The following is a 72,089-nucleotide window of genomic DNA, read 5'->3' as shown; positions in this document are numbered from 1 at the left end:
CTTCTTGTACTCCTTGAGTTGGAGAGAAGCATAAGCGCTAACTTTACCCTGCTGCATCAAAACACACCCGAGTCCTTTCTAGGATGCGTCACTATAAATCACGTAACTACCATCCCCTAATGGAATGGTCAACACTGGAGCCATGACCAAATGTTGCTTCAACTTCTAAAAGCTTTGCTCACAATCACAAGTCCAGTCAAACTTACTATTCTTTTTCGTAAGCTGTATCAATGGACCTGATAGCCTAGAAAAACCCTCGATAAAATGACGGTAGTTCCCTGCCAGACCTAAGAAACTTCTAACCTCATGAACGTTCTTCAGTCTCACCCAGTTTACTACTGCCTCTTCTTTGGATGGGTCTATGATAATCCTTCTTTGGACACTACATGTCCCAAAAATGCAACCTGCTCAAGCTAGAATTAGCATTTCCTTAATTTAGCAAACAACTTCTTCTCTTTAAGTATCTGAAGTACTAGCCTCAGATGAGTCTCATGCTCTAGGGGACTCCTTGAATAGATCAGGATGTCATCTATAAATACTATTACAAACCGATCCATGTACTCATGGAATATCCAGTTCATTAGGTCCATGAATGCTGCAGGCGCATTCGTCAAACCAAACGACATTACCAAAAATTCATAATGGCCATACCAGGTTCAAAAGGTTGTCTTTGATACATCATCTGACTTCACCTTCAGTTGGTGATACCCGGATCGCAGATCGATCTTAGAGAAAACCTGAGTACCTTTCAGTTGGTCAAATAGGTCATCAATACGTGGTAATAGGTATTTGTTCTTTATAGTTTCCTTGTTTATCTCTTTGTAGTCGATGCACATCCATATCGACCTACCCTTCTTCTTTATGAACAATACTGGTGCTCCCTAAGGTGATATGCTCGGCCTAATGAAACCGTTACTTAGAAGTTCCTACAGTTGCTTCTTTAACTCTTTTAGCACTGCTGGAGCCATTCTATACAGCGCCTTATATATTAGTGTCGTCCCTTGTGCTAACTCAATAGCGAACTCCACTTCTCGATTTGTAGGCAACCCTGGTAAGTCCCCGAGAAAGATATCGGGAAACTCCCATATCACTTGAATATCCGCCAGCTTCAGTCCTTCATTTGGTAATGCTTTGACACATGCCAGATACCCCTAGCAGCCATCCAGAAGTAACTTCCTTGCCTGCACCACTAAGAGGATCTGTGGTGACTTAATTATTTATGGTATTCCTAAACCAGATTTTACAAATATATAAACTCACTTGCCACACACTAGCAATAGCTTATTTCGTCTTACGAAGCGTTGTCTCATCCTAGTGATTTAACATTTTTCAGGTGATCCAACTAGGCGAGCAGATCAGGCTCACTAGTAGAGGGGACTATGGTACTACCCTGACAATAGGGTGAGTATTTTGGGCAGTCATTTTTTAGTAGTCCCTAGGTCCAGATAAGGATATTTTGGGAATGCTTGTGTATGTATAATTTGGAAAATATTATGACACTCTGATTGTGATGACCTACTTAATTTCCACATTTTTTTTCATATTACAATATCACAAAGCTTAGCAGATCATAACCCACCTGTACCCGTGGGGTACTAGGGATACATCAGAAACACAATGCAAAAGCCTAAGCAGCTAGAAACATACAATCATACACATCTCATTATACCATACATCGCAATACCAGAGTTACTACAATCAATGTATATATATACTCAATACACAACCCAAAAGATATCTTAGGGCCATTTCCACAAAATACATCCGACCCTATCAAAACACTTACCCTCTTGAAAGGGCAAATCAACCGTACTAGATCAGCGGGGCTTTACCTGCCCTCCTATCAGGGGCTCCTGAAATGTTTATAAAATTCAGGATGAGACACCTCTTAGTAAAGGTAATAAACTAATACTAGTGTGTGGCAACATGAGCATTTCTATGATATACATATAATCATAAACGTAACCAGTAAAATTGTATATACATCATTTCTAGGAAAACACGTATAATCAAACATGGTAGAACATAATGGTTTCCATAGCATAATTCATCTTATATAAATAATAATATGAAAATAATCCTGGTAGGTCAGCTGGATGTTGTCATGTATTATCCCCACATGATTGGGTTATGTGGCCCGAAGGCGGGACTTGACAATGGTTGGCCGACCACTGCCAAGTCAAAAGTACAATCTGTAAGTCTAATTGGTCTGCCAGACCTGGTCCGTACACCAGGGGCGCTCACACACTTCTTAAAAACCACATCGACCATCCAATCTCACACGACTCCGTACAGCGACGTTAACACAAATATCATGATCATGATAATCATGGACACATAGCAGCGGTACTGTGCAAGTGCTAGCCTAGACCAAACCAATCAGGTTCTGATATCATATAACATATACTAAAACTGTGATACATAGATATTTCATATCATTAACTATCAAATCAATCATATCATTTTGCATATATACGTATATCATGAAAGTCATCGGCTCGTACGCCGGTATTTTACATTTTACCATAGCTCGGCCTGTACGTTGGCAAATCATATCCATAGCTCAGCTTGTACTCTGGTAAATCACATCCATAGCTTGGCCCGTATGCCAGTAAATCATATACATAGCACAGCTCGTATGCCAATAAATCATATCCATAGCTCAACCCGTACGATGGCAAATCATACACATAGCTTGGCTCGTACATCGACAAATATATCAAAATCTCGGCCCATACGCCGATTTTCAATTATAAAATCCGTATCATTAACACATTCCCAGAAAACAGTTTTCCATTACAATTTCTACTCATGCCACACTAAATAGGTTTTTCGTATATTTAACATACCATCATTTTCAACAGTATTTTCCTAAATATGAATCTTATATAAATATATTTATTTCCCTAAAATCAAATGCTATAATATTATGCATACTTTTCATAAAATACTAGCTTAGTTTATCCCCTTACCTATGTCCTGAAAAGCCCTTAAATCAAACACTCTTGTACCCGCAGGATTCCCTGTTCAACACCTTATAAACAACATTCCTCATAACTAAAGTTTAGTATTTCTACGCATACAACACTTTCTACAACTGTCAAATAGGCAAATACTGAGTAGAAAGTCTTACCCTGTATTTGGGATGGTTTCCAACTCAGCCCCACCGACGATCCGCTCCGGCAGATTTGTAGAGAACTTTTCCATGAACGTCGTGGTGGCTTCAGATCATCGAATTGGTGGAAATTCAGCCCAAAAACTTAAAGAGAAAGAGGAGAAACCGAAGGATTAGAGAGAGAGAGAGAGAGAGAGAGAGAGAGAGAGAGAGAGAGGTTCTGCGCAGAAAATGAACTGAAAAATCACGTTTAACCCTATTTATATTGCGGGATTCATCGACGAGCCCCGTCGCCTCGTCGATGAGTACTGTAGAAAGTTCATCGACGAACCTCAACCCTTGTCGACGAATTTAGGCTTCCAAAAATTCTCTCTCGGTATCTTCTAGTCGACGAGATCCTGAAGAACCCTCGTCAACGAAACCCTTGTGTTCGTCGACGAGGCCTAGAAAATTTCTCTAGATTATCCCATCCAAAATGCAACGCCATCGACTGCCTCATTCTGTTCTTGTTTCCAATTCCCTTTCTTTTTATTATTTAAATACCATTATTCTTCGAGTCATAACACTGGTATTGTATATATATGGTTATGGTTGTATGTATTCTACTTCTCGCTGCTTAGGTAGTTTATTGTGTCTCAGATTCCACGGGACCTATCTGGACCGTGATGTTGGTTTATATTAGAAGGTATCAGACTAGTGAAATTTTATAATATTTTATAGTTTTAAAAAAAATGGCATGTAAAATCAGGTCATTACAGTTTGGTATCAGAGCCTAGGTTGCTAGGTTTTGTAGACTTTAGAGTGAAGTGGAAGCAATACTAAAGTATAGGAAAGGATATGAGGTTTTGCTTTGTAGTTTGGGTACAAGATTTCCGTGGTGGTTTCTGTGTTTTTCCTAGGGTGATGATTTCAATAATACCATAGTAAACTATTGTCGGGTTGTGTGTCTAGGTTATAGGATTTGATTTTGAATTTAGAACAGGGGGTGGTTAATAGTAAATATGATATTTTAGTTGAATGAAATAAATTAGATTTGTACGGGAGATAGGGTCCTTAAATAGTGTTCTTTTTTCTTTTCAGGATGGACCCAGGGAGTAGTGGTATGAATGTTGGAGGTGATAGAGCAGGACCTTCCAGTATGGAAGGTGGAGATACTGATGCAGTATTGCGCAGTGTCACCCAACAGGTGATGGCTAAGATGGCCAGGAGCTCAGGGGAGCGTAGCTACACAATCGAGAAGTTTATGTGGATGAAGCCCCCATATTTTTCTAGAGGAACTAACCTGATTATCGCTGAAAATTGGGTCCAAGACATTGAGAAGACGTTGGCAGTGCTTCCATGTACAGATGAACAGAAGGTAGTATTTGCGATGTTCAAGCTGACTGGAGAGGCAAAACGCTGGTGGAGATTAGTAAGGTTGATTGAGGAGCAGAGGCTGGATCCAGTGTCAGTGACATGGAGTTGATTCAAGGATATGTTCTTCGAGCGATATTTCTCTGCTATCGTTCGGAGCGCAAAGGTAGTAGAGTTTAAGCATTTAGTTCAGGGGCAAATGACAGTATCCCAGTACACAGCTCAATTTATTAAGTTGTCTCGATTTGCCCCGCATTTGGCACCAGACGAAGAGAAGAAGGCGAGAAAGTTATAAGAAGGCCTGAGGCAGAACTTGTTTGAATAGGTTATCGGATTTTGGGCTCAGACATTCGCAGAGGTCATGGATAGGGTTGCAGTTATTAAGAGTGGCATATAGAGAGGCATTGCAGCTCAAATTCAGAGAAAGAGGCTTGCGCCTTAGACTTTTCAGGCAGGTTCCAGTCAGGGCCTATGGAGAGGAGACTGTTATAGGGGAGGTTAGAGGCAGATTACGGGACCTCGTGAGAATTAGGGTGTGCATACCTACCTTGTGTGTCAGACGTGCGAGAGATGACATCTGGGAGAGTGTCTGTGATGACCCAAAAATATATATACAATTATAGCACAATAATAATAAAATAATAAAATTGGTCATTAAGTTAATATCAATATAGAAGTGTTTTTTTCTATAGGATCCTTGATTCCATGTTTGATGCCTAAGAAAGATCTTGTCTAAGAGAGTGCTCAGAGACCATTGCGGCTTTGTTGCTCCCTCGAGGCCGGCCTGGTCAAAATGGAATTTCAAAGGATAAACAGGATAGACACTGTTTGTACACGTAAATAAGTATATATATATATATAAAATAGTATTTTGACGGACATAATTTGTAGAAATACATAATAAGATGATAGTAATATAGGTATCATATGTGGGGCCCACAAGACTATGTGGGGTCCACATGAGTCCCGGAGCCACAAGACACTGTTTATATACATAAATAAGTACGTAAAATAATGTTTTGACTGATATAATTTGTAGAAATATATGATAAAATAATAATAATATAGGTATCCTATGCGGGGCCCACAAGACTGTATGGGACTCACATGAGTCTCGAAGCCGTATGGAGGTTTACACGAGTCTCAAAGTTATGTAGGATGCATAAAATCGTATGAGAGTTATTCGAGTTACGTAGGATCCATTTGGGTCCCGAAGTTGTGTGGGGCCCACAAGACCATGTGGGGCCCACATGAGTTTTCAAAATTCAAATTTAATTCTTATTCAAAAAATAAAATAAATAAATACTAAAAATAGTTTAAAAGTAATAACAATGATAATAATGATTAAGAAAAATAATGAAATAATAAAATAATTAATTAACTAATTGATTAATTAGGTAAGTAATTAATTAAAAATTTATTTAATGGGAATGGTGGCAAGCACTCCCACATGGCCTCCATCCCCATCTCATACTCAACTCATACCTTACCCATTCCTTGCCCATTCTTTAATTTTTAAAAATTATAATTTCACCCATCTCTCCACACTTTTATAAATTCCATTTCTTCCCCAAAATTTTCCTATAAATAGGAAGTTCTCAACCTTCATTTTTTACAACAATTTTTCCAAGGAAGATAAGGATTAATGAGTGAAAGAATTTGTGGTGGAGAGAGAATTTTTGAGTAAGTTCTCACTTACCCACTCTTTCCGATCTCATTTCTTAGAGATAGTTACAGTGTTCGTAAGGAAAAAGGTAAGTAAATTTGATTATGTTAGTTTCTTTTTTTTATTTAAAATTCATACTCAAGTTTATTTTATAAGTAAATTTCAATTATATTACTTAGTTCTATAAAATTTTCATGAGTTTATTTTTATGTATATTTAATTATATCAGTTCTATCTTTAATATACTTGCATTTATTTTTGGGTTAAGAAATGTTCTAATCTCCTCGGGTAAATTTTCAGCATTTCTTTCTATTCAAAAAAAAAATTATATATATTTTTAACACAAAAATTGTGTGGCATGAGTTTATTTTTATGTTGTATTATTCATGAATATATGAGTAAAGATGAGATTTTCATGAGATTATTTTAAATTGTATAAATTATAATAAGATAATTTTAAAACCCCTTATGGCAAAGCAAGTTCAAAGTTACATATGCTCGGTACCGCAGCTTAAAGTTAAATGGATCAGAGTGTACCCACACTGTTTACAGAGTGGTTCTTTATGTTAGTGGATTTCTCCTGAGTGTACACCTGATTCCAGACCAGGACTTAATAAGGAAAATCTCACTTAATGTTTACGTACGATGATTTAGTTTGGTCAGCCAACCAGCTAAGTCCAGTCTTCGAACCGCACAACCCAGTCATGGGGGTAAACATGACTTACGACAAATAGGCCTAAGGGTGGTTTTTACAATATGTGTTTATACATATTTAATTACGTGTACAAAGTTACTGATAATTTGAAGGAAAAGTGTAAGTTTACATGAAAATGATCATTCTAGTACTTAAATGACGATCTAAGGAAAATGTATAAGGAAAAGTATATGTATGTTTATCATTAAATATTTTTACAGTTTTAAAGTTAAAAGTTTAATTTAACAGTTATAGTATATGATTATAAAATTTTACTGTTGTAATTGATGGTAAAAGTTTTATGCAATAAATTTTAAATTTATATTTATTCTAAAAGCAGTTTTGAAGTTATAGTATTAAATATTGTTTTACAAAATTTTTTAAAAGCTCATTTTGGCCACACACTAATAATAATCTTATTTACTTACTAAGCGTCGTCTCACTCCAATCATATTTTTATTTTAGATGACTCTGAAGAGCATGTCGGAAATCAAGCTTAGCAAGTACATGGGTGGGAATAGAAAAATAAAGATTGATTATAAATATTAGTATGATGCCAGATATTTATGTTTGTGAAAATTTTCTTTTTTGAAATAAATGATTGTAATATGGATAATTAGCGCTCTGGTTTAATAAAAATTGAGTTTATTTGCTTCCCCTGTAAATCACTAGTAAAAAGTAAATATCTCAGACCCTTCGGGGTTGAGGTGTTACAGTGTCAAGTTGGGAAATATGTCTATTATCATTATGGAAGACCCGACGATATGGCATGAGCATGCCCAGGACCACCAATCCAGGTTCCAGCTCCCAGACCTTACCGGGGAGGTTATTAGGCGCCTTGTGGAGGCCAGCAGAGGAATGTAACTCCGACGAGGGTTTATGCGTTGATGCTAGGAGACGCTAAGGTAGCTGGAGACGTCGTCATAGGTATCTTTACTTCTTTTCCATATCAAGTTGTTGTTTTATTTGACACAGGTGCCATCCATTCTTTTGTATCCTCAAGGCATGCTAAGTTAGTTGGGATTGAAGCACAATTGTTAGATGTTGAGTTGGGTGTAGCCATGCCGACTAAATCTACTGTGAGATTTAGGAAGGAACTTAGGAGTTTTCTAGTGGCCATTCAAGGGAAAGTATTACTAACTGATCTTGTGATATTAGACATGTAGGGGTTTGATGTAATATTGGGTATGGATTGGCTGGCAGCTAATTACGCCAGTATTAATTGCCATAAAAAAGAAGTAATTTTTAGACCCCCCTAGTGAGCAAGAATACAAATTTATTGGTTCACGTGTGCATGCCTCGCCACAGTTAGTGTCAGCCATGCAGGTGAGCAGACTGCTTCTAGATGGAGGTTAGAGGCTTATGGATTTTGTAAAGGAAGTGTCAGAAAATGAATTGGAGCTTGATAATACACCAGTGGTAAGGGAATTTTCAGATATTTTTCTAGAAAAGCTACTAGGGTTGCTTCCTAATCGCGAGGTAGATTTTGCTATAGATTTACCTCCAAGGACAACGCCGATCTCTAAGGCTCCTTACCGTATGGCTCCAACTGAATTGGGAGAATTAAATGATTAGTTAAATGATCTATTGAATAAAGGATTTATCAGACCTAGCATATCACTCTGGGGAGCACCAGTACTGTTTGTAAAGAAGAAAGACGGGTCTGTGAGGATGTGCATAGATTATAGAGAAATAAGTAAGGTAACCAATAAGAGCAAATATCCTCTACCTCGTATAGATGATTTATTTGATCAGCTTCAAGGCACGCGAGTCTATTCTAAGATCGATCTCAGATCAGGTTATCACCAGGTGAAAGTTAAGGCAGATCACATATCAAAGATAGCATTTCAAACTAGATACGGGCACTATGAGTTTTTGGTGATGCCGTTTGGGTTTACTAATGCACCAGTAGTATTTATGGATTTAATGAATCGGGTGTTTCATCAATATTTAGACCAGTTTGTTGTGATTTTCATTGATGATATACTAGTCTACTCCAGGAATTTTGAGGAACATGAGGTACATTTATGACTAGTACTTCAGACGCTCAAGGAAAAGAGATTGTTTGCCAAATTTAGCAAATGTGAATTCTAGTTAGAGAAAGTTGCATTTCTAGGGCATGTTATATCAGGGGATGGAATTTCAGCGGATTCCAATAAGATACAGGCAGTGGTAAATTGGGAAAGGCCAAGGAATGTTCAAGAGAATAAGAGTTTCTTAGGACTGGCAGGATATTACTGTCGATTTGTAGAGGGATTCTCAGGATTATCAAGGCCTTTGCCGTGATTGACTAGGAAGAATGTCAGATTTGTATGGGATGATGAATGTGAACAGAGCTTCCAGGAGTTAAAACAACGTATCGTCATTGCACCAGTACTGATGATTCCTTCTGGGGGGTGATGGCTATGTAATTTACAGTGACGCGTCTTTAAAAGAGCTTGGTTGTTTATTGATACAACATGGTAAGGTTGTAGCTTATGCCTCCCGACAGTTAAAAGAATATGAAAAGAACTACTCTGCCCACGATCTAAAATTGGCTATAGTGGTACACGCACTAAAGATTTGGAGGCATTACTTGTACGAAGAGAAATGAGAGATATTCTTTGATCACAAAAGTTTAAAGTACTTCTTCACGCAAAAAGAGTTGAATATACGGCAAAGGAGATAGTTAGAGCTCATCAAAGATTATGATTGCACCATCAGCTGCCACCCAAGTAAAGCAAATGTAGTGGCTAATGCACTAAGCCATAAATTAGAGGGTACAACGCAATTAGCAATAGTAATTCAACACCCAATTCAGATGGACTTGGAAAGGCTTGATGTGGAGTTGGTGGAAGATGACCCTCAGATATTTATTACTAGCCTAGTTGTGTAGCCTACGCTATATAAAAATTTAAAGCTACTCAGAAAGAGAACCCAGAATTAGCAGAGGTAATAACCAAAGTATAGGTGGGTCAGGGAGAGGAGTTCAGTATTTTTTATGGCGGGGCTTTGAGGTTCTGTTCCAAGTTGTGTGTGCCTGCAGATGATAATATTAGGAGAACGATTTTAGAGGAGGCTCACAGATCTCTATACACGGTTCATCCTGGCAGTACTAAAATGTATAGGGATCTGCGAGAGTATTTTTGGTGGAGTGGCATGAAGAAGGAGATCGCAATGCTTGACATGCCATTAAGTTAAAGTTGAGCACTAGAGGCTACATTTAGGAGATTGTTCGACCCCATGGAGTGCCAGTATCTATAGTCTCGGACTGTGACCCACGCTTTACATCACGATTTTGGAAGAGCTTGCAGGAGGCTCTGGGGTCTCAGTTAGCATTCAGTACCGCTTTCCATCCTCAGATAGATGGTCAGACAGAGAGGACAATTCAAGTACTCGAGGATATGCTGTGAGCGTGTGTATTAGATTTTGGGGGTAGTTGGAGCCAGTATTTGCCGTTGGTTGAATTTGCCTACGATAACAGCTATCAGATCAACATCAGCATGGCATCGCATGAGGCATTTTATAGTAGGAGGTGTCGTTCTCCTTTATACTAGGATGAGCTAGGTGAGAGGCGAGTTTTTGGGGCTAGAAATAGTGCAGCAAAAGTATGATAAAGTCTGACTTATTCGAGATAGAATTAGAGCAACACAGAGTCGGTAGAAAAGCTACGCAAATACTCACCACCGGAAATTAAAATTTAAAGTGGGTGACCATGTGTTTTTGACAATAGCACCACTGAAGGAAGTCATGAGATTTGGGAAGAAGGGTAAGTTGAGCCCTAGGTTTATTGGCTTGTTTGAGATACTTGAGAAGATTAGGATAGTTGCCTATCGGCTAGCTTTACCAGCAGCTCTGTTCAGAAGACATGACGTATTTCATGTTTCTATGTTAAGAAAATACGTCCCAAATCCTTCCCATGTCATCAGCTATGCAGAATTAGAATTCAGTGATGCTCTAGCTTGGAAGGAAATTCCAGTACAAATCTTGGATAGGAAAGAATAGGAATTGCATAGTAAGAAAATACCATTAGTAAAAGTCATGTAGAGGAATCACATGATGGAGGAAGCTTCTTGGGAGCTTGAGGAAGAAATCAAACAGAAATACCCACATCTGTTAGTGGGGTACGGTAGTGATTTGTAAGTTTAAATAATAGCAGTTTTATTTTGTTTAGTATGGTGTAATTGTAATTTAATATATAAGATAGGTAGTGTTTTGGTTTTGGGAGAATTTTCTTTTATGAATATATCTGTAATCACCCAGAACTGCTTATGTAATCACAATATTCCTCTACCATAAGTGAGGGTTAGTAATAAAATAAGTATCTCGTTTTATGCTAAGGATGGTGTACAATACAGATAGTAAAATTTCGAGGACGAAATTTTTATAAGGAGGGGAGAATGTAGAGACCCGAAGAATTATAGTAATTAAATAATAAAGAAAATAGAGAAATAGGAAAATTCAAAAGGGAATCATAGAGTCTCGTCGGCACAAGGTGTTCGTCGACGAGCATCCTTATTGGGTTCGTTGACGGGGACATTCGTCTTGTCGACGAGAAATTACCAAGAGGCTGTTTCTAGGCCCTGAATTTTGTCAACGAGGGTAGGGTGTTCATCAACGAACTTGCCTCTTGGCCTCATCGACGAAATGACCTATCTCGTCGACGAAGCTAGGAGTACAAGTAGCCAAAAATTTCCTTTCTGAGAGCAAAATTAACTTGCAGGATTCTTTCTCTTACTAGCTTCGTCTCCCTCCCCTTCTCTCTAGAATTTTGGCCCCGTTCTTTGGCGATTCAACGATATGAAGCCGCCACGTTACTCCTAGGAAGATTCTCTTCAAATCTACTGGAGTAATTTATTGGTTATGCCAACTTGGGAACCATCCCAAAACCAGGATAAGCAGATTATTTGGGCATTGTTAGTATTACCAAGTTTATTTGAGCCTAGATTTTGTATTATATGAGAATCTACTTTTGTGAAGTAAAATCAGAGTATTTTATTTTCAGGAATAGGGTGTTTTGGGACCTTGTAGGCAAGGGTTGAGGACTCCAGTGGGTGGTATTTCAAGAACGCAGGTAAAATGATATATGAATTATAGTTTAGGATTTGTGCATATGTGGATTTGGGGAAATATTTATGCGGTAATTTTTAGGATAATTTAGTTGTTTGATTAGGAAATTATATGTGTATTATCTCAGGATGTTGGAATTATAAATGCTACATGCGTGAGATTGTAATAGCACTTAGTGCTCAGATAGTCAGGTAAGGGAAATATGCTATGCTAGGAAATTTTAGTATGGTTTCAGTATAAATTATATGTTATACTAGATTATTATTCAGACCAGAAAATATTAGTATAATAGAAAATACAATTTTCTGAACATATAAATCTTATTATTTAATTGTGTGGCATGAGCTTGGAACAGACTAGTACAATATTTATACAGTTTACAAGTACCATGTTTTACAGTATTCTAGACAGCATATATCACAAAATTAATATATGTTCTATAAAATGATGAATTTTCAGTATACATACAAATAAAAAATTTATAGAATATTCAGAATACCATGATTTATTTATATTCCATGATACCATGATTTACAGTATATGTATTGAAACATATATTTACAGCATTTTTAGAATACCATGATTTCAGTCAGATATTCAGATATACAGATATTAAACATTCAGTCAGTTATTCAGATTATCATATCAGTTTTACAGGGTTATGGTTATTTCAAAATCATGGTAAAACAGTAATATAGAAATAACAATTACCTATATAGTATTAGACCTTGATGGACCAGATTCAGTCAGCAGAGCATGACACCGTAGCTATTATTAGTTTAGAGTGCAACCACATAACTCAGATAGTATGTGGATATCAGCAGTCGATCATGCCTATGTTGTGGACAAGCTCCCCATCAGTTAGGGTTGAGGAGGTCGATCTAACTTTCAGAGATCAGTTGACTTATCCTGGTCGGCCAGCTAGGATAGGTCCCACCTTTGGGCCGCACAACCTTGTCATGAGGGGTTAAATCATGACTTTTAGTTATCCATCCAGGGAAATTTTCTTAGTTATTATTATATGCATATATCCAGTTTTACAGAAACCGTAGACATACCTATAAATACTAGAAGTATTATGAATAGAATATTCAGAAAATCAGTTTATGTTAAGCAACATAGGTATAAGCTATATTGTATTATTTATATGTGTTTTCTTAGACTTTGTTATTTATGGTATTCCTAAACCAGATTTTACAAATATGTAAACTCACCTGCCACACACTAGCAATAGCATATTTCGTCTTACTATGCGTTGTCTCATCCTAGTGATTTAACATTTTTCAGGTGATCCAGTTAGGCGAGTCGATTATGCTCGCAAGTAGAGGGGACTACCGTACTGCCTTGACAGTAGGGTGAGTATTTTGGGTAGTCATTTTTTAGTAGTCCCTAGGTCGAAATGACGATATTTTGGGAATGGTTGTGTATATATAATTTGGAAAATATTATGACACTCTGGTATTGTATATATATGGTTATGGTTGTATGTATTCTGCTTCTTTCTGCTTAGGTAGTTTATTGTGTCTCAAATTCCACTGGACCTATTTGGACCATGATGTTGGTTTATATTATAAGGTATCAGAGCAGTGAAATTTTATAATATTTTATAGTTTTTTTAAAAAATGGCATGTAAAATCAGGTCGTTACATGTAGGCTCCCTGGAAGATTGGGTTGAGGTGGCCGGTTTGATGAGGTAGATACCAATACTGTGACGACCTGAAGAATAATGGTATTTAAATAATAAAAAGGGAAGGAAATGGAAACAGAAATAGAAGGAGGCAGCGTTCGTCAACGACGTTGTACTTTGAGTGTAATACCCCAGGAATTTAATTAAGGACTCGTCAACGAATACTGGGGATTCGTCGATGAAGATAACATAGGGGCTCGTCGACAAGGGTGTGCCTCGTCGACGAGAAGAAACCGAGAGGATGTTCTGGGCAACTCTGAATTTCGTCGATGAAGGGGAGAGCTCATTGACGAATTTCCTCTTGAACTTGTCGACGAAGTGACGTGGCTCTTTGACAAAGGCCACAGTATAAATAGTGTTAAGCTCGGATTTTTACGTAGAAAAATTCACAGAAACTCTCTCTCTTCTCTCTCTATGGTCTCTCCCTCCTCTTCGATGTCGGCCCCATTAGTTGTCAGATCGATGATCTGAGGCCACCACGATGCTCCTAGGGAAGTTCTCTCCAAGTCTTCCGGAGCGGATCGTCGGTGGGACAGAGTTGGATTTCATCTCAGATTTCGGATAAGGCCTTTTTGTTGAAATTTGGATTTCCAGCGGTTGTAAGATATGCAATAGACGTAGAAATAGTAATATTTTGTTCTGGGATATATGATTTTCAGTGTGTTGAGTGGGAAGCCCTGCGGGTGTAAAACCCGATACAATAGGGGGTTTTAGCCATAATCAGGTAAGGGAAATATACTATGCTAGGAAAACCTGCTTTGATTCAGTATAAATTATATGTTTTTCAACAAATTATTATTCAGATTATTTATGGAGTTCCATAGCTTGATAATATTAATGTTTAATTGTGTGGCATAAGTTTATTATTAGCTAGTACAAAGTTTCCATAATTTTCAGAATACCATGATTTTCAGCACACGCACAGAAACTCGTATTTTACAGTATTTCTCAAGAATATTAAGATATAGCCATTTCAAAACCATAACGTTTAATTTATAGAGTCAATCAAAAAATTCAGTTATTCAGTTATTCAATTATGCAGACATATCATATATCCAGTTATTACAGTTTATTCAGCTCAGTATTTATTATGTTATGGTTATTTCAGCTATTACAAAATCATGATAAAAACAATATTTAGAAATATCAGTTATGTATATAGTATCAGAACTTGATGGACCATATTTAGCAGTAGAGCACGGTACCGTAGCTATATTCAGTTCAAAGTGCAACCCCTATTCAGATAATAGGTGGTATTCAGAAGTCGATCGTGCCTATGTTGTGGACAGGCTCCCCATCAGATATGGGTTGAGGGGGCTGATCTGACTGTCGGAATTCAGTTAACTTACCCTAGTCGACCAGCTAGGTTAGGTCCCACCTTTGGGCTGCACAACCCTGTCATGAAGGGTTAATTCATGACTTCAGATATCCATCTAGGGAGTTTTCACAGTTATTATTTATACATATTATGATCAGATTTACAGACGACAGTTATACCTATAAGTATTTTCAGTATTATGAATAGAACATTCTGAATAATTAGTTTATGTTAAGCTACAGAAGTATGTTTTATATGATAACAGGTATACAAGTTTTCTCAGTTTGTTATATATGGTATATTATTTTAGATCAGATTTTCCAAGTATATGACTCACTTGCTACACCCTAGTAATAGCATGTTTCTTCTTACTGAGCGTCACCTCATCCCATTTAACTTATATTTTTCAGGTGATCCAGCGAGGCGAGCAGATCAGGCTCGTAGATAGAGGGGTTTCAGTGCTGCCTGTTGTTAAAGTGGGTATTTTGGGGAAGGTTTTCCATGTATAGTTATAGTCTCAGATGAGGTATATTTTGAGAGATTCTGCTATGTATTTATACTATGGGAGTATGTTAGCACTCTGGTATTGTATTGTATATATATGGTTTCAGTTGTATGGATTTAGCTTCCCGCTCAGGAGTTATCAGCGCAGCTTAACTTAATATATATAGATATATATAAAAAAATTAAATTAAATTAAATTAGCAGGTCGTTACAAGTACTGTGCCTTGGAGAGATTGTAGATGGCCGGGCTAAGCATTAGAAGAGTAACAGTTGACTTGTCCTGGTAGGCCAACCAGAGTTAAGTCCCGCCTATGGGCTGCACAACCCTGTCATGAGTGGTTAAATCATGACGTACAATTTTTTAGGGAAAATATCACAGTTATGTATATATATATATAGAGAGAGATTTACAGAATATCGGTAAATATATTATGATATTAGAAGTATGAAAAATAGAAAACTTAGATATTACAGTTGTATATTAAACTGTAATAGATGCATGATGTACTGTATATATTGTTTTACCAGCTTTTATAGTTTTAGATATTCATCAGTATATTATTTATAGAACTCAATCGCCACACACTAGTAATAGGATATTTCCTTTTACAGAGCGTTGTCTCATCCTAGTGATTTAACATTTTTTAAGTGATCTAGTTAGATGAGTAGATCAGGCTCGTCGATAGAGGGGTCATTGTATTGCCCTAATCGTGGGGTAAGTGTTTTTAGGGAGATGTGTTTTTGGGTATTTTTCCAGGATTTTTGGTGGATGTTACTGGGAGATGTGTCTTTGTGTATGTGTATTTTAAGGAATTATTGAATTCTGGTATTGTAAATATGGATGTACAGTTTTATGTTTTCCCGCTACGTAGGTGTGCAAAATGAACAGGTTTTCCTCAGTGCTCATTAGGGCCTGAGATGTTATAGTAGATAATCCAAGGGTATCAGAGTAAATTAAGTTTCAGTATATAGTAAAGTAAAAAAAAAATGAAATAGATTTTTGGGTCGTTGCACACTGGATTTTTCCAAGGTTTGGCCAACGGCCTATGTCCTTGCCTCAAGCAACCTCTGTGAGGATTTTCATTTCCAATTTATTTATAGGCCAAGTTACAACCTCTCTCCTTCTCAAGTGGAGATCCCTCTCTAACAAGAATACCCCTTCTCGTTAGTCCAATGATTCAACAACCCTGAACCGTCAAAAACAAAATAACAAGAAAAGCAAACTTTGTTGCCGTACAATGAACAATCTTAGTTAGAGCAGATTTGTACAAGTTAAAAGCACAATGTACTTCAGCAAATAATCAATATAAAGAGATGAAGCTCAAAGTAAATATCACTAGGGTTCTTTAGATAAGAAAAATCTCAATTAGAAGAGCTAAGAACCGTGAACTTTTATCAGCAAAATCATAATAGGTACTTCAACAAAAGTTATTAGCAAGAGAGCTTTGGAGAATAGATAGAGTTTAGCTTGATTGCTGCTTGTAGGTGTGATTAATCTTAAGGTTTCACATGTATTTATATATAGAAAAACTTAATTTTCGTATTCCCCAAGTTACTTGGAGTGTTTCCCAAGTTTTCACAAGATTTGTGGACCAAGTAATCAATTTTGGAAACTTTTCTTTGCCGTTTTAAATTTAAATAACCGAAAGTCAGTCGACTGTGCTTTACAGGGTCAGTCGCTTGATCCTTTATATTTTGGCGAAATATCAAACTCAAAATGGGGTCAGTCGCTTGATCCTAAGAGGTCATGTTAGCTTTGGTGCAACCCCAAGAGGGGGGTGAATTGGGTATTTAAAATTTATCATCTAGGTTAATAGGTTTAACGGCAGTATCACACAAACCTAGGGTTAATCTATGCGTTTAACAAATAATCATACATGTGCAATAAAAGTAAAGTGCGAAAAAGTAAACAGTACACACAATATGTTATCGAGGTTCAGCCAAATTGCCTACGTCCCCGCCTTGGTCACACTAACACAAGGATTACCACTATAATGCTCACTTAAACGGGTGGAGCGAGACCTAAACAAACCAGGTCAATTCAAGGGGTTGACCTTAACCAACACGCCTTAACAGGATGACGCACCTAGCTTTCCTAACCGGGTCTAAGCCAGTCCGGGACTATTCCACAGGGTTAATCTCCCTCTCTAGGCCTGCGCCTGGAATACAACCAATGTGTATAAAGTTTGTACGCGAAAATTTGCTTCTAGACAAGCAGATATGTGCCCCAATATTGTCATGCCCCGAACCCGGGAATGGGACCCAGGGGTGAATTTAAGTAACCTAACTTGTCTCTGTATCAATTAAAACATACATGATACCTTATATAAAGAGGGTCCAACCCCGTGGGGTGAACGGAAGCCCTACATACATACATACAATCCTCCATACTCATCAAAATACGCAGCGGAATACATTCTTTCTATACATAACACTGTACCATACCAGAGTCTATACCATACAAGGTTATACATCTCTACACATACCGTACATACTACAGGCATCTACAAAATCCATCACGACAACCCGGTTACAAAACTCGTACCTATCAGGCACTAGCAGTAGCTAAACCACACCCCTGCTTCCGAATGCTAGGATGCTAGTTTCGGCTACTCGAAGGACCTGAAAAACATTTGAATATATTCGGGGTGAGACACCTCTCAGTAAAGGAGAAAATAGGTTATATCAGTGTGTGGCATACCAGTGTCATTTTCATACTTTATAACACATTCATACGATACAGTTTGAAACAATACGTACAGTTTCAAAACAAGTTCCATACATTTCCATACAGTTACAGTATTTTCACAAAAACCCATTCCAGCTCATCCATACCATACTCAAATACATACGTGCATACATACATACGGTCAGTGTCGACACACTATTCGCAACTACACTAGGTCACCACAGACTCACAGCGATTACATTGCTACACATGCAACTACACTGTGACGACTGAGGCCCAATGGTGAATCCATTGCTACATACGCAACTACACAAGGTCACCTAGTATCACAGCGGTTACGTTTCTACACATGCAACTACGAAGATCTACGACTCAGGCCCAATAGTGAATCCATTGCTACATACGCAACTACACAAGGTCACCTAGTCTCACCCCAATTACATTGCCATGTGTCAAACTACGCTGCGACAACCTAGGCCCACTGTGAATCCATTGCTACATACGATGTAGATCACACCTTTGGTGACCAGCCGAATCATACTGGTGATATTTCACACCTCGGATATAGAGCCGACCACTCTCGGCGTACGGTAATTAGCTGCCACATAGCTATTTCACAAATATTGAGAACAACGTACATACATACACACATACCACACTTATTTGGTTTACGGCAAATCATATCGTTTACAATTTCAAGTATACAGTTTATGCAAATATGGATTACAGTCACCTCAATAATACAGTTTAAATAACATAAACGGTTTTCCAATCAAATAAGAGATGATACCCGAAATCCCCAATTTTTCCCGAAAACTGTAACCTGAAAATCTCGTGTTTTTACTTGACAGATTTTCCCAAATAAGTAGCCAAAACGTACATACGATCGTAGCCTACAGGCTTACCGATCCTGATTTCAAAAATGAACTAATATAAACAGAATCCTCTTACCTCAACCCGAAACCATACCACGAACTCTACAGTCCTCAAAACTACGAACTGAGACTCCGAAATCTACAAATCACAGTACTAAACATGCTTATAATCCGTACTACTATACATATACCAAATTAGAAACGAAAACTGAGCCTTACCTCGATTTTGGCCCGAAACCCGAAAACGCTCGAACTGAGATTCCAATCCACCAAAAACATAGAGAATCCTTCACTGATCCTCACTATAACTTTGGATTTGTGAATCCGGGCAACAATCGGCAACCAAAGCTAGAGAGAGAGAGAGAGAGAGTGGAGGGAGAGTTATAGAGAGAGAGAGAGAGTATTTCCATAACTTAACAATGAAGAAAGCCAAAATATCCCTTTTATAGACCTTTGACCCGATGGACTTCGTCGACGAAAAATGTCTTCATCGACAAAAAATCCTGCATTTCGTCGAGCAGTCGGCGTCGTCGTCGACAAGTCTGATATTTCCAATTTTTCGCCTCTCGACTTTCCTTCATCGACGAACCTATGAATTTCGTCGACGAAAATACTACTACCTTCGTCGACGAATTCTAGCTTCGTCGAAGAAGCTTGCAAAATTTCCATTTTACCCCTCTTTTACAAAATCAACTCTACATATAACTGATCAGGTTCTTACAAATATAGCTCAATCAATATTGCAAGCATGATTGATATGTAAATATACTCAGTGCTTTAATGTGTGCTAAACACTCAATAAAGTATGATAATCAATCAAGATCTCGAGTGTGTATCTAAGCAAGATTTGAAACACTATATTTGAATATCACAATATCAGATCAAAGTTTCAAATATGCTAGCAAGTTGATTCAAACGAACTCAGTAAGATGTTCTCAATATACTAAGCACAAGGAGTGTTTGAATGCAAGCTTTGAAAAACAATTTTTGCACACAAAAATAAGGGCTAAGGTAACTTGTAATGACAATGCAAAAATCACAAGCCTCTAAGTTTTCCCACACAAGATCTATTAAATAAAATCAATGGGAGAACTTAAGCTTTACTCTTAATGTTAAAATCAATCAACAATCAAGCAAATGAGAGTATTTAAGCAAATAGAGAATGAAACACAAGCAATCTAAATACACTCACAACTCTTGGATAATCAAGAAAAATGAAGCTTTTGAGTGTATGGGAGTAGTATAGGCTAAAATTAGGTTTTGAAAGTTGAGAGAATTTTTGCCTTAATCAAAATGCTAATCCTTGCTAATTATGACAAATGAATTGGTATTTATAGGCAAGGAGGATTTTTTAACCATTGGGGATACAATGGGTATAATTAAAATTGTTTCAAAAGTCATTAAGAAAATTAACCCAGTTTACCCCATTAAAAAATCGGTAAAAATTATTTTAACCCGCAAGGTTTGGGTGCCTGGTCAGAGGTTCGGGTGCCCGAACAGACAGTCAAAAATTCATTTTAAAACAGTTTGGTCGCCTGAAATTATGCTCTGGTGGCTGAATAAAAGTCAGTAGCCAAATGTTTGTTAGTTTGGGTGCCTGGTTCCAAGTTCGATTAACCAAACTAACCACTTGGGTCGCCCGAGCCCAATTTGAATGTGATCATTCGATCGCCCGGATAGTTGAAAAGTGCTCGACATAGGTTCGGGTGCCTAAGGGAGATACACTCAAATCAGGTTCGGGTGCCCGAACACCAAGTCAACATATTGACTGGTTCGGTCGCCTGAGTTGTTTTACATGGCATAGGTTCGGTCGCCCGAACCCTCTCAATATTTTTCATTTAGTTCATTTTTAGCCTAAATTGATTCCCCTGATATGAAAAGTGATGTGGGGGACTTTTTGTGCATTTGTTTAGGGACTTAAGGACTTTCTATCCTACTGGAAAAATCTGGCATCGGTTGACCGAAGGTCGACCAAAGGGTGATCCCTAAGGTCTTTCTTAGGTCTGTGTAGGTACCTAAAGTTCAACTAGGGTCGATTTGAGCATACGTATCTACCATGCATGATGCAAATTATTACAAGTCATAGGAGTGCACAGTCTATAATTAAATTTACATCACAGAACGAATAAATGAAATAATAATTACAAAGACAATACAAATTTCTTCATTCATCGGCACGAACACCACACGCCATCATGATATATCTTTTAGTCCAAATACACGTGCATAGTAAACTTGCATGCAAGCCTTAGTACAACCATCAGTACCAAAAGTATTTGTCATAATCAAAACTGGGTGTGACCTATCAGGTCAACAGGTCAGTCGCCTGATTCTATTCTATCTGTTTAATATTCACTAGCATAAAATTATCAGTCAATTGATTAATTATAGTTAGTCGCCTGAAGTTGCAATATTTTCAAATTTTCAATTTTTAAACTTTAAATTTTTTATATTGTAAAACTTAGTTGAGATTTTTTTTAAAAAAAAATTCAGGGTTTTAAAAAATGGGTCTCTAAGTCAATAAAAATTCAAAAGAGCTTCGAAAACTTATATTGAAAATATGCGAAATACTTACATGAGAATTTTAAACAACTATGACACTTCTATTCACTAAGTCTTCATGTATAGCTTCTATTCTTCATGTTTAGATTTAGGCCTGGCAAAACGGGTCATAACCCGTTGGGTCACCCAGACCCGCCCGTTTAAAACGGGTCCGGGTTTAAGAAAGTTAACCCATTTAATAATTGGGCGGGTCACGGGTTAACTCGTTTATAAACGGGTTAAGTGGGTTTGGGCGGGTCACCCATTAATTTCAGTTCAGTGCAGGCAGCGCCGCAGCAGTGCTTCTCCAATCTTCAGTTCTTCTCACACGTGAACGCCTCACCCTCACGATTCACACTTCACGAATCAAAATCACACACACTTAAAAAAAAAAACCTAAGGCTAAGTAATGTTCCCCTTCCCGACTCCCTAACCCTAAGTCCCTAACCCGCGCCGCGCCTCTCCACTCTAGTCTCCAGTCTCCTCGTCTGGCCGTCTGGGTCATCTCTGACCTCTCGGCTCTCAGCAGTCAGCTCTTAGCTCTCACTCTCTTTGTCTCTCAGATTCTCAATCAATCCTCTCCAGCTCTCCTCTCCAGTCCGGCAGTCTTTCCTCTCCTCTGGTGACTGGTGCGCTGCTACGTGCCGCCGTGCCGGACTTGCCAGTCATCTTCCCCCCCAGCTCCATAGTCCACTTCTACCCCCCCAGCTCTGCAGAGGACCAGCCGGCAGCCCGCAGAGGACCAGCTGGCAGCCGACAACTACAGGAGGTGGAGCATTTAAATTTAGATTTATATATAAATATTTTATGCATATTTAATATTTTTAGAGGTGTGTGTTTTTTTTAATTTTACATTTTTTTAAAAATGTATTCATTAAAGGGATGTATTGTTTTTTACATTTTATATTCTTTTTATTTAGAACTTAATAAATAAAATGCAATTTTTTTTTTTTTATAAAAAAAAGTCATTTTATATGAAATTTTAAAATAAAAAAAGTATATATTTTTAAACGGGTGACCCGTTACCCGCCCGTTTATTAAATGGGCGGGTTAGGGTTGGCATGTGTGTGATCCGTTTAACATCGACCCGTTTATGAGCCGGTTTGTTTATGACCCGGCCCGTTAGTGACTTGCCCAAACCCGGCCCGCCCGCCTGTTTTGCCAGGCCTATTTAGATTGACTTTAAGCTTTAACCGTGTTTAACTTCATAAGATCTTGTAACATTTGATTCGAGCTTTTAACAGACTTTGTCAAACACTTTGATATTGGTCACTTGAGTCACTTGATCTTGATACTTGAGTTACCTGAAACATCATCACTTAACCAAATATATTAAGTTCTCTTGATTTGTTATCATCAAAATAAGATTCTTAAGCCTTGTTAGGCCAACATAAATGATGGAATATAAATGATGAAAAAAACAAATAGTTTGAAACCATACAAATTAGTTATATGAATGATAACATTAGGATTTTAAAATAGATTTAAGTTGGTAAACCAATTTAATTGAAATTTGATTTGATTGGTTTGGTATTCAGTTAACATTGAATCTTTGGTTAAACCCAGTTAACATGATTCCTTAATTGAAAATTTTTGGTTTGTTTGATTAATTAACCAAATTACTTGTGTTGACTGAATGCTTACCCCTGTATGTAGTTCTTAAAATTATATATTTAATTTGTGTTTGGTTTAGCATCATGATTTTTTTTTTTAAGGTTGTAGTTAATATTTTGTAATTTAAAATTTGGTAATTATTAGCAATTAGTGAAAATTAAATTGTTGATTTTTTTAAAAGTATTTGAAAATGGTTTAATTTTTTTTATTGGTAGGTAACAAATTCAAAAAAATAGTTTTTTATTTTTTGCAAAATCTCATGTCACTTGTCTTATTTTCAACCAAAACTTCCAATAGCAACAGGAAATTGCAACTGCGAATAATAGCAACAACCAACAAGTGCAATAGTGAACAATCATCAACCACAATCACAATCATAATACTAAAAAATCTTTTAGTAGTCTTATCAAGTATAAGGAACAAAATGTATACATGTGTACAATTTTACCATAAATAATAAGCTAAAAGTACTTCATTTACATTTAATATGCCAATAATATACTTTATCTAAAAAATATTTGCTTTTAATCTAATTGAGTTCCAAAAAATGACTCTATTGAGGACATGGGGTTTTGGGATGATTGCTCTTTTTTTTTTTGTTTATTTATTTTTTTTGTTTTTTTTGAGAATAACATCCCATTTTCAAGTTGTCCTTTATTTTTAAAATTTACCAATTTTAACTCTCGAGCACTATTGAGTCATAGAATCTTACGTACCCATCAAGTAGGTGTTTTGTGATCAAGAAACAATATAAAATGTTAATAGTATTTCATTACCATTGTAACATTTTATTGTCACATTGTTAAGAATTAAGAAATAACTTACTATTTTTTTAATTTTAAATATGTACTAAATTGGGAATGTGTCAATATCTTAGAAATAACAACAATGATTTATGAAAGTATAGCTTTTTTTTTTTTTGCCTTGTGTGAGCCTAAACTACACAATAAAAGGTATCCAATTTCCCGTATCATACGTCGTACCCCTTCTCAAAGTTTAAACTCGAGACTTCCTAATTCCAAACTCTAATTGGTGGAATATTTTATAGTATGTACATTATTCATCATTCTTTACTCCTATCCACGCTACTTTTTAATTTTTTTATTTTTGGTTAGTTATAAAATTGATTGGATATGACCTACACAACTAAAGGTATCCTTTTCATTGCAATCAAGTGTGAGCTCCTTCAAATTTTAATTACTAGATATTATTATTTATTTATTGCGAAATAAGTCATTCAAGTTTTTATTTTATTTATTATTTCCTTTTTAATATAGTTATATATTGGTAGAGGACCCACTATTTGTAATTAAAAAGTAGATTTAAGCAGAGAACTATGAAATAAAATAAATATATGTTGTGCTTGAATTACTTGAGATACATATAAAATTGATTATATCTATTTAAAATAACTGTATAACTATTAAATACGAATATTAATTAAACTGAGATGCATGTCATACCTCTTTAATTTTATTTATTATTTTGTGAAACAACTTTTACTCATTAATATAAATAATTTGCTGCCATATTAGTAAGTTAAAAATAAGAGTAGAGCCTTTAAGTTCAAGTAAAAAGTTATATTTATCAGGGATATTTGAAAAATATAGATTAAAATTGATTATATATATTTTAAACAATTGTATGACTCTTAAATATTAGTATTAATTAGACTGAGATGCATGTCAAACCTTTTTAATTTTATTTATTATTTTGTGAAATAACTTTCACTCATTAATATAAATAATTTGCCAAAAGATTCAAGTTCAAGTAAAAAATTATTTTGTCAGGGTCATTTGAAAATTATAGAAAGTTTATAGCCATTTTTAAAATTGCCAAAATTGCTTAGGTACCCCTGGACCACCACTTCTCATATACTCCGAGTGCACCAATGTTCACTCCCATTGCCGATGCTGCTACTGGTGCTAGGGCTGATCGATTTCTTGTTGCAAAATTGCAATCGATCCCGACGTCTCTCTCCCACAACTGCCGATCAATCACCCGCCTGAAGTCCGTCGAACTCGCCGCCGTAGAGCGCAGCTGATAACCCAGGTATTTCCGAGCCTTCCAAACACTTGTGGCTATTTTTCTTCCCTGAAATTTGGATGAGCAAATTGAGGATTTTCTTACAATGAGGATAAACCAGAAGGAGAAGAACTGAAGGCAAACTGTAGAGCAAAGCGGCATCTTCTTCTTGGATATTTTTTTTACCATGGTAACACGAATATTCTGATCTTTCCCTTATTATCTTTTATTATGTTTACTTGATTTGAACTATAACTGGTAGATACGATCGATCCCTCACTCGTTTGTAATCTCATCAATTTTTTCTAAATTTTTTTTTCCCCGTTTAGGCCGAGTTTCATTTTTCTTTAGATCTCAATGTCTAGATGTATGGCTTTTGCCTTCACTCTGTCACCCGCCAACACATTGTTCTTTTTTCGGTTTTTCTTTTTTCTTTTTGGCGGGAGGAGGGGGAATTAAATTCGGTTATGGCTCATCACAACTTATTTGAAAATGGTGTGATTGTTTATCCATGGATCATTTCATATTTCTTATTTCCTTCCCTCTATATGTATCACTTTTCTCCAGTGACGGACCAAGAAAATTTCTTCAGCGGGGGCAAAATATACACAAGTATATGTGCACAGGAAAAGAACATGTGCAGGTTTCCACATGGTCTGGTAACTTGTGTATTGTTGAATTCTTTAAAAAGAGATGGTTGTTGCAATATTTAGTTTCTTTCCAGGAGGCATGGATACTGATACAGGATATAGATACAATACCAATTTGGGGATACAGTGATTTTGGAAAAATGAGGATACTACATGGTCAGGGATGCGTTAATTAGTCAACATAAGTATTAATTACATATACGCACACACGCGCGCGCGCGCGCACTCAGATACACACACACACCTTTCTTTATATGACAAATATTGAGGTAATTTAAATTTAAATTGAAATATAAACATCATTTATACACACTTATATATATCATAAGCTTGACCAGGAAAAAAGGGAAAAAAATAAAAATAAAAATAGAAACATTGAAACACAATACTCCCTATTTCCCTCCACTAGCTTACTCCATGTGCTGCCTCTCTCTCTCTCTTAGAAAAAAAACCCCATTGAGACCCACATAACCATATCCAAAATACCCCTTCATTGTCCCCTTTTTGCCCATCTGTCAAAACCTATCTCTCTCTCTTCGTCTCTCCCTCTCTCACTGATGATCAAGAATAAACCAAGAAGAAGCATAGTGCTTGAGAGGATTCAATGATTGTTGGCGTTCAAGGCTTGATAGAAGCCAAGTAGGAATGGTGTTTGAGTGTTTGATGCTTTGATAGAAGTCAAGCAAGAACAAAATAGCATGTTTTGAGCAAGGAAGAGGAATGGATGTCTTTGGCAAAATAGTTTGGGGGTTCTAGTAGCAAGGATAAAGATCTCGACCTAGGGCTTTGAATTTGGGAGGAATCTTGACTTTTGAAGTTCGCCTCTCCTCTTCACCATAACATTTTGAAAATTTACCATTAGATTTCTATACCTTGGATCTATTATGCAAGCTGAAGGAGAAATTGAAGATGATGTAATGCATAAAGTTAAAGCAGGTTGGGTAAAATGGAGAAGTTCTTCAAGTGTTCTATGTGATCGTAGAATACCCTTAAAATTGAAAGGGAAGTTTTATAGGACAGCTATAAGACCAGCTATGGTATATGGATCAGAATGTTGGGCGACGAAGAAACATAATAACCAAAAAGTAAAAGTTGCTGAGATGAGGATGCTTAGATGGATGAGTGGTATAACATTAAAAGATAAATTAAGGAATGAACATATTCGTGGTAAGTTAGGTGTAGTTCCTATAGAAGATAAGATAAGGGAAGGACGACTCAGATGGTAACGTAGGCCTTATAGTGCACTTGTGAGGAAGAGTGACTTAGTTACTGTGGGGGGCAGTAGAAGGGGTAGGGGTAGACCTAAAATAACTTGGGAGGAGATAGTGAGTAAGGATTTAATGTCTTTGAATCTATCAAAAGAAATGGTTCATGATCGCATAAATTGGCGGAAAAGGATTCATATAGCCGACCTCACTTAGTGGGACTAAGGCTTGGTTTTGTTGTTGTTGTTGTTTTGTACCATTAGCTTTGTTTCTTTTTGGAGACTTGGTCACAATTCCAAGATATTGCATATGAACGTCTAAAATGATTTTGCAGTTGTACCTTTTGAAGTCAAATATAATAGAAATTTGAATTTGTCACAATTTCAAGATATTGCGTATGATCCTCTAGAACAATTTTGCTGTTGGTACTTTTTGATGACAAATATAATAGAAATTTGAATTTAAAGTTATATATATTTAGGCTAATTTGACCACATTTGATATTAAATTTTATCTAAATTTACACATTAAATCGTGTTTGTGCTTTATAAACTTAAATACGATATTGTATTTTTATTTTTTATTTTGGTTTTTGTATAAAGGGACTGAAGAAAACAAAACAGAGTCTTTTATTGTAGAAGTGTCCTAGATGTGTCTATGATGTGTCACAATGTGTCCAAGACATGTTCAAAAATAAAATAATTTTTGATACATATTGGGCCATGTTAGTTGCTTGTTTGTGTCCCACACGTGTTAGATATCGACATTTTGGCCTCTTAGGAGTATTGTGTTTCCTAGGTTTGTTTTGGAATACTCGTTTCACATCTATAAAAAGTTAAATGATTGGGACAGTTGAGATTGTTTTAACCCAACTAGCAAGGTTGTGCTGAGATGGAATCAAATGTTTTGATAGAGACTATAAGAGACATTGAAAAGTGAATAATTAAAAAAGAGGCTTTTTAAGCATTATTTTGTGTGAATTTACTTAATAATATTTATTTGCGGGGGGGGGGGGGGGGGGATTTAATGCACTTCATTAGAAGCCGTTGTCAAATTTATATAAATCACGAAAGCTTCCCAATTACAATTGTGGCAGTTGCTTTTGTTAAGAATTTCAAACCAAATAAAAGCCTTAACCTTGTGAACCTTAGCTTTTGAAACATGATTGGCTCAGTGAAAGTGAGTGATGTTAAAATTGCAAATGAGATGATTCGAAAAGGACTTAAGTGAGAGCCAATAAATGAAGAGAATCAAAAGAATTAAGGGAAAAATTGTCTTTTCTTTTGATTAAAATTTTATGGTTATATCCCCATCTCAGGTCTAAATGTTGGAAATGGTCATTATGAAGACTAGAGTAGAGACTGAATATGACCAAAATTTTATTCCTTTTTTTTTTTTTGTATACAAATATTCTTAAAGGGCTAAAAACAAATATGAGAACCTCTTGGAAACAGAAAAAGAAAGGGAAGGCTGGAAAATTAATCTCGAAGGACTTGCATGACTAATATTGACTTCGAGTTAGCATCCCAACTTTGTGAGTGAATGCTAAAGTAACTCTTAATCACCTTATGAGTTTGGCTCTAAGGGAAATCACCATAACCATTTTTCTATAGGGGTAGTGTTTTAAGGCATCACCTTGTTGAGACCTAAACTTCCCTTAGACATCATAACCTTCTCTCCAGCTCACCAAATAATCCTTCTTGGTTGCCTGCCTCTCACCATCCGTGCATTTTTCTTAGCCATCTCAACAGGAATCAGAAATAGACAAAAACAGTACCAGACATACTAGACAAGCATTTTTGGATTATCCCCTTCTAAAAGATAAAATAATTCCTTTCCATCCATCTAAAAGTTTAGAGACCTTAACCATGCGTTCCAAAAAGGTATGGAGCATGGATTGCCCCTCAAGAGAAATCCCTAAACAAGTTGATGACCACACTTGAATCTTACACCTAACTGAAAAAAAAATAAATAGAAAAAGTCCTAGAAGCTTAATGGTTGCAAGTTAGGCCACCCTTGGACATACGAATTATTTGAAAATATGAAACTTAGACTGAGTACAAAATGAAAATGATATTGTAGGCAAAGTTCAAGTGAGACATTGCAGTGTCTAAACTTGCAGCCCCAAGGCCCCGAACAAAGTTTCCATAACTCTGCCATGAGATAACAAAAAATGGTACAAAAAATCACCTTTTTGCACACGCTTGGAGCACCTAAGTAAAGTTTTGGAATCTCCGTTCACTAGAACAAAGAATTCTTCAAACGACGAACAATCCCTAAGATGTTCCCTACATCAATCACCAAGTTCCATCTCATCCATGATGACCTTGATCAATTGCTATTTATACAATTGGGCGATGTTACTTGTCCTTCTTTTGTCAATTCCAGTGTGACCAATCTTGTTTTATTTTATTTTATTTTGAATTCCAGGGTGACCAACCTTCTTGTTCTTAAGATCAAGGGTTGACTGGTTGAATGACTACTGAAATTGCGAATTTTTTTTGATGACGAAAATGAAATCAAGAGAAGTAGTGTAAAGAATTACGTGGTTTAAAACTTGAGGACCTGTTGTACTATGGATCAGGTGCTTATCAACTATATAACTATATAAAATTGTATGGTAGTCGCATGGTTTTAGGACATGATTAATTTAAGTTTTGTTATGCACTGGAAAAGTTGCTTTCACAAAAAAAGGAATTGGAATGAAGATGAAGTAGAAGGAAGGATGTTCTATAGACTGCAATTAGGGGATAGGATTGATCTTTAGGTGATGTTCGTATAATGATGCATACTTAAGAGATAAAAGGCGGGACATGTCTGTCTACCATTGTGCAATCTAAGTAGCAGTCAAAGTTCAGTTTTCCATCTTAGCATGGAATCATGTATGGTTGAGAGTAGATAGTGAAGCATTTCAATTTCAAGTTTGAGGAACATTGTTGAATTATGCATCTTTTTAGGGACTCCAAAATGCTTGCATCTTTGTGGATGATTTTTTTTTTTGGGTGATTGAAGAAAAAAATTCGCTAAGAGAGAAGGAGATGCAAGATGGAGAACAAGGTATCTTCCTAAAAAAAATGAAAATAAATATATAAAGGGGAAGAAGGAAGAAAAAAGAATAAATGACATAGAAAAAGAAAAAAACATCAAACCAACGATGCCTGCCAATGCCACTTGAAATCAGAAAAATAATAAAACAACGATGCCTGCAAATACTACTGGAAGTTTGGAAATCTGAAAAGCAAATTCCCTTGAAGCAGTTAAAAAGAAGCAAAGAAGCCAATTCAATCCCAAAGCTATTGGATATTCAAAGGATGTCCATTGAAAATCCTACATTCCTTTCCAGCCAAATGCTCCAAAAAAACAGCAGAAATTGCACACTTCCATGACTTGTTTGCATCCTTTTTTTCCTCGAGGAATTAAGCAAAAAAAGCTTCTAACAAGTTGGACAACACCAAATCTGGCCATAGTGACCAAAAAGTCATTATAGTATATTTGAAGGTTCTGATTAGAGCTGAAGAATTTGAATTCGAGTTTGTGGTCATAGGTTCAAGGCACAAATTTAGCTTCACCGAATGTGGAGGTAAGGCGCTGTGTACATCATGATCTTCCTAGATCCCCAATATGGTGTGGGTGTCTTGCATATTGTTTTGCATTATTGAATTGTTTTTGTTGTAGGTGAATAATGTTCTTTGAATTATGAGGCGGTGATTAATTCAGTTATGTAGTTGACCACTTTGAAGTTGCAACCAGTTGTCACTGCATGATGCAACAAATAATTTAAAATGTTTGAAATATTTTAGTGTATACAACTAAGCCTTCATATGGTGTCTTCTATTTTTAGCATATAAGTATTCTTCAAATAGCTCTTATATTTCAGTGTTTTTTTTATGGGTCTTAGTAGTTTTGCAATTGTTTTTTCATTTTTTTTTTTGATAGCAAAAGAAAGTTCATTAAGAGGGAAGGAATTTAAAAAGGGGGAGAAAAGACATCTCCAAAAAAAATCTGGAACAAACCAGAGAAAACTAAAACAACCAAAAGCAGAAATCAATTCAACCAGTTCTTCCAATCCCTATTTAAATCCTGAATGCTATCTTCCCTGAAAATTCCAAACCTGATACACCATAAAGAAGTCAAGAACTGAAACTTTTCCCAGACCAAATATGAATTTAACTTCTTCCAAGAAAAAAATCGATGCATTACTTTCCAACCATGGACCCCATAAAACTGCATACTTGCTACATTTCCATAAAGCTGCCCTATCCTTCCTTCTTCCAAAGCCTGCGTAATAAGTGATTAGTAAGTGTTCCGCGGAACAGGGGCAAACCCAACTCTTTTCCATAAAATTGAACAATTTATTCCAAATCCTCCATACCAAATCACTATGCAAAAAGAAATGAGAGGCTGTTTTGGAATTCCTATACAGAGCATGCAAACATCTGGAGAGGGAGCCTTCAAAGGGATCCTAATCTGCAACAAGTTATGGGTATTAATTATATTAAGGACAACCAACCAAGTAAATGCTTTAAATTTTGGGGGAACTTTAACCTTCCAAATAACGGGATAAAAAGGAAAGGGAGGGTTTGAATAGTTCAAAAACTCAAAAATGATTTACAAGAAAACACCCCCAAATGATCTAGACGCCCAGAATGAACATCCCTACCTAGGGATAATTTATAATTGTTCAATACAGACAGCAAGGAATACAACTTCACCATCTCCTTATCATTTAGATGTCTCCTTAAATGCCGATTCCAAGAGACCGGAAAGCCAATCCTATTATCCACAAAAAAAGGGATAATTTTGTTTGGCTTAGAGCACAATCTATAAAGATGAGAGAAAAAAGTGGAAAAATAATCATTCCTGAGCCATGGGTCTTTCCAAAAATAAATACGCAAACCCCTCCCTGCTGCAAATTTGGTGTGAAGGGTGAAAATAGAGTAAATTTGGGAAATAGACCTCCACGGATTCCACAAAGAACACCACAAGCTAGCATTGTATCTCACCCATTCTCATTCAACCCAAATGTACTAGGAAAACTCTATGCCATAGGGAATCATCTTGTAAGGGGAAGCGCCACAACCATTTAGCTAAAAGAGTGGTGTTTTTAGACACCAGTTTACCAAGACCCAGCTCCCCCCCTCCTTTTTAGACTTACAAACCTCCGTGTAGCTTACTAGAAGATCTCTACAACCCCCTGAAACTAGACCACAAAAAATCTCTCATAATTCTGTCAAGCTTGCTAGTGACTCCCACTGGAATTCTAAAAATAGATAAAAGAATATACCGGAATGCTAGAGAGACAAGCTTAGATAAGTGTAATTCTACCCCCAAAGAGAAAATGACACCCTTCCAATGTGCAAGTTTATGTTAAATTGTAGGCAATTATACATGTCAGATTTTGAAATGGGAGAAATGATAGGTGCAAGTATATTTCAAATTGTAGGCAATTGTACATGCCAGATTTTGAAATTTGAGGAATGGTAGGTGCATTGGTATTGTGGATGTTGGTTAGAGGTTGGATTTGTTGTGCTAGGTGTGACAATGAGTGACTTTTGGTAGACCACTAGGTAAGTAGGTGAACATTGCCTAGCTCAAGGCATATCAAAATGAGGAGAAAGAAGTTTGTGGACCAAATTGATTTTTGATGCCCTTATTTCTAACTTTAATCTTTGTTCAACTGCCCTTTTCCATGGTTTATTCATTGTATGGCTCAATAAGTTTAATTCCACGATAATTATTATAATCTTGTATATAGGTATTTAAGTGTTTTTCCTTTGTTCGTTTGGCATTTTCTTAATTTTTATAATTGTGTTAAAAAATTAGTTAACCATATAACTTTGTTGTTACTTAGGCATTTCCAAACTTCAATTAGGATGTTATCTGATCCCATAGCTTTTCATTTTTCATATTTTTTAACGCAAACATAACTTCATTAATTCTAGTTTTGCGAATAAATTTTATATTTTTAATTTTGTCCTCATTTGTCAATTTTAAGTTTAAGCATTCTACTTGGATTGCATTAAATAGTTTATTAAAGTAACTTCACTTTCTTTCTTTTATGTCTTTTTCCTTAACCAAGACAATATCATCCTTACTTTTTATACATTTTACAGTACATAAGTCCTTGATCTTTCTTTCTCTAGCTTTAGCAAGTTTAAATATCTCTCATTCCCCTTCTTTTGTATCTAATCTAGCATATGAATTATACTTAGCTTCACTAACGACCTTTTTTGCATCTTTTCTTGTTTCTTTGTACTTTTGAAGTTTTTCATTTTCTACATTTTTGCCATGTTTTGTACTAAATTCATTTTTTGTCTTTGCAACTTTTTAGGCATCTTGATCCCACCACCAACTTTCTTTCTATTCAAGAATCTTCCTTGTAATTCACCTAAAATCTTTTTTGTTATATTTTTAATAGAACTAGCTTTCTTTCTCCAAAGAGTGCTTGCGTACCATCCTCTATTGTCAAGTACCATCTTTGATCATTTTATCTTTAAATTTTATTGTATTTTTTTCCTTTGGGTTCCTCCGTCAAGTTCTCTTGCATTGATTTATATTATCCTTTCTTTTCCATTTTTAAATACATTATCTAACACTAAAACTCTGTGCGTGGTTAAGCTTTTACCTGAGACAACTTTAACAATCCTTACAATGCAAACAATCTATTCCTTTTTAGTTAAGAAAGAATATATTTGTCTTTCATTTTGTCCACTCTTGAAGGTTATTAAGTGATTTTCTCTCTTCTTAAACCAAGTTCTCGTTGTAATAAAATCATATGGTCAAAGATCATATCCCTGTACTCAATTTTTATCTCCATATTCATGTTCCTCATATATCCTCTCATAACCATTATTATCCTTTCCAATGTGTCCATTCAAATCTATTCCTATGAATATTTTCTCAATCCCTAATATCTTTTGTATAATACTATCCATATCCTTCCAAATTGTCTCTTAAGGTTTTTTGATAAGCCTATTTGAAGAGCATAAGCACTAATAACATTTATTATCTCTTGCACTAAGACTATCATGATTTTTATAATTCTATTCTCTACTCTTTCGACATCTACAGTACTCTCTTTCAAGTATTTGTTTATAATGATTCCCACTCCATTCTTATATTTTTCTTTTCCAGTGTACCAAAGTTTGAATCCTAAATTTTTAATTTATTTTGCTTTCTCCCCTACCCACTTAGTTTCTTGAAGGTAAATTACATTATTTTTTTCTCCTAATCAATAGTGTCCACTATGTCCATTCTTGTACCTACAAGTGTCCCTACATTCCAAGTTGTTAATCTAATTCTAGTCTCTTGAATTAACTTCTTTATTTGCCCATGTCTATAATGGTGTGGGAGCCCTCACATATTTGACACTGTACTTAGGTGCCGAACTATCCCACTCACCCACTTTTACCACACCCAGTTGGTATAAGTGCAATGCGTTTGTTATTAAAAACTTTTTCCAAATTTTGTATTCGGAGGAGGAACACATAGACCGATGATAGAGGGCTCAGACGGGAACCCTACAACTATTGATCAACTGCGTTGATTAAAGGGACCTTTTGATAAGGAAGTAAGGAGGGGGAGTTGGTTTTTTGGATGGAGAGGAATAAGGGTCCAAGTTCGAATGGATTCAACTTTGCTTTCTTCCAAGATTGTTGGGAAGTAATAAAGGATGATTTGTTGAAAGTTTTTACTAAGTTCTTTGAAAATGGAAATTTTAGCAAGAGCATCAACTTTTCTTTTATAGCCTTGGTGCCTAAAAAGTTCAAATCTATTAAAGTGAATGATAGGGAGATGGTGGCTTGTCATCTTTGTTATTTTTATTGAATGGGAGTAACTTTTCTCCAGTGAGTGATGTTCGTTCTTGGTCTTTAGGTCAAAATCAGAAGTGTATTCTTTCTAATATTTTTTTTTTGGCATTTTTGATCCATTCCACTTTTCTTTCCCATTCTATTCTACTTGGCTCCCTCAAAAGTAAAGGCTTTCACTGTGCTTAATAAGATAAATGCTAATAAATTGCTACAAGTTACGAGACGTTTGAAGGCCCTCTCTATCAGTGTATCTGTGCTCTGTTACAAGAACTCTGAGACCGCTTTTCATCTTCTTTTGCAATGTGAATTTGCTTGGAGAATTTGGAATATGCTTTTTTGTATTATGGGAGAAAGCTGGGTATGTCCTTTAGTAGAAGACTTGTTAGCCATCTCTTTCATAGGCTTTGGTAGAAGGAAGGATAGGGCATCTTTATGGAAGTGTGTGTGTGATTTTTTTTTTCTTGATTTTATGGGGAATGTGGATGGAAGTTAATGCTTGGATATTTTCTGGGAAAAAATTGGATGTTGGTTTGGGAAAAAAATCAGTACTTGGTCTTATTGTGGTGTGGTGGTTATTAATTTTTTAGAGGGGCAAGCTTTCAGGAGTTTCAAAGAGATTGGAGGAACTTGCTAACTTGACGATCTCTGCTTTTTGTTGTTTTTATTTGTTTGTTTATAAATTGTCCCATTTTTTCTTGGGAGATGTCTCATTCTCGCTCATGTGAATTCTTTATCTATTAATGAAATCTTCTTTTATTATAAAAAAAAGTGCAATACATTGCTCATAGGTGATGCCTCAGCGAATAATCGGTAAGGATTCATATCATAGTGATTTGATAAGTTTTACGTTGGCTATCAGCTACTTAGGACCGATGTGTAAAAAGATTAGGACATTAAGTGCATCAATTAATATATTAATGTTATTTTAGAAAAATAGGGTTGGCTAATTGATTTCATTTTCTATATCTTCTTGATTGAGTGACAAAAATTTTTGCCATCCACTCCATGAGACTGCCATGCCATATCAGTCTCTGGTATGCAACATCACCTTTGCATTTGAGAGGCTGTTTCTCTGACATCTCGTGGGTTCGGGCCTTCATGTTTGGGCGTAGCGTGCTTATCTTTGGGTCAAAATACTATTAATTGTTTTATTGCTATTTCTTTTTTTTTTTTTGTAAATGAAGAATATTGATTGATTTTATTGCTTGGCTTCTAAAGCAAGCGACTTTCTTTAACAGAGCACATCTTTCACTCAATAAAAATAAATGGATTAAATAAATGAGACTTCAAAAGCATCTGGAAGGGATGTCAAGTGAAGCTGTCTTTAGGTTGTGTTATTTAGGTGTCTGAATATATATATACTATGTGACCTCATTAATCATTTGATTATTTGAGAAATTAAAATATGAAATTTGTGATCTAATTGATTATTTGAGAACATGAAAATACCCCCAAAAAATTGTCTTTTGAAAACGCATCCCTCATATTATAAAAAATGAAAATCATCTGAAACACAAAAAAATTTTGCATTAAAGAACATGCATAATAATTGGGAGAAAAGTGCCTCCCATCAGATCATAAAAATTTTACAAAAAAAATTACTGGAAGAAAATGCAGGTTCATATTATAGAAACCATAATGCACATCTTTCATCCTATATAAAAAAATTGAAAATTATTTGAAATATAAGGAAACAAAATTTCAAGTCTTAAACACAAGAAGAAAATATCAGAGAACATGAAAACATGTATATTACATATTGCAAAAGATTGAGAAAATATTAGAGAAAAGAAATGGCCATGCCTTATTGTTCTATTTATTCCTCTTCTTCTTCTTTTTCTTTTTTCTTCTTCTTCTCATGATTTTCAGTCAACCCCTTAACAAACCAATAACCATACACTGATTACAATAAGATTTATAGGTTAGTTAGATTGCAGCAAAACTAGGTATTCCAAAAACACATTGTGGCCAACCATGGATCTATTGTTGTTGCTGCCAGCAACTCCATGGCTGGCCATTTATCTGCTGCTTCAATCATGAATCACTGCTTTTTACCTACAATCTCCATAGATCACTGCCACCTCTCACCAGAATTGCGGCCATGGATTGCATCTATCTCATCCTTCTCATAGTTGGCCATGATCTCATCCATCCATGGAGTGGAGGCCCCATTCTAACAATGGTGGAATGGTTGGATTGTCTATGGAGAAGATCTGAGAGGGCAGCATGGGCTTTGATAAGAGAAAGGGAAGACAGATTTGCTGGTGGCTGGGTAAAGGGAAAAGGGTTTGCTGTAGTATAATTGTAAGGCTTCCGAATACAGTCTTCGTTGAACAAAAGCCCTGACTTTGGAAGTTTTTGAGACTTGTTGGGCAAAGCAAATATGGCAGAAACAAGGACACTGAACAAATAAGTATAAATTAAATATTGGAAGAACAAGAGGGGCTGATTGGCCCTTTAAAGACAATCAAATGGGCCAATGCACTAATTGCTGTACAAAATAGAGACTGGCCCTGTTGGAAAAATGAATATGAAAACAAGATGCAACAACAACAAGGAGGAGAAGCCTGAAGTCCCACTAGGTGGGGTTGGCTACATGTGCCTTTTTTCGCCAATTCACCTGATCGAGAGCATTTTCGTCTATGAGATTAAGGGCTATTAAATCTTTCCTGACTACCTCATTCCAAGTTATTTTAGGCCTACCCATACCCCTTTTCATGCTAGAAACAATAACTAATTCACTTCTCCGCACATGTGCCCTACCAGGCCTGCATTTCAAATGCTCAAACCATCTAAGTCGCCCCTCCCTTATCTTATTTTGATCCGGTGCTATGCCTAAATTATTGCGTATATGAAAACAAGATGCGAAAAATAAAATTGAGAAACTTATCGGTTAAGGGATGTCTAGCATTGTCTTTAGGGGATATTTTGTCCCTCCAATATAGTGTAGATAGTGATAGAAACTTATGGTTGGCATCTACCCTTAGGATACGACAAGGGCATACATCCACCAATCGGGAGATAGTAATAGCACGACTTGGTTAACCTAGACACATCGTAACAATGACCACAAAAAAAATAATTATCATCAGATTGGCAACAAAATTTTTTTTCAAAGAGGTGAATTTTGCTAGGAGGAAGAAGAAATATGTAGCAAATCACATTCTTAGAACATATCTACCATGATACACACACACACAGATAACTACTGAAAAACAGTCAACAATGGTCATAAAATGTTTAATAACAACAGTTACAAAGCTGTCACATAAACGCTTATTAACAGCAGTCACAAAATGTTCACATGAACGTTTAATAACAACTGTCACATAAACAGTCAACCATTTTGATAAAATTAAATAAATTATTTAAACGATTGTTAGAGGAGAGAAGTAGTAATGACTTTTGAAATACTATTTTGACAAAATACCAACTGTTAAGAGGTTATTAGGAACCGCCCCTCCCCAAAAAAAAAAGACAAAGCAAACTGAAAATGGAAGGGAATTTGCACAGAGGGGCACTTGGCCACACTGAATATCGTGCCAAAACAAAATGTTGTCTGTACTCCTCACTTGAAAACTGACCAGGGAAAAAAATCATTCAATTGTTGATGATGAATTTCTAAACACCAATCCCTTGCTGATAAAAAAAAAAAAAAACCAAACAAGCATACATTGGGAATTAGTTGTGGTTGTTAAAATCAGCATCCTCCATTAAAGGATCAATACGAGGGTTAGCAATATTGGATCAAAGGATTGTGAGATTTTTTCATTCATATAGAATTAGTCTAAAAATGCCCGTAGAGGTTATTTTTCAAAATTTTCAATTGTATAAACGTAGAAAATTGGTTAGAAAATGTTCAATACAAAGAAATCACAGACAGCTCAAACGGTAGCCTTCTATAACAGCGATAACAAGGTTTAAATTGTTGAATTCCTATCTTCATTAAATCAACTTATAATGGAGTGAATACTTAAAAAAAAAAGCACAATCTTTAACACAAATAAGTCAGCACACAACCATATGGCGAGAACAACAAAAATCAAACAGTTGTTTAATCAAACAAATAACAAATGCCAAACTATCAATCCAGCTCCTCCATGATAATGTCATCATTTAATCCATGATTTGCTTCGTCAGTATCATTGAGATCATCATTGCCATTGCCTTTATTATCATCAAATATGTCTATGTACTAATTTTTGGCTCAAATATCAACTTTAATGTTTGAAGCATCTGTTGGACACTACCGAAATTCTGAGTTCATAATTTCAGTAATATTAAATGGACAAAATCATTTTCTAGCTTCTCTCTTTCTTGTACAAGTTGTATATGAGTAGACCAAGTCTATGGTTCAAGCAATTTAGAAAGAGAGAAACATAAAATTTGGATCTCAAGATCTTACTAATCCCACATACCCTACTACAATCATACAAATTTGCGATGTAGGATCTAGATCATTTAAGTAGACATTCTAGATCTTGATTTTAATAGCTATGTAGTGAATTGCATCTATCTCCCGTTATTGTTTGTTTTCACTTTTACGAAAAAAGAAAAAAAAATTGAAGCTTCTTATTCCGTAAATTTCTTTTATCTTCTATATAATTTTCTTCTCTTATTCCTATGCCTGTTGCTAATCCCATGTGGGAGGTGTTGAGGTGGTATGTCTTACGATGAGGATGGTGATAAGACCTTAGGGTTTTTTTGTAAAAAAATTTAGGAAATTTTTTGAAGGGAAAATAGTAAGAAAAAATAGGGTTTGATCACTTCGAGGGGATCTGCCTCCAAATTAGCCAAAGGCTTTGAATTATGTTATTGCTTGTATGGAAAAGTACCCTGTAGGGTTACATATATATTGGGTAGAGAAGCTTACTCCTATTAGGAATGTAAAATATCCCAATCCAAGTGCTTAAGGGACTCAATCCCAATTGATTTGGGAATCCTAACACGTTCAATAAAAGCCCCAACTTTAAATAATCCTCACATTAATAGAATCCCGATTAATTTGGGAATCATAGCACATTAACTAGAAATCCCAATTTATTTGGGAATCATAACATTAAATAGAAAATCCCAATTGATTTTGGAATCTTGACACATTAATTGGAAATCCCAGTTATTGGGAAATCCTAAAATTCTCGTCTCCTTCAAATCAGCCTTGTCCTCAAGGTTGAGCGGCAGTAAACTCTGGGAATATCTCCTTCAAGGAGTGATAAGTTTCTCAAGCTGCATCTTTAGATGGTAAGTGAGACTAGTGAACTAAAACTTCTATGATATTTCGACTTCTACAATTGTCCACTTAGTGATCTAGAATTGGTTGTGGCTGCACTTGAACCTCACTAGTAGTTGCAACATCAGGCAAGTGGCACTGCATGGTAACTTGCTCCCCTAACTTCTTTTTGAGGCAAGAGAAGTGAAAAATTGGATGTACTTTGGAACCTGTTGGTAAGTCAAGATGATAAGCAATAGGAGTTATACACTTCAGGATCTCATAAGACCCATAGAGCCGAGGTGACAACTTCATTGAAAAATGAACAGTCATAGATATTTGTCTATAGGGTTGTAGCTTGAGAAATACCCAATCTTTCACTGAGAATTCCCTTTCACTAGAATGCTTATCAGGTTGCTATTTCAGATGGGTTTGAGTTGCAACAAGATTTTCCTTGAGTAGTTGAAACACTTTGCTCGATCTTGTAACTCCTTCTCAATTTGATCATTCTAGATGATCCAGCTGAATACTTAACAAGAATAGGATGAGATCGACCATAAAAAACCTCAAATGGAGTCAATTTGATGGAGGAATGATAAGTGGTATACCATCATTCTGCCTATGGGAGCCATCACACCCAATCTTGCGGTTTGTCGCTAGCAAAGCAACAAAGCTAAGTTTCCAAGCACCTGTTAACAGCTTTCGTTTGCCCATCTGATTGTGGATGATATGTAGTGCTCATATTTAATTGTGTTCCTTGCAATTAGAAAAGCTCCTTCCAAAAGTTGCTAGTAAAGACTTTGTCACGATCATTGACAATAGACTGAGGAATTCCATGCAACTTGACAATATTTTCAATGAAAGTATGAGCGACACTTATAGCAGTATAAGAGTGAGTTATGGCACAAAAATGACGGTCCACAACAACATAAATACTAGACTTACCATCAGAAGATGGTAGTCCCTCCATGAAATCCATGAAGACATCAGTCCAAGCTTCTTCTGGAATAGGAAGAGGCTGTAGAAAGCTTGGACTCACCATAGTTTTTCTTTTCTATTGTTGACAAACATCACATTCTGCCACAAATTTTTTGATTTCACCCTTCATTCCCTTCCTATAAAATTCATGAGAAATGCATTTGTAGATTTTGAGAAAACCAAAGTGACTTGCAGGCGGTGATGAGTGTAATTCTTGCAATATGGTTTGTTTGTGGGCTGAATTAGGCACTAATAAAATTCTCCCTTTATATGGTTAGTGTAAAGAGTCCCAAAAGTAAGGAGGGACTGAAGTTGGCTCTTTTTGTAGCTTTTGGATGATACTTCTCATCTCTAGATTTTGCCACCATTTTCAAGAGTAGTACATGCACAACAGAAATAGCTATAAGTTCAACTTGTTTGGTAAGTCGTGAGAGTGCATCTACTTGCACATTCTCGGTCCCTTTCTTGTAAATTATCTCAAAGTCAGTCCAACAACTTAGTAACTCACTTCTGTTGTTCCATGGAAGAGATTCGTTGCTCCAAAAAATATTTTAGGCTCTTGTGATCAGTTCGGATTTGGAAATGCCGACTAATTAAATGCGGTCTCCACTTTGTTATTGCATGCATAAGGGCTGGCATCTCTTTGTCATTGTTAAAGCTTGATATACATTGTTAGCCCACAACCAAATAGCTTGAGCTTTTAGGTAAAGTGGTAATCTAACATGGTATTTTAGAGCTGGTTACCAGGAGGTCCTGGGTTCTAGTCTTGTTGCTTGCGTTTATTGTGTGCGTTTAAAAAATATTATTGTGTTACCCATCATGGGTGTTATTTATTGTGTGTTTATCTCTCCATGTGCCATCGGGCTGCATGTGCGGGGGAGTGTTAAAGCTTGATATTGTTGGCCCACAACCTAATAACTTAAGCTTTTAGGTAAAGTGATAATCTAACAATCATAAATAGATATGCTGATGTGGGGTGGAGAAAGAGCCTTATTGGTAAAAGAAATGGGACGTCTGCCTGCATTAAAACCACACCAATGCCAACTCCAGATGCATTAGACTCAATGATGAACACCTTGTTGAAATTTGGCAAGGCGAGAACTAGTGTGGTGGACATTGCGTGCTTAAGCTTGACAGAGGCTTGTTTAGCTTCCACATTCCATTTGAATGCATCCTTTTTCAATAGAGCAATTAGTGGAACGCTAATCTTCCCATTATCCTTGATAAACTTGCCGTAGTAATCTGTCAACCCCAAAAGTTCTCATAGCACTTTGATTGTTTGTGGATAGGCAAGTTTGTCATCACTTGTATTTTAGTAGGGTCAACTAAAACACATTCTTTGGACACAATATGACCAAGGTACCACATGTGGTTGAGCAAAATTGCATTTAGATATTTCTTGACAAAGAAATGATGCTCACAAGGAGTGGGTGAGTACAATTTGCAAATGACGTAAATGATGTTCAAGAGATGAACTTTATATTAGGATATCATCAAAAAATATGAGAACAAATTGATGTAGGTGATGTCGAAAAATGTCATACATGAGACTTTGAAGGTCGAAGGCGCCTTGGTTAGCACAAGAGGCATAATAAAGGACTTATAATGGCCATCAAGAGTTCTGAATGCTGTCTTATGACTGTCATCCTTGTGTAATCTGGTGATAGCCTGATCACAAGTTGAGTTTGGTGAACTGCTGGGCACCTCCCAACTCATCTAACAATTCATCCACAAAAGGGATAGGATAGTTATCCTTCACAGAGTTCTTGTTTAGTGCTCGATAATCAACACCCATATCTGCCAAGAGCTATCCATTTTCTTCACCAGTAAGACAGGAGAAGAACATGGACCGACACTTGGTTGAATTATGCTAGCTTCTAACATTTCTTTCACTATCTTTTCTATTTCTACTTTTTGAAAATAAGGATAATGATAAGGACGGATGTTAGTGGGGTCACTACCTGGCAATATAGGAATGTAGTAATCATGTGTTCACTGAGGTGGCAATCCCTGTGGCTCTGCATATAGGTCAGAATATTTTGAAATAGGAGATTCTAGCCATTCATCTTGGCCAGATTGATGTTGTAGCTCCTTTGATGTTTGAAGTTGTTCATGTAGCCATGTTGCTCCTTTTTAAGGAGTTTCTTCATACATTGACTTGAAATTGCAGTGGCATTACCACAACGTTTGCCTTTAAGAGTCCCTTTCTAGCCATTCGCGACGAGCTTCATAAGAAGTTTAGAGAAATTCTATGCTATGTCACCTAAAGTTCTAAACCATTCAATACCCGAAACCTCTTCATAGTTTTCTAGTGGCAATAAAAAGAAATTAACATATAACCCATGGTTTTGCATAGTAAGTTTAAGCTTCAAACACTTGTTACGACATGTCTAGGTACTTTTGTTTGCAATCTTCACATCAAACTTTTCACATTGCTCTACAGGATAGGCTAGCCATTTAGCAATTTCAGTGGCCATGAAATTATTAATGTTTCCCATATCAGTTAAGATAGCAATAGCTTTGCATTTTAGAAAGCCAAAAATTTTCATGGTTTAAGGATTAGCATAACCAGCTAAAGCATGAACTGAGGAAGTGAAAGATTCATCATTATTATTAGATTTCCTACCTTCCTGATTTGAATAAAGGGGGTCATCCTCGATCCCTTTTGGCTCCTCCACTAGTTCAATCATCAAGAGTAGTCCTTGTTTTGCAGTGGTGCCTTCTATGCCTCTTTTCATCACAATATTTGTACAAACCTTTTGTCATTTGCTCTTTAAGTTCCTCTTAAGTCAATCGTTTGGCAGGAGGATTGCGAGGAGCAAGTGGTGTGATAGTGCTATTGACATTCTGCTTGCTAATGGTCTTGTTGGAGTGATGCCGTTCTTCTCCCAACTTTCCTCTTCTAGTTGTGCAAAGGAAATTACAACAGTTAGTTCGTGGCCAACGCACTTTGACCTCATGCCGAATGTCAGGTAGTAGACCATCAATAAAATATTGGTGAGTTGGCCATTCCAATCTTTAGTTTGTTCAAATTGTGTTTGGTACTCCATGATAGTGCTAGTTTGGCGTATTTTGGCAACCTCTCCAGTGATACTCTTATATCTAGTGGGCCCAAATTGGACAAGTAATCGAGAAACAAATTTTGCCTGTGAAGGCATTCCATAAGGAGCTTTGAACCAATCATACCATTGTATAGCATCGTCATCCAAATCAATATAAGCAATCTCAATTTTAGATGTTTCTGGACTGCAGTGAAAGCAAAAGCATTTTTCAGCTCTAGAAACCCAATCGGTAGGGTTATCATTGTCCTATCGAGGAAATTCCACCTTCATACGAGAATGATCATGATCATGCTCTTCTTGGTTACCTCCTTCGCGCATATATGGCTGCTCCCTATGATTAGCTGATATAGAGCATCATATTCTCTCTCTTTATGGGAAGATGTAATGAGTAGTTTAGAGAGTGATGCCCAAGGTCTTAAATTTCGATTTTGGCTCAAATTTCGAAGCTCCCAAAGTACGGGAATTTCGATGGAATTTTGATTTCGATTTCGATTTGGAAAAATAATGGAAATCAGTAGTAAAACATGGAATTCTTTTATGAAAAGATAAATGATTAATAGACATAAAAATATAAGAAGTTTTAAGACTAATATATTAAAAGTAAATACATCTACGCTGTGTATGAGGTGGAGAAGTTGTAATATAATATGTGCATCAAACATATTTGTAAGACAATGTACATTAAACATATTTAGTGAATCAGTTAATACAAATGAAATTCATAAATCATTTAAATATTATTTATTATACAAATAATGATAATTTAGACATGAATGGTTAAATAAAATGTTGTTGTAGGTTTATTTTTTTATATAATTTCAAAAGCACTTGTAATAATCTTTTGTTTTGATAAAAATAAATAAAATAATTTAAGAGAGAAATTTCACTTCACTCCTAAATCTCTCATTTGAATTCCGAGGAAATTTCATTGCATAGTTCAAATTTCGACAAGTTTTGCCAAAATTTCGAGATTTTGTTAAATTTCGGATGATTTGTTGAGATTTGGGTGGAAATTATGCGAGAAGGAAATGACTAGCATTTCAATTTCGAGGGTCATGGAAACCAGAAATTTCTAACAATTTCGTGGAAATTTAAGACCATGGTGATGCCTAGATCTCTTCAAATTGAGACTTCAACATATTGCTAAGTTTAGCCTTTAGCCTCACTTCCATCTGGGACTGCTGAATATTTTGAGGCCATTGCGTATGAGCAAAGATTAAAAATTCCAAGATCTTACTTTTGTTGGCGGGTTAACATCCAAGATTTGCGTCCAAATTATCCAAAGGCTATGAATTATATTGTTGCTTGAATGGAAAAGTCCCATAGGGTTATATATATATATATATGGGGTAGGGAAACTTACTCCTATTAGGAATGTAAAATATCCCAATCCCAAATGATTTGGGAATCCTAACACATTGAATAAAAATCCCAACATTAAATAATCATAACATTAAATATAATCCCAATTGATTTGAGAATTATAACACATTAATTAGGAATCCCAATTGTTTTGGGAATCCTATCATTAAATAGAAAATCCAAACTAATTTGGGAATCCGAACACATTAATTAGAAATCCCAATTGATTGGGGATTCCTAACATTTGGTTAGGTGAGATGGTATGTGGGGCCTACTCCTTATCCCATTTATATATATATATATATATATATATATATATGGGATAAAATAGTTATCTAGTGTTGCACCAAATATAGGATGAGATGGTTCATTAAGTATTCCATTAGTTATTCATGCTAAACTCTGCTTGTAATGCACTTAATGTCCTAATCTTTTCATATAGTCGGTCCCAAGCTTGGGTAAAGGAGGAGGGTTTCGTTAGGTAGTTGACAGCTAATATAAAATTTGTCAAATCAGTATGATATGTTTCCTTATCGATTATTTGCTGGGGCATCCCATACGAGCAATGCGTTGCACTTATACCATCCAAGTTTAGCGAAAAATGGGCGAGGATGGGTATAGACACAAACACTCTTTGAAGTAGGATAACTAGCTTTATTAAAAAGATAGCAAAATAGATTTTAGGTGAATCAAGAGCATGATTCTTGAATAGCAAAGAAAGTTGGTGGTGGGATCTAGATGTCCAAAAAGCTATAAAGATAAAAAAAAAAAAAATTGTTGTAAACATGGCAGAAATGTAGAAACATGGAAAACCTTGAAAAGTATAAAATTTAAGTTAACAAAGCTAAGTTTGCACTGAAAAAGATGAAAACTGGAAACGTTATAGAACCAGATAACATTCCAATTGAAGTTTGGAAATGCTTAGGTGATAATGAAATTATAAGGTTGACTAATTTATTTAACACAATTATAAAAAAAGTAAGAAAATGCTCGATGAATGGAGGAAAAAACACTTTAATACCAATATACAAAAATAAAGGAGATATTCAAAACTGTAATAACTATCATGGAATTAAACTTATGAGTCATACAATGAAATAGTGGGAAATGGTAGTTAAACAAAGGTTAAGATTAGAAATAAAGGTCTTAGAAAATAAATTTAGTTTTATGCCTACAAGATCTACTACAAAAGTTACATTTCTTTTAAGAAGATTAATGGAAAAGTTTAGGGTAAAGAAGGAATTGCAGATGGTATTTATCGATTTAGAGAGTGTATGATAGGGTACCTAGGGAAGTTCTATGGTAGATTTTAGAAAAAAAAATGGTTTATGTAGTAGGTATTAAGGATATGTATGATGGAGTAATGACTAGTGTTAGGATTATAGATGGAGAGACTAAAGAATCTCCAATCACAATAGGTGTACATTGATGATCTACTTTGAGTCCTTATCTTTTTGCTTTAGTGATGGATGAACTAATTGGGAGTATCCAAAATGAGGTACCATGGTGTATGTTGTTTGCAGATGATATTGTCTTGTTTGATGAAACTAGGGGTGGAGTAGAATCTAATTTAGAATTATGGAGAGAAATTTTATAATTTAGAGACTTTAAAATAAGTAGAAATAAGATAGAATATATGAAATGTAATTTTAGTCATAGTAGGAGGAATATTGGAGACAGTTGATGATTTTGATAGCTAGCACTGGTAGATTTTGTTACCTTGGATCTATTATGCAAATTGAAGGAGAAATTGAAGAAGATATAATGCATAGAGTTAAAGAAACTTGGGTAAAATGGAGAAGTGCTTCGAGTGTGCTGTGTGATCATAAAATTTCCTTAAAATTAAAAAGGAAGTTTTATAGAATGATTGTTAGACCAACTATGGTATATGGATCAGAATGTTAGGCGACTAAGAAACAACATAATCAAAAAGTAAAAGTTGTCGAGGCGAGAATGCTAAGATGGTTGAGCGGTATAACGTTAAAAGATAAAATTAGAAATGAACATATTCGCGTTTAGGGGCTCCTATAGAAGATAAGATAAGAGAGGGACGACTTAGATGATTTGAGCACTTGCAACATAGGCCGCATAGTGCATTAGTGAGGAAGAGTGAATTAGTTACTGTGATGGGTAGTAGTAGGAGTAGACCTACAATAACTTGGAATGAGATAGTGAGTAAAGATTTAGTAGCCTTAAATTTGTTGAAGGAAATTGTTCATGATCACATAAATTGGTGGAGAAGGATTCATGTAGTGGACACCACTTAGTGGGACTTAAAGCTTGGTTTGTTGTTGTTGCAATTAACATATCCCCTTATATTTCATCATTTGTCATTCTATCATTTGCAATCTCCAAATTTTACTAAATGGGGCCTTAAAGAAAATGGTGCACAAAAAAATTTTAAAATATGAAGAATGCAAAGGAGCCAAAAAGGCCACCTTGCCCCTAGTTAAGCGCCCAGGCTGACAATGAGTTTTGAAAATTCTTCATTCCTGTGAACAATACACCAAATCATCACACTTGTCTTTTTTCATTGTTTCAGGCTGTGTTATTTTCAGCCTGCCTTGTGCCCTCATAGCTCATAAAACTTGAGTCATGGCACTGCTAGTTGGTGCATTCATTGGTTTCCATTCACACAACCAAACCAGCTCAGTTGACTTTCCCTCATCTTGTTCTAAATTCGTGCAAGCTCTAGCTTCTTATGACTAAATATAAAAATTTCATATATTTGTTCTTTCAACTTGAGTCAAGGCACTTAATGTTGGTGCATTCACTGATTTCAGCCTTCATGTAAGCGTTTCTTGGCTCATGTCCCCACACCTCCTCCATTGTTGACAAAGATTTACTATTGGCCTTTGGTCAATGAGTTTTTAAATATGCGACTCTGATCTAGTATTTTTTCCATTTGATACATATTTGGAGATAAAATGTTTTTTTGAGGCATGCCAGTTTATTCATGTGAAATGGTTTTCTTTAAACTTATTTAGCCAAACAAACTGTTCTTGATTAAGTCTTTGCTGAATTTTGTAAAAGGGGATGTGAGGTTATGTTTGTAAGTGTACTTCTCTGTAATTAGTTTACTTTTGGGGGGAATCTGGGATGTAACTTGTAATGCTTGCTTGTATTGACAGCGGAAAAGATGGGGTGGATGTTGGGGTGGATTATCTTGCTTTGGCACACCGAAAGGGGGGAAGCGTATTGTACCTCAATCTCGCATTCCAGAGAGCAATGCATCAGTGCCCCAGCCAAATGGACCTCAAGCTGTCGGGATGACCAACCAGGCTACAACTCCTTCTCTTTTAGCTCCACCTTCTTCACCAGCATCCTTCTCAAATTCTGCCCTACCTTCAACAGCTCAGTCACCCAGTTGTTTCTTGTCATTGTCTGCCAATTCACCTGGAGGTCCTTCATCCACCATGTTTGCAACTGGACCATACGCCCATGAGACACAACTGGTTTCACCTCCTGTTTTCTCAACCTTCACAACAGAGCCGTCTACTGCTCCTCTTACTCCCCCACCAGAGTTAGCTCACTTAACTACTCCCTCTTCCCCAGATGTGCCTTATGCTCAGTTTCTTTCATCTTCCAAGGATCTGAAAAGCACTGAGAAGACCAATTACGTTGTTTCTAGTGATCTTCAAGTAACATATCCACTTTATCCTGGAAGTCCTGCCAGTAGTCTCATATCACCTGTGTCAAGGACTTCAGGGGACTGTTTGTCCTCTTCTTTTCCTGAAAGGGGATTCCCTCCACATTGGGACTGTTCAGCTTCTCCCCAAGATGCCAAATACACAAGGACTGGATCAGGCAGGTTATTTGGGCTCGATGCAGCTGGTGCCTCCCAAGATACAAATTTTTTCTGCCCTGCTACATATGCACAATTTTATTTGGACCACCCGCCATTTCCACATTCTGGTGGGAGGCTCAGTGTTTCCAGAGAATCAGATGTTTACTCTGGTGGCGGGAATGGGCATCAAAACAGGCACAATAAAAATCCCAAGCAGGAAGTGGAAGAAATAGAAGCTTACAGAGCATCCTTTGGGTTCAGTGCAGATGAAATAATCACCACCCCTCATTATGTGGAGATTTCTGATATTATGGAGGATTCCTTTACCATGACTCCTTTTACCTCCACAAAACTACACATGGAAGAAATTATGGAACCTATGTTAGCCAATGAAGGACAAAAAACACGGGAAATGCCGACAGATTTGCTGCATCAGGATAAATCAGAGCCAGATCATGTTGATGCAGAAATTTGCTGTGAAGTGCCAGCTACATGCAATGGATTGAAAGGTTTACTTTCATTACTTGATTTAAAATATTCTGCTGCATAATTTGATTGCTAAGAAACTGTGAATCAGAATTGGAAGTTAGGATTCTTGCATCGGCCACTTGAACCCCATCCAATTTTAAGATTCCCAATTTCATTTCTCGTTCTATTTCAGAAACCAAACGGGCATGTGTATAGAATGATTACTTTGTGTTAGTATTCCCTTTCTGATCTAATGTAAGTACTGAAAATAATATAATTCCTAGTATACTATATTAGTTCTCTTGCTTGATTATACTTTTGAGGCAATTGATATTTACTCTATTATCCTTGAGGCAACTAGTTCTCCATCATTGGCTCCTGTCCCGTGGCATCTGGTTTCCTTTCTGCAATAATGTTGTCATCTTATGTGATGCAGATCTTAGCTCAAAGAAGCAACCAGGAGATGTTTCTGGGTGGAGTTCACCTGGTGAAGAGGAGGTATTTTCCAAGATGGGAGCATCCAGAATGAGCAGGAAATATCATCTTGGTTTATCGAGCTCTGATGCAGAAATTGACTATAGGAGAGGAAGAAGCTTGAGAGAAGGCAAAGGAGATTTTGCTTGGCGTGTGTAGTCCACAAGAGCCGAAAATATGGCAATTGTTTCTCATGTGTCAATTTGTCAATTTTCTTTGTTTTTCCTCCACACGGTTCTCTGTTTTGTGTGATAGGTGGAATGATCTAACTTAATGATCTAACCTCTATATCTGGTGTTTGACCTAATCTCCTAACTGACGATGAATGTATTGTCTCTATATTTTACTCTGCTCCTCTCCAAATTATGGGATAATGCAGTGGCTCTTAAATTGGTTGGAATGTGGCGTTACAACTCATCCATTTACGTAGTCTTCTGTATGATTGCTAGCGCCGGCTGTGTATGAGGGTTGATGTTTCATGTGAATGGGAGCATTTTATGTTGATTTTGGTTTTATTTTCCTTGGAGATCCCTGTACTTTCACGTTCCAATTATATATATATATATATATAAAATACTGGTGTACAAAGCTCTTGTATGTGGGGTCTAGGAAATGGGCGAATCATAATAGGTTTATAGTATGCAGTCTTACTTTATATTTTTGTAAGACTGTTTTCACACCTTGAATTTTTGACCACCAGGTCACAACCTTACCTTTAAATCATAATGAGCCAAAAAAAAAAAGAAAAAAGAAAAGGGAAAAAGAGAATGCTCTTAAATGGTTCAATACGAGTCGCTGACAGCCAGGGTTCTGTTTCAACGAAGTGCTTCAGTAGCTTAGCACAAAAATCATAAGGCCAATATTCGTCATTTCATCATTTGAGTTTACTGCCAGAAGGTCCGGTCTAGGCCATTCCCGACTCACGGGAAGTTCAGATCATATGCAAAGCGTAGAGGAGAATTTTAATATGTAATCCAATGGAGTGACTATTAGAGGTGTTGGTAGTTTTGGCAAACCAAACTAAAACTCCAGAAATTGAATCAAATTGAATGTTTTAGTTTGGTATTTTATGAACCAAAATTGATTTGAATCCATCAGTTAACCAACTTAGTGATATGATCCAAAACTGATTCTCAAGCCATAATATATATATTTTATTTAAATTAATTACCCAAAATATATGTGCATACTACTTTGTAACTTTATAGTATAATATATATATATATATATATATATAATAAAATAATATATCAATATAAATGAAATATATTGTAAAATAAGTATGTTGACTCTACGAGTTTAATCCAATTTTGATAATGACAAATCACTTGGTATTTGATTTGTGCATTGAGTTTGTGAGTAGGAACTATATTAAGCATGCACAGAAGGATAACGAGTCATGGAAACCTTAAAGTAAAGCATATATATCTTGGCAAGATCCATGGAACTTAGAGTGTGAGAATCAAAATGCAAGCGGCAAAGTTCAAGAACATCTTGGGAATGAGTACTTAGAACTCATGTATTTACATTTTCGTATGATTTAATTTGAGGCTCAACATATACCTTAGAATGTTTTTAGGACTCATGTATTTCATGACCATCATTAGGGGACATTCATGGACTTAAAAATATTGTTAAAATATTGGAAAATGTTTTTATAAAAGAACCAAAAAAGAAAACAAAACAGATTTTTAAGTTAGAAAGGAAAAATTGAGAAAAAGGGCACTTCGATAGCCTGAACTGGCACTTTAGGAGCCTGAACTTAACTTTAGTAGTATAAACTTGTGGGAAAGTTTAAAAATCAGATTTTTATTAAAAGGACTCGTGAGCTATCTCTTTGACCTAACGGTTGAGATCAATTCTAAGGGTAAAACACCTATATATACATCATCTAAACCCTAGTGTGAGTTAAGACAAAAGAGAAGATCAACGTAAAGAGAAGAATAGATATTATTGAAAGAATATTGAGAAACTTGCTCTTATTGTTATACGATTGCCTACACTTCAACTTCTACTCATCGAGCTTAGGCAAATCAACTCAGAATCTCGAAGGGAACTCGTTTACTCATTTGGTTTTTCCATTCTAGTATTGAGATCTGATCATTCAAGTTAATATTTTCAAGAGTTTCTCATCTCATCACTTGTTAATAAATATCGTCAGAAAAATTGATCTTAAGTGTGCATATACATATAAAGATTTCTTTTGATAAGATCATTACTTGAGAAAGTTTTAACTATTGGTTGACTAGTTTCTTGATTCAAGAGTATATATATACTTTTCATAGAGCTTATCATTGCAAAATCTACTTTGGAATATTTGTTAAGAAGTTGATCTTGAGTATGCATATAGTTAATCATTTTTGAGAATTTACCACTTGAAAAGAGCTCTAGTTGTTGATTCAATACTTTTAGTTCAAGTGAGTTTTCATTCAAAAACTTGATATTTTTAATATTACAAATCTACTTATTTGGATATTCTAGGTGTTCATAACAATATATTATTGAAAGATATTCTCTGAAATATATTACATTAGGGCTTTGATCTTTGGTATACATATCATATATATATATATATATATATATATATATATATATATATTTGCATATTACAAAGATCGTGTTATGATTGAATATTTGAAAGAAAGCGTTTTGATTTAGTTTTTGATAAGTTCACATTAGATATATTTGTGCATTTTACAAAGTGAAGTAGAACCCCAATATACTCCAAAGCGTTTCAAATATATCTTTACTTGGGCATTTTTCACAAAAAGGATTTTGTGTGCGGAAGCATAATCATTCATAAAACGATTATATCGTTTCCGTACATTCTGAGCTTCAAGTTATATCATATGTTAATGTATTAGGAATTTGAATTGTACTCACGAGCTTTTTTTTGGAAGCATTTTTGAGTTTTTTTATAGATTAAATTGTATTCAAGGTTCGGTTTGTTAATCGGGTTTGAGGAGAGAGCTGTATTTCTTATAAGCAGCGGATTAAGATGACGTTGTACCTCTTGTAAGCAGTGGAGTAGGAGAGAGTTGTACCTATTGTAAGCAGTGGATTGTAAGGGAAGTTCCGTCCCAATTTAAGGAGTAGGGATTTTAGTGAAATCCTTGAGTGGGTTGCTAAAAGCGAGGATGTAGGCCGAGTTGGCTGAACCTCGTAAAATTTTCGTTTGTCCTCTCTCTTCCCTTAACTCTTTACTTTCCGTACTACATTATATTGTTTGCATTGTATGTGGATGTTGAATTACTTTGCATACAATTAATCGGGTAAAAAGAACTTATTGATAAAATCAATTTAAGTTAGTTATAAATCCCAACAATTGATTTTGTAAATATACAAATAGGGATTAAGTGGTAAATAGGTTCAAAGAATTTTAAAATACCCAATTCACCCCCCCTCTTGGGACTACACCTTAATCAACATTTGGTATCAGAGAGGGTTTACCTAAATTTAATTGTTAATTTGTAAAAAGATCACGATGGATTATTTTGGTGTATCTCCAATTGGTGTGGAACAAATCTCTGCAACACCTCCAATGTTTTATGGTGAAAATTTCACAGAGTGGAAAACAAGAATGACTATTTTTATCAAATCCATGGATTGGAGAACTTGGAGAGTAATTGATCAAAGAAACTTAGTTCCTATGAAAATTATTGATAATGTTGAAATCCCTAAATATGAATATGAGCTGAATGAGAATGACATGAAATTAATGCAAATAAATTTTGGTGCTATGAATATTCTTTTACTTGGTTTAGATACTAATGTTTTTCATGAAATCAAGTCATGTCAAAGTGCCAAGGAGATATGGGAAGAACTCAATAAGAGATTTGGAGAGACCAAAGGAAAGACAGCCTCTACTTGGGAAGATCCATACTCAAATGATAAGGTAGTAGAAAACTATGGCTTAGTTGCATTGGTTGATGAAGAGGTACACTTTACTCATTCTACTTCTTATTCAAATTCTCAAAATGATTTATGCAATGACTGTGATACATCTTGTGATACTTCTGGTAGTGAATATTATGATGAATCTGATAATGATAACATGCCATCTTATAAGGAATTACAAAAGGGATTTGCTAAGGCTCTTAAAATGTTAACAAAGATGTCCAAAAAGAAAATAATGTTGAAAAGTGAAAATAAAGACTTTGCAAAATAGTTAGAAGAGTTTTGAGAGTCTCATACTTCTTGGGAAAAAGAAAAGGCTGAAAAGGAATTAGAAATTAAGAGATTAGTAACCAAGAATGAGGCATTACTAAAAGATTTAGAATCAAAAATTAGTGTTGAAAAAGAAAAGGATTTGAAAATCTTGAAATTAGAAAACAAGCATGATATGATGGCAAAAGAGCTGAAAGAGTTAAGATCCAAAATTTCGAGTGATAATGCAAAAGATCTTAAAATCTCTGAACTTGAATGCAAAGCAAACAAAGTGACCGATAAATTGGTAAAGTTACAAGTTGTTTGCAAAGGCTTAAATAATCCAAAAATTCAAGACCTAGAAAGAAAGATAAAAGATCAAGCTAAGATCATTCACACATTTACTAAGGGAAAAGAAAATTTTGACAAGCTTTTAGGTTTCCAAAAGATGACCTTAGAAAAAGAAGGTATAGGTTACAATGGAATTAAAAATAGGAGAAGAAAGAACCTATATATGGGGTATTTTCGTAAAGCGTCAAAATTCTATGCTAGTACCTCCTACGGTCCGTATGCTCACACCACCTGCATATTATGTAAAAATAAAGGACACATTAAATTTGATTGTCCATTTAAAAGGAAAGGTGTGAAACTCAAACAAGTTTGGCGAGTCGAAGAAAAATGAGTACCAAACAAATCCCAAAAACTCCTTTGTTAGACTTAAGTTTGAGAATTTAGTGAAATCAGTCACATAAACAAAAGAGGATCATGAGGACTAATAGGCTTGGGATTAGTATATGCTTAGAATGTAAATCTTAGTATGTGTATCATTATACTAAGAATCCTACGAAAAAGTTAAATCAATATGATTCTCTAAGCAAGATATCCAATCTAATTACCTAATGCTTTTATATCGTAGTGATTGGGTAAAATTTTGAAATATTGAATAGCATGCAAATCTTGATGTATTAAAAGTGAAGGTTGAAAGATTAATTGTCAAAATATCAAGAACCTAATATCCCTGCAACGAGTAACAAAAATCATAATATTGAAGAATAAATCCACTTCCAAATGGATTAAAGCATTGCTGTTTAACGAATAACTCTTAGTGCTTAACACATGCTTAAATATTAAAATCCAAAGTTAAGCAGATCATGTCCATTGCATAAGACTGAGCCTTTAGGAATAAATCATATATTAAAAATCATCTAATCCTAAACTCATTCTTGGAGGTTCAAAGGGTAAAATTTGTCATCATTCTAGCCACAAGCACTAATAATCATAAATTCCGGATATATATCAAGTGCTTATTAAAAGACATCCTGTTATAATCAAATCAGGGGCATTCTCTAAGGGAATAAACTTGTTTACAAAGACATTCTTAACAAATATTCCCTTAGCGCTTAAAATGTAAAAATATCTTAGTTTGATATGTGATTAAGCAGTATCCTCCCCAAGAAATCTTTACCATACCATGGTCATATCCGGTAAAGATTCATCCATTATAGGGTAGTACCCTTGCTTAATATTGAAGACATACTTATAAGGTACCGTCCAATAATTGGATAATTAGAAATACCTAAAGAGCAGTACTCCAAAATTAATATCATTCAAAATTTCTCTTTGGCCTATGTAGTTTGATATATTCGCTTCCACAAAAATATTTTGAATATTGTCCACACACAATGATAATCAAATTGTTAAGAGTATTTGCAAAATCTTACCTCACAAGCTCTCAAACTTTAAGTCAAATTCATTAGAAGAGTTTGAATGTGTCAAATGGCTAAGTTATATGCTATAGGTTTCAATCTATATGATAATGCAAATGACTAGGAGACCTATGCATTAAAATCCATAAGAAAAGAGGCAATATAGGCATATGACCTTGTCGTAGAATTGTTTATGACTTGTTGGTCCTCTAAGCTAAAGTTGGTAAAGTCAAGTAAAAATCATTCAAAATCTTAGAACACTCGACTAAATTGGTGAAGAATGATTATAAGAAAAAAAGACATAAGAATATGATAAGTGCATAACTGAAGGGGAGCAAATTAGCTTGAAATTTTATGGCCCTGAAACATAAGCATGATCACATTTAGTATCATATTTTGTATGTACATCTGGCATCAAATCATGAATGGTATGTTTCTTGTGCATATATTTGATACAATATGTAAACCACATGATTTCTGTTTAAAACTATACTAAACTAATCTTGTTACATGCTTGAAAATACTTAAGGGAGCTGAGCTCCATTCCCAGAGAAAGAGCATAGAGAACTCATGTGCACCATAGTATCGCTATGATTGGTCTAAAATAGTTTACAATGATTGCTTATATGGCTTTGAACTAGTAGTGAAATTAATCCTTGATAAGTATAAGTTTTTCATCTTATCTATGCAAGTATTAAAATTCATAGGGGAAGCATCTTGAAATGATTTCCTATCTTATTATGCTTACTCATATTTCTTGTGCTTAGATGTGCAGTGAATTTTCTATAGCATGCTCTTAATTATGATGATTCAATTGAATACTCTAATTGAAAAGTATATTATTTTGCCAAAAACTCCATGAGTTAACCATATGATATTGTTTTGAAATGCATTGAGACAATGAGGATCTGTATGGTTAGTCTATCTAGTTACAATTCTTTTCGGAATGTACTTAAAGCAAATATCTATAGCAAAACTTGTTTTGAAGATCCGAAAAGGTGAGAGATATATACCAGAGTAAATTTCTAATGAGAACTAAAGCGGGAGAGATTTTTTTAAATTGCATAATCCATAATGTGTTTGAGCTTAAGGAAGTAAACATGGGAGAGCTTTTCTAAGCTAAAATAAACATGGTTGCCTAGAATTATATTAGATAACATAATTCAGGGGGAGCAACTTCACTTAAGATGTAATCACTACTTTTAGTTTTGCATTAATTCACATTTGGTATCAAATTAATCAACATTTTGTTTTCATTTGATATAACATTAGTCCACATTTGATATCACATCAATCAATATTTGGTATCTTCACATAATCGTTGAAACTTATGCATTAGCAAGGGGGATGGTTGATGTAAAAAGGGGAGAAGTAAAGTCTGTTAAAAATCTAATGGTTGAAAAAGATTAAAACTTTAAAATTTCAAAGGGGAGAAGAACATAAAGGTATGTCCATTCATTTCTTATTATTATACACTTTTTTGTTGATGTCAAAAGGGGGAGAAAAATCGGGAGCAAAAATTGTTATTGAAGTTATGCAAAGGGTGAGATATACGAAGGGGGAGAAACTATTGTTGATGTCATGGTTGAAATATCATGAGCATATCAATAAGCATATTCATTATGAGCATATTTCATATTTCATTTGGATTCAGGCTAAACACTTTGTGTATGAACATGAGCATATTGTCATTCATTGAATATTTGATGCATTAATTGAGGGAGAGCCTTGTTAGGCCTAACCCATTATATATATATATATATATATATATATATATATATATATATATATATATATTTTGCTCGTGTATTTGTCATCATTAAAAAGTGGGAGATTGTTGACTCTACGAGTTCAATCCGGTTTTGATAATGATAAAACACTTGGTATTTGATCTGTGCATTGAGTTTGTGAGCAGGAACTATATTAAGCATACATGGAAGGATAACGAGTCATAGAAGCCTTAAAGTAAAGCATACATATCTTGGCAAGATCCATGGAACTCAAAGAGTATGAGAATCAAGATGCAAGCGGCAAAGTTCAAGAACATATTGGGAATGGGTACTTAGAACTCATGTATTTACATTTTCGTATGATTTAATTTGAGACTCAACATATACCTTAGAATGTCTTTAGGATTCATGCATTTCATGAACATCATTAGGGGACATTCATGGACTTAGAAATATTGTTAAAACCTTGGAAAATGTTTTTATAAAAGAGCAAAGAAAGAAAGCAAAGCAAATTTTTAAGTTAGAAAGGGAAAATTGAGAAAAAGGGCACTTCTGTAGCCTGAATTCAACTTCAATCGCCTGAAGAATTTCTTTAGGAGCTGGAAGATTAAGTTCAGTAGCCTGAAGATTTAATGGTGAAAAATAGAACTTGGCTGAGGCACTTCGGTAGCCTAAATTGGAACTTTAGGAGCTTGAACTCAACTTTAGTAGCTTGAACTTGTGGGAAAGTTTAAAAATAAGATTTTTATTAAAAGGACTCATGAGCTATCTCTTTGATCCAACGGTTGAGATCAATTCTAAGGGTAAAACACCTATATATACATCGTCTAAACCCTAGTGTGAGTTAAGACAAAAGAGAAGATCAACATAAAGAGAAGAATACATATTATTGAAAGAATATTGAGAAACTTGCTCTTATTGCTATACGATTGCCTACACTTCAACTTCTACTCATCGAGCTTGGGCAAATCAACTTAGAATCTCTAAAGGAACTCGTTTACTCATCTGGTTTTTCATTCTAGTATTGAGGTTTGATCATTCAAGTTAATATTTTCAAGAGTTTCTCATTTCATCACTTGTTATTGAATATCGTTAGAAAAATTGATCTTGAGTATGCATATACATATAAAGATTTCTTTTGATAAGATCATTACTTGAGAAAGTTTTAGCTATTGGTTGACTAGTTTCTTGATTCAAGAGTATATATATACTTTTCATAAAGCTTATCATTGAAAAATCTACTTTGGAATATTTGTTAAGAAGTTGATCTTGAGTGTGCATATAGTTAATCATTTTTGAGAATTTACCACTTGAAAAGAGCTCTAGTTGTTGATTAAAAACTTTTGGTTCAAGTGAGTTTTCATTTAAAAACTTGATATTTTTAATATTACAAATCTACTTATTTGGATATTCTAGGTGTTCATAACGATATATTATTGAAGGATATTCTCTGAAATATATTACATTAGGGCTTTGATCTTTGGTATACATATCATATATATATATATTTGCATATTACAAAGATCGTGTTATGATTGAATATTTGAAAGAAAGCGTTTTGATTTTGATTAATATAATATTCAAGATAGAGCTTTTGATAAGTTCACATTAGATATATTTGTGCATCTTTACAAAGTGAAGTAGAACCCCAATATACTCCAAAACGTTTCAAATATATTTTACTTGGGTGTTTTTGATAAAAAAAGATTTTGTGTGCAGAAGCATAATCATTCATAAAATGATTGTATCGTTTCCATACATTCTGAGCTTCAAGTTATATCATATGTTAATGTATTAGGAATTTGAATTGTACCCGTGAGTTTTTTTTTGGAAGCATTTTTGAGTTTTTTTACAGATTAAATTATGTTCAAGGTTTGGTTTGTGAACCGGGTTTGAGGAGAGAGCTGTATCTCTTATAAGCAGCAGATTAGGAGGTAGCTGTACCTCTTGTAAGCAGTGGAGTAGGAGGGAGTTGTACCTATTGTAAGCAGCGGATTGTAAGGGAAGCTTTGTCCCAATTTAAGGAGCATGAATTTTAGTAAAATCCTTGAGTGGGTTGCTAAAGGCGAGGACGTTGGCCGAGTTGGCTGAACCTCATAAAAATTGTATTTGTCCTCTCTCTTCCCTTAACTCTTTACTTTCCGCACTACATTATATTGTTTGCATTGCATGTGGATGTTGAATTACTTTGCCCACAATTAATTGGGTAAAAAGAACTTATTGATAAAATCAATTTAAGTTAGTTATAAATCCCAGCAACCGATTTGGTAAATATACAAATAGGGATTTAGTAGTAAATATGTTCAAAGAATTTAAAAATACCCAATTCACCCCCCTCTTGGGACTACACCTTAATCAACAAAGTATATATATTGGTTTGGTTTGGGTAACCATCAATTCATGAACATTAAAAATCAAAACCAAACTGATAGATGAAAATTGTAAAAAGAATGAACCAAAATCAAACCAAACAAATAATCTTTCAAATATTTTGAATGACTCTAGTTGTCACCAATCTATTATTTGCCTACCTAATTTAGTTATTATCAATTTATTAATCTCTAATGTAAAGACACAGAAAATATAATAATAAAAATAATTGGAAAATGAGTATTTTTGGTTTGGTGAAGACCAAACCGTCGATAGTTTGGTGAGGGGCGCAGAAAACCGTTGACAGTTTTCTTTTTACTGCAGGTCGGTAATAGGTAAAACGATAAAACAACGGGGTTAAGAGTCCAAACCAACAACGGTTTTGTGAAGGGTGCAAAAAATTGTCGACGGTTTTCTCTATAGTGCTGAATATAAGAAAGTTCCGTGAGTGTGATTTTGTTAAAAAAACAAAATTCCTTTTCTCTCTTTTTCAAACCCTACGGCACCCCTTCCCTTCTCTCTTCGATTTTGGCTTTATTTTAGCCAGCATCAATGATCAAGAACCACCACGAGGATCTAGGAAGGATTCTCTTTAAGTTAACCGAAACAAAATCACGATTTGGGGTTCTGGGGCACCACTCCAAAACTGAGGTAAGGGTGTTAAATATTGGTTTTAATTGTTAAATTGGACTATTTGGGGCCTAAGGAATACTAAATGAAAATATTTTGGAGGTTGAGTTGATTTATTTAGGGAAAATGTGAATTTCAGGGTTTTGAGTTTTGAACGCCGCAGGTGTAGGGTTTGAGCTTTTTACGGATCTCTCAGTAAGTTAGGTAAGGGGAATAAATTATAACAGTCATTTTGAAAACTACTGGTTGAATTAATACGTGAAAATGAGAATATGATATTTTGCCTCAAAATATTATAATATGAATATAAGATAAAATTGTGTGGCATATGAGTAATATCGAATTATAATGTTTTGGGATTTGAATATATGAAATGATGAATTATGTTATATCAATGTGTATTTTACTGGGAAGTGATGGAATGTGAAGTATGAATATAGAAATGTTTTCTATGATAAAGGGGGAAATATGAATGACGATATGTTTTATTGAGAAATGTTGAAATACACGAAATGAAATATATATACTACTATGAGAATGAAATGTGAATTAAAAAGATGGGAAAGAAACTGAAAATGATGAGAATACTAAAATGTGATATATACCATTATGAGATGAAATATGAATACTGAAAATGTGAATATGAGAATGTGAATATTGAAATGTGAATATTGGAATATGAATATGAAAATATGAATACTGAAATGTGAATGTGAAAATGTGAATATTGCAATGTGAATACTGCAATTGCGAAAGTTGAAATGTGAATACTAGAATTGTGAATATGGATATGTGAATATTCTAATGTGAATACTGCAATATGAGTACGAAATGTGAATATTGAAATGTGAATGATGAAATGTGGAAATGAGAACCTCGACAGACGGATTGTTGATAAAAAGCACGGTACTGTTGCTAGCGGATGATAAGTGCAACCACACGGTCTCGTAGAGAGTACTGTGTGGCAGTCGAATGAGCCAGTGAGAAGGGTGGTTTTGCCCTATGGAGTTCAGACCAGGGTTAGGCAGGTCATTCGTACTACAGACGGGTATATGGATTGTTTATTTTGATCTAACCTGGTAGGCCAACTGCGGTTTAGATCCAACCTTCAGTCCGCACAACCTTGACCATGGGGGGAAGCATGGCATGGAGAATATCCTCAGGGCAGCCATGAGTTACAGACGCGCATGTATTGGTTACCGAGAACACTCATGTGCTAGATGTTGAAATGGAAATGAAAGAGGAAAGAAAGAGTGTGAGTTTAATAACATAAATAAGTAAGGCAAAGTAAAACTCTCCGCCTGAGGGCTTACTGAGTAAGGTGAGTGCCCTGGTAAGTATCAGTTGTAGCCTCACTCGAGTTAATCGGGTAAGGTTACAAACGATATCAGAACAGAGGGGAGTTACATGTATGGGCATGTAATTTCCTCTATCCTCGGGAACTTTTGCTGATAAATATGGGTTGCATGTGAATGAGTTGAAAAATGGAATTAAAGATTATAAAAGCTTGTGTTTATATCTATATGATTATGAGTATAATTGGTATATTTTTCTCATATGGTCTTATCATTGAAATGAGAATATTATGATAGAATGAAACTCTTATTGCCACATACTGTAAATAATTTATTCGGTTTTACTGAGATGTGTCTCACCCAAATATCTAAATATATTTTAGGGAACTGTGACAAACCAGGAGATAGAGTTTTGAGATAGTGGGGAGCCTACACCCTAATAGACAGGGTGAGTGTTTTGAGTTAGGGATGTATGTTACCCCTAGGGCGTTTTGTTGTTTTGGAAATGGGTTAGACCTGTATATATGTGGATGTATATTACTATGGGTATTTGTATTCTGGATGATTTGCATATATTGACTTCCACTGTTAGGCTTGTGAATATGAGATTTACAATTTACTTGATATCTACTTCGGGTCGGGTTATGTTAAATGGTGTTAGAATTTTTGATATGGTTGATGTTTGAGTATTATTGATTAATATTTATTGAAAAAAAAAATTTTATGAAAATCGAGGCATCATAGTTTTGTATTAGAGTTTAGGTTGTTAGGTTCTGCAGACTTTAGTAAACAGCGGAATACAATACTAGAGTATAGGAATGGATTGTGAGGAGGATAGGGGATGGGTAGATTGAAATATGAGTCAGTTATTGTTAGAGGATGAGATTGAAATTTAAGGTCCTATCTTGCGACTTGGAGGTAGGAAATTCTGTGATTGTTTCTGTAGTTTTTCTGGAGTAATGACTTCAAGAAAGCCATGGATACCATCGCCAGTTCTTGTTTCTGAGTGGTAGGACTGAATTTTAAATTGGTATCAAGGATATTGGAGATGGATGATTATATAAGAGTATTTTATGAACTTTAGTTGTTGAATGTATTAGTGGTGCTATGATGACAGAGTTCTAAGACTGTTTGGTATTATTTTTAGGATGGAGCTTGGAAGTAGCATTGCACATGCTGGAGGTGATGATGCAGAACCTTCCAGTATGGGTGGCGAAGATCCCGATGCAGTGTTACGTAGTGTCAGTCAGTAGGTGATGGCGGAGATGGCTAGAGGTTCAGGGGATCGGAGCTGCACAATTGAGCAGTTGACGCGTATAAGACCCCCATCGTTCTCTGGAGGAGCTGACCCACTTGTGGCTGAGAATTGGGTCTAGGATATAAAGGACATGTTGGTAGTTCTTCTGTATACAGATGAGTAGAAGGTGTTGTTTTCGACGTTTAAGTTGACTGGGGAAGTTATATGAAATGTGATATGATGATAGTGAATTGACAATTATTACTATGGAATAATGATGTATCACGGTTTGGAATATGATATATAGTATTAGAACTTGATTGGCTTGGTTTAGGCTTACACTAGACACGGTATTGTAGTTATGTGGTCACGTTTATCGTGATATTTGTGTTATCGCTGTTGTACGGGGCAACGTGAGAATGGATAGTCGATGTGGTTATTGAAGTGTTGGCATCCTGGTGTACGGACTAGTTTGGCAGACCCATCGTACTTATAAACATTTATTTTGACTTGGCAATGGTCAAACAACCATTATCAGGTGTCGCCTTCGGGCCACACAACCCAATCATGTGGGGGTAATACATGACATTAGCCATCTAACCTACCAGGATTGCTTTCGTATTATTATCATTATAAAAGACAGGTTATGCTTATGGAAACTCAGAATGTTCGGTTATGCTATGAATATACATGTTTTCCTAAAAATAATATTGACAATTTTACTAAATATGTTTATGTGTGCTCTTATGTATAACACGGAATACTCATGTTGCCACACTGGTATTAGTTTATTTTTCCTTATTGAGAGGTGTCTCACCCCAAATTATTTGATTATTTCAGAAGCCTCAGATAAGAGAGCAGAAAAAGCTCTACTGAGATAGATATCACTGGTCTACCCTTTTCTGAAGGGTAAGTCTTTTTGGTAGGGTCAGATGGATGTTGTGGAAAATGACCCTAGGACTGGTCTTTGGAGATTTTGGGAGTTGTATTATGGATATAGTAAACTCTGGTTTTGTATTTAATGATATTTTAGGATGTATATGATTTTATATTTTCCTGCTGCCTAGACTTCCACATTGTATTTTTGATATGTCCCTGGTACCCACGGTTACAGGTGGATTATGATCTGTAAGATTTATTAATTAAAAAAAATGGTAAAATAGAAAGGTCATTACATTGTGCATGATCTGGAATGATATTAATTGTATTAAAATGTTAGATCTAGGTTTTATATGATAAAATTTAAAGAAAACCTAGATTGAAAATGTTGTGGATTAATTGTTCATAAAATCAATTTTGGTGGCGAGTGTGGTTAATATTTTTGGTATTTTGTATTGTCGCCTGCGGTTATGGACCTATGGCAGTATTTGTGCTTGGCAGTTTTGGATTTACATGCAAGCACGGGATTTCGTTCTAGAAAAAAAAAAGAAAAAATTCTGTGCGGCATTAATTCACTTGATTGCCGTTTCTTTTTTCACATCTTAATGTTGTGCTGCAAGTGTTCCAGAGGAAAAAGCTAACATCTTTTTGTCTTCAGTGAAAATCTTTTCTTCATTTATCTTCTTCCACCAACCAATCATTTTTAATGCTGGGTTGCTTGCATCATTGAAAGCTATTATGGTTTTCCTTGAATAGATATGATATATATATATATATATATATATATCTATTTCTTTGGTGCTATACTTTGTCTATGAATCTAATAACATGTGTGGACATGATAACATGTTAGGATCAGCATGTTTGAAGTACTTTTACTGTGAGGGTATAAAGTGCTTTGACATAAGTTTTAGAAAGTAAAAATGTTATTTCTGAAATGTTGATAAATTATCCATGGTCTGGCATATAAGAAATTTTTTTTTTTTTAATTTTTATCTTTCTGAGGTAATTTGTGTATGTCTACTATTTCAGTATAAGTATATTGAAGTAAAAAGTTGTCAAAGTAACCTCTATTATGTAGATGCATTTATATTGAAACATTAGGAACGTATGTGTGTTATTTGTGTGAGTAATGATTGGCCCAAAGGAAGGTCATTGTTAGGCCAAATAACTTGTATACTTGCGGTGATAAATACGTTACAATTGTTAGGTTATCCATGTGAATAATAAGTCGGTCCAAAGAAATACTTGTTGTTTGATAGGATTTATTGTAAGTATTTGATCACTACATGAAGGATACAACTAACAAGTTAATATTTCTGTCCAAAGATAGAATATTAGTGTTGTACTAGGTATCTTCAGATGGGGCCTACTTTTATTTATTAATATACTTGTCATGTATATATGGAATTGATTTAGGAATTTAATATGAATTGTATATTATGACTGAGCATGTTGTTTAATTTTTTGTTTTGCATTCAGTTACTGCATCTTCTACTACAATTTTTGCCAATATAAATTCCATTTTGGTGCTTAATGGCTCCAACTTTAAGAATTAGAAGGAGAACGTCATGATTGTTCTAGGCTGTATGGATCTGGACCTTACGCTACGGACATAACGACCTCCCACCGTTACAGATACAAGTACCTCTGAAATGAAGAGAGACTTGGAGAGGTGGGAGCGTTCTAATCGCATGAGCCTAACAATTATGAAACACTCTGTTTCATAAGCATTTAGGGGTGCAATGTATGATGAGGATGATGCTAAGGTATTCCTTGAGGAACTACAGAAACATTTTGCAAAAAAACGAAAATGCTAAAACAAGCAACCTTTTGGCTAGTATTGTTTCAATGAGGTAAAAAGGAAAATGTCATATCAGGGAATATATTATGGAAATGTCTAACATCACTTCAAAACTAAAGACACTTAAGTTAGAGTTGTCTGATGACTTGCTCGTGCACTTAGTTTTGATTTCCCTTCCTGCACAATACAGTCAGTTCACTGTGGGTTATAACACTCAAAAGGATAAGTGGACTTTGAATGAGCTCATTGCTCATTGTGTGCAAGAAGAGGAAAGGATTAAGCGAGAGAAGACAGAAAGGGCTTACTTAGCAACTTCCTCTAAGGATAACAAAAGAAAGAAGGATAAGGATGCTGCATTTGGGACATCATAAGGAAAACAGAAAAAGAAATCAGACCAAGAATTTGTCTGCATCTTTTGCAGGAAGGGAGGACACCTCAAGAGGGATTGTCCTAGTTACGCCGCTTGGAGGGAAAAGAAAGGTACACTTCTAATTTTAGTTTGTTCTGAAGTTAATTTGGCTATAGTACGTTTACATACTTGGTGGGTAGATTCGGGTGCTACTACTCACATAAGTGTGTCAATGCAGGGCTGCCTAGGAAGCTGAAAGCCGATTGATGCTGAAAGATTCATCTACGTAGGTGACGACAGTAAAGTTGAGGTTGAGGCAATTAGGACATTTAGATTGTAATTTAAATCCGGTTGTATTTTGGATTTGGTACCGTCTTTAAGACGAAATTTGGTTTCAATTTTTGTATTGGAAAAAATTGGTTATTCTTGTTCTTTTAGAAATAATAAATTTTGTCTTTTTCAATATTCAAATATGGTTGCAACGGGATCTTTGGTTGACAATTTATATATGTTGGATACTATTGCCTCTAATAATGAGTCCTTGCATGTTAGTTCACGAGGTACTTAACACAAATTAATTGAGGAGGATTCCGCCACCTTATGGCACAGACGGTTAGGACATATCTCTAAACATAGAATGGAAAGGCTTGTGTCAGATGGAATCCTAGGACCGCTTAACTTAACGGACTTTAAAGTTTGTGTGGAATATATTAAGGGGAAACTAACAGACAAAAGAAATTTAGGTGCCAATAGAGCCTTAAGTGTCTTAGAATTGATACATACTGATATATATGGTCTATTCCTTACAGTTTCTTGGAATGGACAACAGTATTTTATCATGTTCATAGACGATTACTCACCCTATGGGTACCTTTATTTGATACATAAGAAGTCACAATCTTTGGACGTGTTCAAGGCTTTTAAAGCCGAAGTTGAGAATAAACTAGGCAAGAAAATTAAGGTCGTCAAATTTGACCGTGGTGGTGAATACTATGGTAGATATGATCGATTAGGAGAACAACGTCCAAGACCCTTTGCTAAATTCCTAGAGGAATGCAGTATCGTTCCATAGTACACCATGCCAGGGAAACCTAACATGAATGGTGTTGCTGAGAGACGAAATAGGACCCTTAATGACATGGTAAGAAGTATGATTAGTCATTCTTCTTTACTAGAATCTCTTTGGGGAGAAGCACTAAAGACGACAACATATATATTGAATAGGGTGCCAATTAAGGCAGTAGCTAAAACTCCTTATGAACTTTGGACTGGCAAAAAGCCAAGTATTAGGCATTTACACATTTGGGGTTGTCCGGCCGAGGCTAGGCCTTATAGGCCTAATGAAAAGAAATTGGACCTAAGGACAATTAGCTGCTACTTTTTTGGGTACGCTAAAAGATCAAGGGATTATAAATTTTATGATTCCTCGACAAGGACCTTCTTTGAGACGGGAAACGCCAGGTTTCTTGAGGAAGTTGAGTTTGTGGGGGAGATAAGGTTAGGGATATTGTCTTTGAGGAGGAATTTATTTCTCTTCCTCGTATTGCTATTGAACTTGTTCAAGAAACAATACAAGACAATATCATTGTACTCCCTAGAAAAAATGAGGATATTGCTGTAACGACTCGAAGAATAATGTCATTTAAATAATAAAGAGGGAGGGAAATGGAAATAGGAACAGAAGGAGGCAGCAAGCGTTCGTCGATTACATTGCATTTTGGATATAATAACCTCAGAAATTTCCCAAGCACTCGTTGACGAACACAGGGGTTTCGTTGACGAGGGATCTTCAAGATCTCGCCGACGAGAAGATACTGAGAGAGAATTATTGGGAAGTTTGAAATTCGTCGACGAGGGGGCAGGTTCGTTGACGAACTTTCTATAGGACTCGCCAACGAGGTGACGTGGCTTGTCGACAAATCCTGCAGTATAAATAGCCTTAAATTGATTTTAATCGTAGAAAATCGACGAAAATCTCTCCTCTTTCTCTCCTAGACGGTTCTTCCTCCATCTCTCTTTGATTTTGGCCTCGTCAATCGCCAGATCGACGATTTGAGGCCACCATGATGCTCCTGGTGGAGTTTTCTTCAAATCTGCTGGGACAGATCGTCGGTGGGATTGAGTCGAATTTCTCCCCAGAATCAGGGTAAAGTCTTTTATTCAATTTTTGGCCTTCTGGAAGTTGTAGGAAATGATGTAGGTCAAGAAATATTGATATTCTGTTCTAGAAAATGTGGTTTTCAGGGTGTGGAATAGGAAGCCTTGCGGGTGTAGGACCAATATACGATAGGGGCTTTTCGACAGTTAGGTAAGGGAAACATGCTATGCTAGGGAAACCTAGTATGATTTCAATATGAAGTTATGTTTGTACCAGATTATTATTCGGAGCAAAAATTTATGCAATTTATTATTGAGGTTAAAATATTTTAAATTATTGTGTGGCATGAGAGTATGAATACAGTATAGAAACTTGTTTATATAGTATTTTCAGGAATATATTTTACAAAACATATAGAAAATGAAATGCGTTTACAGTATCTTTCAGAATACCATGATTTTACAGTTTTACAACACCATAACCGGTACATTTACAGTTTATCTCAGAAAGATACAATTATTACAGAATCATGGTAAAACAATTAGTTGTATATAGAAACGTATTATGTAGTATCAGACCCTGATGGATTAGATAGTAGAGCACAGTACCGTAGCTACAGATACACAAATATTCAGTTCAAAGTGCAACCACTTAACTCAGATAGTAAGTGATATGAGGTCAATCGTGCCTAGTTGTGGATAGGCTCTCTATCAGATATGGGATGAGGAGGGCTGATTTGACCGAGGAGTAGAGTGGTTTACTCAAGTAGGCCAACTAGGATAGATCCAGCCTTCGAGCCACACAACCCTGTCATGAGGGGTTAAATCATGACATACAGCCATCCAGGGAAATATTCTTAGACATTATAGTATTATCAGATTTTCTGAAATAGTAGTATTATTATGAAAAGGAATTTCATATAGTTTGACATGTTAAATTATGTAGTTAAAGGTTTTATAATATGTTATGCAGTATCAACATTTTCAATTTTAGTTATTTGTACTACTCTTAGCTCGGATTAATTTTTACAGATCTACATCTTAGTAGCCACACACTAGTGATAACATGTTTCGTCTTACTGAGCTTTGGCTCATACCAATGTTGAATTATTTTTCAGGTGAGCCAGTTGAGTGAGCGGAGCAAGCTCACAGATAGAGGAGTTGTTAGTCTCCCCTTTTTGAGGGTGAGTGTTTTGGGGTTCAATTTTGTTAACCTTGGTATTAGTAAGAGCAGTTCTTGAGAGTACAGTATAATATGTAATATTTGTGAAATTTTTAGACACTCTGGTATTGTATATATATGAGGTTGTGTTTCATATTATCTGCTTTCCGTTGTGTAGGAATTTTTTTTAATTTAAAGTAGTAGAGAATTTACCTTTATAAGGAGGTTATTACAATTGCTCCAGAAGAGCAAACTCAACAATCTCAAGAAGTAACGCCATTAAGGAGATCCAATAGAGAAAGGAGAAGTGCGATTTCGAATGATTATATTGTCTTTCTCCAAGAACATGGGTTTGACATAGGTGTGGTGGAAGATGATCCAACCAACTTCCATAAAGTCAAACAAAGTTCTAATTCTCAGAAGTGGATTGATGCCATGAATGATGAGATGAATTCCATGAAAGCAAATGACGTTTAGGATCTCATCAAATTACCCAAAGGTGTGAAGCCCATTGGTTGCAAATGGATTTTTAAGACCAAGAGGGATTCAAGGGGTAATATTGAGAGATATAAGGCATGTCTAGTTGTTAAGGGATCCACTCAGAAGGAAGACATTAATTATAAAGAGACTTTCTCTCCGGTTTCATTCAAAGACTCTTTTAGGATTATAATGGCATTGGTGGCTCAATTGGACTTAGAGCTTCATTAGATGGATGTAAAGACATCGTTTCTCAACGGTGACATTGATAAAACAATTTATATGGTGCAACCTGATATTTCTGGAAATCCAAAAAATATAGTCTGCAAATTAAAGAAATCCATCTATGGGCTCAAGCAGGCTTCCCGTCAATGGTATCACAAGTTTCATCAAGTAATCATCTTATATTATTTTAAGGTAAATTTGGTTAATGATTGTGTATACCATAAGATCGGTGGGAGTAAGGTTATATTCTTGGTTATGTATGTCGATGACATGTTGTAACGACCTGATTTATCATGCCATTCATTTTTTTTTCCTTTATATAAATAACTATAAAATTCCATTGCTCTGATACCTTCTAAGAAAAAACCAAACCATCATCATGGACCATATAGGGACCGTGGAATTTGGAACTCAATAAACTACCTGTGCAGCATAAAACAAAATACATATAACCACATCAATATATATAATACCAGAGTGTTAGAATTTTTCCCAAAATATGCACACATAGTCATTCCCCAAAATGCCCTCATTTAAACCTAGGGACTACTCAAAAAGAATGATTTCCCAAAAACACTCACCCTATAGACAGGGTAGTACTGTAGTCCCTTCTATCTGTGAGCTTGATCTACTCGCCTAGTTGGATCACCTGAAAAATGTTAAATCACTGGGATGAGACATCACTCAATAAGACGAAATATGCTATTGCTAGTGTATGGCAAATGAGTTTACATAATTGTAAAATCTGATTTAGAAGCACCATAAATAATTGAGTCTGAGAAAAAAACATATAATATTACACAGTATAGCTCATTCCTATGTTGCTTAACATAAACTAATTTCTGAATATTCTATTCATAATACTTCTAATATTTATAGGTATGTCTACATTTTCTGTAAATCTGGATATATATATATAATAACTGAGAAAATTCCTTTGATGGTTAACTGAAAGTCATGATTTAACCCCTCATGATAAGGTTACACAGCCCACAGGCAGGACCTATCACTGGATGGCTAACCAGGATAAGTCAACTGAACTCCAAAAGTCAGATCGACCTCCTCAACCCTAACTAACAGGGAGCCTGTCCACAACATAGACATGATCGACTGCTGAAAATTCACATACTATCTGAGTTATATGATTGCACTCTGAATTGAAAATAGCTACGGTACCGTGCTCTACTGATTAAATCTGGTCCATCAGGGTCTGACACTGTATATGTAACTGATATTTCTATATTACTGTTTTACCATGATTTTGAAATAACCATAACACAGTAAAACTGATTTGAATAATCTGAAAATTTGAATAACTGACTGACTATTTAATATTTGTATATCTGAATATCTGTCTGAATATCTGAGTATCTGGGTGTTATGGTTCTGAAATCATGGTATTCTGAAAATGCTAAAAATATATATTTTTGTACGTACACTGTAAATCAAGGAATCTTGGAAATACTATAAATCATGTTTCTGAATATTCTATAAAATTTCTATTTGTATGTATACTAAAAAATTCATCATTCTATATAACATGTATATTCCATGATATTTCCTGCTATTATACTGTAAAACATGGTATTTGTAAACTGTATAATATTGTACTAATTTGTTACTAGTTCATGCCACACAATTAAATATTTAAATACACATGCTCTGAAGTCTGTATTTTCTGTTATACTAATATTTTATGATCTGAATAATAATATGGTAAAACATGAAATTTTTACTAATAACCATACTAAAATTTCTTAGCATAACATATTTCCCTTACCTGACTATCTAAGCACTAACTATTATTTACAATCTCACGCGTGCGGCATTTATAATTTCAACATTC

At 35.4% G+C, this 72,089-nt stretch overlaps 1 protein-coding gene across 2 annotated transcripts; it reads left to right on the top strand.

Annotated features, from left to right (window-relative positions):
- Positions 1–24,999: 24,999 nt before the first annotated feature.
- LOC131162993 (uncharacterized protein At1g76660) lies at positions 25,000–50,536 on the top strand. 2 transcript variants are annotated; one of them, XM_058119655.1, is made up of 5 exons: positions 25,000–25,157; positions 25,252–25,320; positions 25,698–25,784; positions 48,539–49,703; positions 50,099–50,536. In XM_058119655.1, exons 3-5 carry the CDS (start codon positions 25,782–25,784, stop codon positions 50,293–50,295), a joined length of 1,365 nt encoding a protein of 454 aa, XP_057975638.1. In that variant the 5' UTR covers positions 25,000–25,157; positions 25,252–25,320; positions 25,698–25,781; the 3' UTR covers positions 50,296–50,536. The 2 variants fall into 2 exon arrangements, with proteins under 2 accessions (XP_057975638.1, XP_057975637.1); XM_058119654.1 differs by lacking the exon at positions 25,698–25,784.
- The last annotated feature ends 21,553 nt before the right edge of the window (positions 50,537–72,089 follow it).

This window comes from Malania oleifera, chromosome 8 (genome assembly GCF_029873635.1).
Source record: "Malania oleifera isolate guangnan ecotype guangnan chromosome 8, ASM2987363v1, whole genome shotgun sequence".
Taxonomy (NCBI): Eukaryota; Viridiplantae; Streptophyta; class Magnoliopsida; order Santalales; family Ximeniaceae; genus Malania; species Malania oleifera.
This window is presented reverse-complemented; position numbering and strand designations above follow the sequence as displayed.

What these genes read in the sequence shown, in the direction of transcription:
- LOC131162993 (XM_058119654.1), top strand. An exon ending in TACATGCAATGGATTGAAAG is followed by an intron (nt 49,704 to 50,098) that starts GTTTACTTTCAT and finishes TATGTGATGCAG; the next exon opens with ATCTTAGCTCAAAGAAGCAA.